Source organism: Megalops cyprinoides, chromosome 4 (genome assembly GCF_013368585.1).
Source record: "Megalops cyprinoides isolate fMegCyp1 chromosome 4, fMegCyp1.pri, whole genome shotgun sequence".
Classification (NCBI taxonomy): domain Eukaryota; kingdom Metazoa; phylum Chordata; class Actinopteri; order Elopiformes; family Megalopidae; genus Megalops; species Megalops cyprinoides.
The window spans coordinates 41,332,927-41,405,015 of record NC_050586.1 but is presented as its reverse complement, the minus strand read 5'-3'; the positions used below and the strand labels follow the sequence as shown (position 1 = coordinate 41,405,015).

General features: G+C 42.1%; 1 protein-coding gene across 2 annotated transcripts; it reads right to left on the bottom strand.

The window, feature by feature from the left end:
- Nucleotides 1–61,497: 61,497 nt before the first annotated feature.
- Nucleotides 61,498–66,494, bottom strand: LOC118777249 (glial cell line-derived neurotrophic factor-like). 2 transcript variants are annotated; one of them, XM_036528045.1, is made up of 3 exons: nucleotides 66,431–66,494; nucleotides 64,946–65,188; nucleotides 61,498–62,042 (listed from the first exon to the last, which is right to left on the bottom strand). In XM_036528045.1, the coding sequence occupies exons 2-3, from the start codon at nucleotides 65,160–65,162 to the stop codon at nucleotides 61,498–61,500; spliced, it is 762 nt and encodes a 253-aa protein (XP_036383938.1). In that variant the 5' UTR covers nucleotides 65,163–65,188; nucleotides 66,431–66,494. The 2 variants fall into 2 exon arrangements, with proteins under 2 accessions (XP_036383938.1, XP_036383939.1); XM_036528046.1 differs by lacking the exons at nucleotides 64,946–65,188; nucleotides 66,431–66,494 and adding an exon at nucleotides 62,864–62,882 and having other exon boundaries at nucleotides 61,498–61,805; nucleotides 61,842–62,042.
- Nucleotides 66,495–72,089: the final 5,595 nt, after the last annotated feature.

Here is a 72,089-nt window from a genome sequence, read left to right as displayed (position 1 = left end):
CATATTGGCACCAGGTTTCGGTACCCAACCCTACTTACAAGTGAGGTGCAATACAACACAAGTGAAAAACCATATGAAGTCAACAATATTAGAAGCACTGCATGACCAGGTTTCAAAGGTTGGCCAGTCAAGGTACAAACTAGCAGGTAAAGCTAACGAGTGCGTTCAACTTTTAGATTACATTTTTTAAATAGTTTAGTACACTGATTCTCAATCCTGTTCCTGGGGCCCCCCTGCTCTGCACATTTTCCATCTTTCCCTGCTCTACCTACCTGACTGAACTCATCAGTGGCACTTTTGATTAGCTGAGCACACCTGATTTAATCAAGAGCATGCACACTAATTTCAATCAGGTGTGTTTGGAGCAAGCCGTTTAGCGCGTTTGCTAAAACCCATGCGATTAGAACACGAAATTGGAAAAATTCTAGCTTTGAGGAAACAGCGATTTAACATTAAAAAATATAGTAAATGTGGCGGTGAAAACTGTTAAGCTTAATAACGCTAATGAAAACATAATGAACCATGTAATGTAACACACGATACATAGCATAAAATAAGTTACGTGCAAAAGGGTTAAAACAATCAGCTATAGACCGCTTCATCTTTGGAAGATGGTAACAGCTAAATGGATTGTTTTGCGCGTTTCATCATTAATGCGCGTGTACAGGCAGGGAGAGTGCAGGTGCAGGCAGGGTGAGACCAACTAATCCAGTGAAGAAAAAGTACTACTTACAAGCACAATGGCTAATGCAGTACCCATGCCGGAGGTACTGCATTAGCCAGCCTGATGATCATCATGCACTCGCACGAATGCAACCACGTGAAATTTTAACTCGCACACTGTCAAAAAAAATGTTCACATATGCGGGCATATTTGCAAGTCACACTGGTGCGCCTAGTAATAAAATTTAGTCGCACTGTCTCCAAAAATGGTCGCAAAATGCGACTAAATGATCGCAGTCTGGAGCCCTGCTTTAGGGGGTAGTATTTCAGGTGCTCAAGTGAGAGTGGAAGAGCTGTGTTTTCAGATGTTTCTTGAAGACAGAGAGGGACTCAGCAGAACTGATGAAGTGTGGAAGTTCATTCCACCATTGGGGGACAATGGTGGATAGAGTCCTGGATTGTGATTTTACGTCACGATGTGACGGGATCGCCAGGTGCTAAAGTGAAAGCTCCCTGAACCCCAGGACCTTGCCCTTACCATTGCTGACCTGGGGGTGCTCAGTTACTGGGGGAAAGATAACCCCAAAACGGAAGAAAAGGCAGATAATTTACAAACAAGCAAAAGAAGAAAATAGAAACAAAAAAAGGCTAACTAGCCAGCCAGCACTACAAAATGATCACAGTGAACACTCAGTTAAACACAGACCAGCTGGCCAGCTAATTAGGCCTATAACCCACGCACCGGGCTAGTCTCACCCAACAAAACAAAAGAAAAAGGGAGAGCAGTACATACACATGCCCTGCAACCAGGACGGAAAGGAAAACTAACATAAAGAACAGCGGCTCAACAACCGCTGAAAGGAATCTAAAAAAAAAACACACACACTTTAAACAACTATGAGCCATTCGTGGGTATTCCCAATAAAAATGCAGGTAAAATTCACATTAAGGAGTTCACCTACCGTCCTACAAACAGAAGCAGCTTTCCGCCACCCCACAGACAAACAGGCAACTTTTCCGTCCCGTCACATCATGGAACAAATGCCCCTTGCTCCCACAGAGCAGCCCGGCTAGTCTTGCACCTTGTACATAATCCAACAAAGAGCAAAATCAGTCTAGCTCAATGCAACATTAACATAAAATGCGTATGCAATCCCATAGTGTAAGCCTACCTCACAATCGCCACAGCTTTCACAGAGATGCCGACAGTCACAACAGCGTCCACCTGGGGTACAGGATACAGAGCAAGCTACCCGGAAATGGAACAGCTAGGACCCAAAAGTCGTCCTCTGATGTACCCGTTTCCCTTCTCCTCTTTTAAGCTAAAGCAAAGCCTATCGCAAGCACTCATTACCGGGTCCCACCCGTCACAATAGGGTTGCAGCAGTGAGGTCAAGTGGGTAGGTGCAGTTTTGTTGGTCACCCTGTACGCAAGCATCAAGGCCTTGAACATGTGGGCACCTACAGGGAGCCAGTGGAGTGAGACCAAGAGAGGTGTAACGTGAGCCCTTTTTGGTTGCTTGAAAACCAGATGTGCAGCCGCATTCTGTATCAGCTGCAGAGGCTTAATAGTGCATGCAGATAAGCAAGCCAAGAGAGCATTGCAGTAGTCCAGTCTTGAGATTGACCAGTGCCTGGACAAGGAGCTGTGCAGCATACTCAGATAGGTAGGGCCTGACTTACCTGATGTTGTACAAATCTGCATGATCTGGTACCCATAGCAATGTGGCGGTAAATTTTAGCTCGTCATCAATCACTACCCCCAGGTTCCTTACAGACCTGAATGGAGGTTTAGTGTTGTTGAGCCTAGCTGAACAGTGATGTCGTGCTGGATTGACTGGCTGGCTGGGAGGCCTAGGAGCTCAGTTTTGGATATGTTGAGTTGGAGGTGGTGCTCATTCATCCAGGCTGAGATGTCTGAGAGACAGGCAGAGATCCGTGCTGAGACAGTGAGGTCATCAGGTTGGAACGAGAGGTAGAGCTGGGTGTCATCAGCATAGCAGTGGTAGGAGAGGTTTGCAGATGTTTGAGAAGATATTGGAGGCTCTGAAAGCCCTCATTAAATTGAATGGAAGCTAAAATGATGGTACATTAAAGCCAGAAACCAACATACCAATTAAAGATAGCCTATTGTACATGGGAACACTGAGGCTCTACAGATGGTAACAAGAGCAAAGCAGGGGGTCAGTGCCCTACCCTCTCCTTCTATAGACATCCTTCAACACTTTAGTCATTGGTAGTTATTGGTACAACTGTTCTTCATTTAATGCCCCCTTTCAAAAAGAGATAAATATAAAGAAATAAGATAGCTATGTATGGTAAGGTAAATGACAATTGTCAATACTGAAAATATTACTCGAGACATCAGAGATGCTTGTAATGATCATCTATGCTGTTCAGCTCTCTACTCACTGAGATTTAAATATCAGGCTCAATAAACATCCAGCTAGCTCCCCTCACTTCCCCTTTGGGGGATGGGGACGGTGTTTCCCAAAATCCCCCGTTTTTCCCTGCATTCAGCAGGCTGGGGGTCTGGCGTGCAGCTCCGCGGCCCGACTCATTTACAGAGAGGTCGAGTTGAGATTAGGAATTAAGTCTGGAAATGGGCCGGCGACAATGGCTGCTGCTAATGCACCGTGGCCTCATTTCATCCAGGCTTTCAGCATTGGTCACAGGCGGGACTTTCTAGGAAAAGAAACATGGTTTCCTCTCCACTTCTGTTTGTAATTCCCTCTTTTCTCTGATGTGGTATTTACTGTTGTTGTCTTTATTTCTGTGTTTCTGCTTCTGTATCAGTTTACGATTCCACTTAGTCACTGACAATTGATTCTCCCTTAGTGTTGTATTAGCAGATTTGTGTCTTATATAGCTATGGGCATAATTATAGTTTCTCGGTGTAAGGTACAAGGTCTGTTACAGTTAGTGTTGGTTTATTTTGGAGTTGACTGTATCCAGGACTAAGGAGTTAGACCTACGTGGTCTCATGGGATATACGTACCTGTGAACACGTTTTTGCAGAGCCACAAATACGTACTCTTGGGTACATTTTGCCTTAGTTTTGAAAAACAAATGTCCACTGGGGGTGTCAAGGAGAAGCTCTGTGAAATAGACGTCACGTGTCACGGAGTCAAATTTGGCAGCAATGATGAACGGCTCTCAAGTACGACTCGGATCCTTTCGTTTGTAGCCTACCATAGAGGCGTTCAAAAGACTCGGATCGATCGCGAACGTACCATCACTAGTATCTAGCTAGCTAGCAAGCGAACTAAGAGAAGGAATACAGTTCTTGCGATTCATAGCTATGTACTACTGGCTTCATAAATTAAAGTACACCAAAAATACAAATCTAGCTAGCTGACAGCTCACTAGCCACCTAGCTACATAACGTACCTGAAGCTACGTACCAGCTCAGCTGATACCTCGGGTATGTTACGATGGCAGACCCGCCAGCAATCATCTCGTTCTCCTCACAAAGGCTACGACAAACTGATCTTTGTAGCAAGCAACAACCAACAGCAAATCGTACACTTTTATTTAGTTAGTTAGATAGCAAGCGGACTGAAAGTGGGCTACTACAGGATACGTAATCGAAGGTAGCCAGCTAAATCACCCAGGCGAATGAATCAGGCTGTTCCTCCCGTTCCCCGGTATCTCAAGCTAAAAGGTTATGGGAATATCTGCTTGGGAGCCAGCAATTAGGCCTCTGCTTTATCCACCAAACTATATGAGAATAGCCACAACTATACATATCTGACGCTATGTTAGAGGTGGCATTAGCTGCTTTGTTCACTCACGAACCGACAGGCATCATGAGCGCTCCCAAATGATTCTACATTTATCATTAAAATAACTCTGACAATTGAAAGCTTCAAGACAATGTAGCTTTTTAATGTTACATTAAAGTCTGAGCTTCTCTTTAACACCCCCCCCCAGTGGACATTTGTTTTTCAAAACTCTGACAAAGTGTAGGCTACCTGGGAACATATTTGAGGCTCTGCAAAAAAAGTGTTCAGACATACGTACTGTATATCCCATGAGACCAGGCTGAGTTAGGCAGTTACTTTCAAATCTGACTCATTTTAGAAAGGTTTTTAGCTGCAGTTTTTTTTTGGGGTCTTTTTTTTTTTTTAAATTAAAGAATCCGGACATACTAACTCAAACATAGGCCACTTCTCTGGAATGCTACAAAGCCTTTCTGGCATTTGTTGTTTTTCTTTTTTGTCCTCTTCTTTGGTGTGGGGTCAATTGGAACACCTGGATTAATTAATTCAGCTTGCTTTTCAATGTGTCCTATCCAATTCTTTTTTCTTTTCCTGCTATATTCAGTAAACCCCACTAAAAATTCAACATTGCTTTGATATTCCTTCAAACTTTTTTATTTATTTATTTATTTTTAAATCAGCATTCTTCTCCAAAATCACATTGCAGAGCAGCTCCTTGTTTGATTTCCTTTAAGGTGCATGTCTCTGTGAGCTATCTCCTGAGAGAAGAAAATAAAATGCTTTTTCAAACTTGTTTGATGAGCTAACACTTTATTCATATTTTTAAAGATTATTCAAGTTTATCTAAGTTTCACAGAAATGCATATGAAACAGTTTGACCCTCACTCATAATTCATTGTGAACAGCTTTCCACAGTAAAAATATTGAAAACTTCTGTTTAAAACAAAACTCAGAGTATTTCCTTGGGTAAAATAAAACACTTGAATGTGTGAAATCCTAAAACAGATGCAAAGGTTAGCTGATAGCAATTTGCCATATGTATGTTAAAACTACTGTGTGCTGGCTGTTGAGTGAGCGTTATGAAAGGAATAATTGTAAGGGTGAAACGGACAGCATTTAGAGTAAAAACCAGCACCAATGCATTCAATGAGACATTACATGCAACATGAAACTAAAGAGTGTTTGTTCATCTGTGCTGCTTAAACTCTGTAACTTAAAATGTATCAATGAATGAACGCAGAAACACAATTAATGAGCAACAGCTTTGTTTGAAGCTAACAGGCAGCTAACACTGTCTGTATCATAAATGTGAATATGAAGATAGCATGTTAACATTTTGATTAAACTGAGGGAATAAATTTCTCATGGATGGAATCTGTTATCAATGTTATTATTGCTCTGTCGTCAAGATCCAAAAACCTTTACGTACATGTTGTAACTTACAGAGGCTGATGCTGGAATTTGTTTGGATCAGTGCTGTGCAGATTGGCTGAGCGTGCTCAGTGAACAGGATGATCCACCCGGATGATTCAAAAATACAAATCTGCACAGCATCTGCACAGCAGTGATCCAGAAGGGGAAATAACAACCCCACTATTGTTTCCATTTGTGGCAGAAAAGTGGCATTACACTACTGCAATAACGCCAACTGCTTAATTAGAGGTGTGTGTGTGTGTGTTCTCGCAACTGTACTCTAAAAGCAATAAACACCAAAATGGGAGATTCTGGATTAAAAAGGGAAGATTCCAGGATATTATGGAACTCTGGATTACCATGACAAACAGGAAGTTCTGTTTACATGACATGAACAGAGAAAAATGTGTTTTTTTTCTCTGTTTTTGTGTGGTATATGGATTCCTAAGATCCATGATTATGGATAATAATTGAAAATAAACAGAGCTCTGTTTCAGAGATTCCTACACAGCATCTCTGGATAAAAAAATATACATACACATTGTGTGCTGTGACCATAATGATGGTTTTCATTGGCCACAAATATTTCACCCTGTTCAGAATGGATCAGTAAATTACAATAAACAGTAATACACTGCAATGCAAAAGGCTGATGCATAAGGAAACAAATATGCTTTGCATATATTTTAGCCTTTTTGTCCTGTTCCTCCTCCTTTATAGACATTTTACTGCTACACATCACATTATTAGCATTTAGAAGACACTCTTATCCAGAGCAACTTACACAGGTTACAATTTTTACATGTTATCCAATTATACAGCTGGATCTTAACTGAGGCTATTCCGGGTTAAGTACATTGCCCAAATGTACAGCAGCAGTGAATCGAACCAGTAACCTTTTGGTTACAAGCCTTGCTCCTCACCACTTTGTTACACTGCCACATCCTTCAATTTGCTAATGGATGGACAATCACACCTGAGCCTTCTGCCAGGTCCATTGCCATTTGATTGCAGAGTTGACTGAGAGTTGCAGTCTCTCTCACTCTCTTTCCCTGTCTCTATATCTCTCATTCTGTCTCTCTTTCTCCATCTTTCACTCTCCCTGTCTCTTTCATTCTCTTTTCTCACTGCCTCTCTGTTTGTCTTTCTCTAGCTGTCTCTCTTTTACTCTCTGTCTCTCTTGCTGTCTCTTTCTCTCTTTCGCACTTTCTGTCTCTCACTGTCTCTTCTCTTTTTGAGTAGCCTCACTCTGGGGAACCTCTCTTTGAAGTTTGTTATTTGTTATGGCTGATTCTCTCCCTGCTGTTTTAACAGAGGAAAGCACTTGAGCTGCACTTGCAGTGATCTCACAGCTTTTGGTTCTCTCCAAGTTCTCCTGGGCCATGGGTCAGTGCCACCAAACAAGGGGGAGGGAGGGAGTGGGAATGATTATTTTCCTTATGCTGCTCGCCAACCCATTAGTTCCTACTCAAAGTTAAAATGCTGGTAGTGAAAGTTCTTCAGAGAAGAACTCATTGGGCCTCATAGGTGTGTAGAAGCTTCAGCTTGCAATGTCCAACTCAACAAAAGCTGGTTTTAGCCTTTGCTTACCTTTTTGCATTCATGTAGATGTGGTTTTGGATTACTGGATTTTGTGTTATGGAAATGGAATATTACTCCTTCCTTGGAGTGTGCCAGCACTATTTATATTTTACAGCTATAAACATTTGAACATTGGAACATTGTTAGTTGAATACAGTTGAAAACAAAAGTCTAGTTGCATTGCTGAATGCTGAAATGCTACAATGTGAGTTTTTTACCTGTATGTCCTCGGGTGTTTTTGTGTGTGTGCGTGTGTGTCTTTGTATGTGTGTCTGTCACTGCATATTGATTTTATTGGTAAGGATACCTGAGCCTGACATTAAGCAGTATTGAAACCCAGCACAAACATTGCCATTGAAAACAATAACCAGAAAACAGGGTGAAAAACGTGTTGAGTTTTCATAGTGTCAATGGGTGATACAGATGTGGGACTGTTTCGCTTTATTTAAATTTTGTTTCTGGAAGTCTTCCCATGGCACTTCCTCACGGGTGTTGCCAAGGCTTTGAGAAGAGGGATTGGGGAGCAATAGAGGCTGGAGCAGCTGCAGGAGTGTGACGTCCCAGGCGGGGCACCATTTCAGCACCTCAGACCCTGGACATCAAGGGAGGGGGCTGGGGATATGGGGGAAGTGAGCTCTGTGATTAGCTAGTGTGACCTAATGAGGACAGTTCCCCATTCTGCTCCTGTCACCTTCAATTATGTGTCCTGCTTTCAGGCCTTTGAATGTGTGGAATTTTGGGAATGGTTTCAGCTTGATGACTGAGGAGGTTGCGAGTTCAAATCCAGAAGGGGTGAAGTGGGGGTCACTCGCCCCTGTGCCCTTGTGAGGAAAATATTATACCCTAATTAACTCAAAAAATAGAGAAAAAGGAAAACAACTGGATAAATAAGTGTGGTCATTTATAATTTTGCGTAGATTCAGGTGACAGCCAAATGAAAATGTATGGCTGCTGCGGCGACTCTGATTACAAATGGGGGCAGTAGTGCAGGGCTCAGGGGAGAGACTGGAACAGACACACTCGCACGCTGATCCCAGTAAGTGGATTGGAGGGGTTGATGAGGCCAGCGTGCAGTGTAACTCACACCGGGGCACCCAGCCACAGCGTGACACCGCTGCTGAAGGGTTGGAGCGTCGCAGAGGCCGAATGGAATTCTCAGCCCTGTGTAACAGGATATTAGTAGATGTTATTTTGAATGGATTCCACCCTGGGTGGAATTCCTCCGTTCTCCTGAGTGTTAGTCCTCTCACTCTCTCAGGCTCTGGGTGATCACCAGTGATTATCCCCTGGGGTTGTCTCTCCTTCGTTCTGTTTTCATGCTCTTCTCACCCAACACTTGCATGCCTATAGAGACCTCTCAACTGAGAGATTATCCAAGTGAGACATGATTCTGTGTATCAATCTGTTGCCAGATGATGCAGCTGGATGGTGATTTCTAGCATTTTTGTTTCCTTTTGACAAGCACAGTAACCAAAATATATTTTGGTGATCTCATTTTTCAGGTTTAAATTTCATTTTAATGTTGGTGGGTGTAAGTTTGTAAGGATTATCTGCAGTGAATGACAGGAACAGACACAAGAGCCACAGTTAAAATCCAAAATTGAGAGGATTTCATAGCTTTCTTAACAAGAAGAATCCAATCAATACATCTGTGTAGGAAAATGTAATATTTTCAATTAGCTTCTTCATTTTACCTTACTAAGTGTCATTAAGTGGTACTAATTTTATTCATAAATACACTTTCAAAATAGTCAAAAGCATAATGCCTTGATTCAGGTGTGTTAATTAAATTCAGCACATCCATCATACTGTTAGCTCCCGGAAGGGCTGTTCAGTGCCCCTATGCCAGTCACTCTGAAAAAATACAAGCCACAACTGTAGTGTTTGTGCCATACAACAATTTCCAAATCAAGTGGAATACAGTACAGTGCCGACTCTCCTGAACAATCCCCTCCCACCTGATCAGCCTCCTCTCATATTACATGGCATAGAAAAAAATGAAAATATAACACCACACAGTTAGGGTCATATTTCTTAATCATTCTCAGTACACTAGCATTGACCCCAGCTACATCTGCTTTCGTGTGGTTTGGGTTGAATAACAAATTGAAGAGAGTAATTGGAGGTTAAAATTGAAGTTTTATCTCAGCTTAAATAACATGATTTTTTTGTTTCAGCACTGAAAGAAGTTTCATGGCTGCTTTCTCCAAAAAGCACTGAGAGCATCCAGCCTTCTCTTTTTCCTGTGGGAACATTCCTGTCCAAGATTTAGTGGTGCGCAATCCCTTAAATTGAGATTTCGGAGAAACCATGTAATTGTGCCATGGATTTTAGGGGAGATCTTTCATAACCCCCCTCCTCCCTACCCCTATGTCCCCTGACGAATGTGCTATTGGAATGTAAATGCCAGAAATTCTCCACATGCGGTAGTCAGCAGGACACTTTTGCCAGGTTCCTGCCCCGGGTGAACGTTTTGGCTGTGAGTAAGTGGTGGAGATTTGTCTGGTGTTTCAACCACAAAGGATTCAGGGATTCATAATTGTTGATTTCCTTCACTGGACCCAACAATGGAGGCATGATGTCGGACTGTAAGTTTTTGTTCCCTTACCTACAATGTGCTTGACACCCAGAACTTCATTAGGACTCTGCATCACTGAAATTATCTTTTTTCTGGAAGACCTGAGAAAACACAAGTTGAAAATATCACTTGAAGTAATATTCTTGGCAGATGCAATTAACAAAGAATAAGGATGAGCTGATCCAACAGCAGTGGAGGACTGATAGGAGATGATGGATGACTTCCCCATCTTGGCTGCGGTCCAGTTTCTCCGCACGGAGCAGGGGAAGGCATGTGTTAATGTGCTAACTGTACACTTTCTGACGCCCAGAATTCATAGGGCCGCCTGTTTGATTACTCCCCAGCCTGGCTTCTACATTGAGATCCACCCTCATCCTCTCTCAGCTGACGTTGAGTGGCTTGTCTCATGTTGTCTTGTGCACAGTGTTGCTCTTGACTGTTAATTGGTCATTACGTTATTGTTATTATGACTATTGACATGATGAGGTTACACTGACCTATGACCTGACTGACCATGCCTCCTGATGAGAAAGTAATTACAGCTGAACCAGTTTTTTTTGTGAAGTTGTAACGTCATGTTGTTGTGATATATGTCACCAACACTGTGGTTGCTGTGATGTGCAAGAACATCTGGCCATTGCATGAGCAATCTGTCAAGCTGAGCTGTTGGTTGTGCAACTGACCTAAAAACAATTTCTGTTCATGGCTGGGACCATTGGGTTAATTATGCTGTGTTGATATTCTATTGACAGGTTTCTCTGATGATAAAAGTGACATCATCACCTCATTTTCCAATGAGACACCTGCATGTTTTAATCACTAATGACAATGATGAGGTCTGCTGGAAAAACCTCACTCATTCATACCGACAAAATGTTTGTGACAGTCTTACTCCCCTACATCCCTCCCTCAGTTAAGCCTGCTCATGTACCCTGTCTGCTTCAGTGGTGGTTGCCTACGATCCAGAAGTTTCTGGTCATTGCATCCTAATTACTCACCAGGAAACACTGACTGGAACTTCAATTGCATGTTATTACTTGTGTCAATCAGTTGCTGTTTGAAGGATGTTTCCCAAAGGATGTAGGTTTTTGGATTTCTGCGACTGATTTGCGAGGGTGCTGCTGTTCTGTTCCATCTTCTCTGGTAGAACTATGTGTGGATAACAAATTTCAAACTGACACCACATTAAAAAAAATAGATTGGGGCTGACTAGTGTGTTGAGTTAGATGAAATCTCATTTGACACATCATATTAAATGTATTTCCTGTTTCCCTTAAATATGCATGGCCTTTATTAAAAACATCAGGAGATTTCAACCTCCAGCCCGACACACACTTCTGCACCACGTGCAGCAACCAAAAACTAGAAAAACAACTGATCAGAACAGACGAAAGTCATTTAAAGTTCACCAATTAACATTTGTACAATTAGAAGTTCAGAATTTTTGTTAGAATGTCATTCTGTGAATTCATATCATATTTCCCATTCAAACATCAGGAACTGACTTTTGGCCTTTTCATTGCTGCTCTATGGAAGCTGTACCAAGTATGTGTTATGTTCACTCAAGCAATTTGACCAACACTCTTACAGTGTTTCCTGGTGTGTATTGTTCTTAAATAAACAAGGTTAAGTGTGGAGATGGGTTGGAATCTACCCCTAGCCATTAAGATATTGCAGTGTGTCAGCCCTGGACTGTTTATACCCACTCGGGGCCTAACTTAACCCAAAGGTCATGTTTGTTACATGAGTCAATGGAACACACAAACTCCTGGACACACATTTATTAACAGTTGACACACAGACACCATGTTGCTCTTGCTGCTTTCTTAAACATGTGTTGACCTGCGCTGACCTCTGTCTCCCTCCCACTCCTTGGTCTCTCACCCACTGCGATATCGGTGAAGTGCTTGCGCTGAGCAGAGGTGTGAAGAACAGCAGAGGGGGTGTTTTGAGAGGTGTTAAGTAGGTGCAAATTCCCTATCATTAGTAGCTATCTGGACAGGGTGTCAGAGGGGTGTCAAAGGTTTGGAGGGGGGGGGGGGGGGGGGGGAGAGAATCTCTCTTCTGAGAGGCCCAGGGCATCGTCTGCTCATTGAAAGAGACGCACAAAGGCTGCACATGGACATTCTTTTGGAAAGACGTGTGATGTTTGACACTCTGTGAACCTCACTATTTTTCTCTGTCAATCCTTCTGACTGCCATCCCTCCTTGCTCTCCTTTTTTCATCCCCTAACCTCTCTGAATTGTACTGTAGATGGTAACACTTCATGTAGGTCTACATTGTATTACATTACCTTATTGTCATTCAGCAGACTCTCTTATCCATTTGTATTCATTGTCTTATCCATTAATTGCAACTTACATAGATTACAATTTAACCATTGAAACAGCTGGGCATTTACTGAGACGATTCTGGGTTAAACACCTTGCTCCAGGGGTACTTAACCAAGCAAGGAATCAATCCAGGAACCAGAGTCCTGCACCGGGTCGGGTACCCGCATAAAAGTTGCTAAAACGGGCGGATTTTTCTTTCATTTAAATTAACTGGTACGGGCGCGGGCGGGAAATGAACTAAATGCGGGCGGGTAGTGGGTGAGAACCAAAACAGTATTTTAGTATTCCAAAATAAAACAGAAATGACAAAGATGTGCAATATTTCAAGGTCTAAATCACTATTATCAAGTCGCAATGTGTTTGATGGTGAAAGTCAACGATGCAACCTTTGACCCTTATGTCACCAATGCGACAGTGATTTCTTTGATGCTATCTCGTACTTGGGGACATGAATGTGGGTGCAGTAAAAGATAAGTTGGCTAGCGGAACTTCTAAAATTGTTGAAAACGTTTTTATCTGAGGTTTGGAAAAAGTTTGGTCTAATAAAGGACCAAGAATATAACATTGTCAGCGGCTTTGCCGCTTGTAAAACCTGCAAAAAAATTCCTCGTCCTCTCTAAGGAAACACATTGAGATCTGCAGGAGCCCAAGTGTTGCCAGTGCTGCAATTGACAGGTACTTTTCCAAAGGCTACAAACCTCCAAAACGGGAGGATAAGGAAGCTGTAACACACTTAGCCATGAAATTTGTGTGGCGGGACATTAGATCGTTTAAGACTATGTGTGGCAATGGATTTTTTGAACTGGCACAGGGCCTAATTGAGATTGGGGCACAAGCTGGCCTTGTGGACGTGCATCAGCTTCTGCCCGATCCAGCCACTGTCTCCCGCAGGCTCGCAAAATATGCTGAGGATATCAGGCAAAGCATTATTCCGGAGTTGAGGATGCAGATGACCGAGAGCAACGGTGCTGTGATGCTGGATTTGTGGACGGATGATTCCGCTTAAACCTGGGACTGTAGATGATATCCTTTTTCTGCACAGTAACCTCAAGTGAAAGTAAATGTCAGCATAGGCGTATAGGAATATTGTTGGTGATCACCAGAACAGGTTGGTTATTATTTTTTTAAATTATTTGTGTAGGCCTTACCGATAGCGCAAAAGAAAGCGCACTAGGCTATTGTTCATTAGCCTAGATTTAATGCAAAATGTTCTGGTCAAAATAAAATGTGTAAGTTAAGAAGTTAAATAAAAGTTGAGAAGGTAAAATAAAAACCTTTAATTGGAATAACTTTAGCCTATGTGTGATTCATCGGGTACGGGTCGGGCCGCGGGTCTAATATTAATGGGTCTGGGCGGATGCGGGTTTGACTTTGATATAATGACGAGTGACGGGTCGGGTCTGGTACTGAGCTTTGCGGACGCGGGTTTTCAAAATTGGACCCGTGCAGGACTCTGCCAGGAACCTCTCGGTTAGGAGCCCTACTCCTTAAAACTACACTGTGCTGCCGGTGAATATATAGGCCTACTATATACCTTAGGCACAGCTGATTTAGTGAGGGGAAGAGATGGCAGGGATATCCCCTACACTGATAGCCACTACAGGGCCATGACCCAGCATGACCTGGGGGCCACAACCTGGGTTCTGCTGCAGTGTCTCTTTACCAGATCATAACAAACAGAACACGGTACAGGAACGGCGTTGTTCTGGTCCTAGCCCTGGTTCAGGGTAGTCAGTGATGCAGCCAGGGGTGATGCAGCTACCACAGAAATTGAGGGATTTCATCCTCAAGTTCCTTAGATAGTCTGAACATGGGCAAAAGGTAACTAGGTTTGTATTGTTCTTAATTTAGTGCATTACATTAATATACATATACATACACATTATATAATTGATATAATAAATTGTTAAATGGTCAGAATAACAGGTATGATATAGATTAACCCTTCAGTTACACAAATATGTGTCTATACACCAGTAGATGTGATATCCAGATAACAGCCTCTGGGAAACCAGATGCCACCATCCAGATCTGTGACAAGGCCCTGAATGTGAATCATCTCCTTGCTTTCTTAAGGGGGTCGGTCAAGCAGAATTACACATGCTGGCACTGACCCTCTCTGAAAAAATCTGGACAGTCTAGGTGTGAGGGGGGCAGCAAGAGGGGGCTGTTTTTTGTCATGCTCCCCCTGGGGGCAGGGGTACAGGGGGTCAGTGAAGAATCACCTAACGGAGATGTAGGCCAAGTAAGGGTCACAGCAAGGGCATTAACCTGGTTTTAACCTGGTTTAAACTGGCCTCAGTGTCATGGAACATATGGAACAATGCTTTAAAAAATATGGGGCCATCTTTTCTTCATCTTTTTTCTGCCTTCATTCATCTATTGTCAATTTACCAGAGCTGAGAATATTGTTGCTCCCTTGGGCTTGTGTCTGACGACTGAAAGATTGCAAAAATTTGAAAAGGACAAGTTTCTGCGGGAGCCAGTGTGTTTCGGACTGAGGGAACTCTCTGTACAATAATGCAAAGGATGTTGTTGTGGGTTCTTGGGCAGTGAGCAGCACAGCTCTCATGGGTCAGCACACGTCTCCCAGGAGAAAGGCCCACAAATAAAAGCACCAACTGTAAACCCGATCCACCACATATCTTCAAGCTAATGGTGCTGAACTGAGGTCCGGCCGGCTGACTGAGTCCGAATAGCTGTCTGATGAGGATTTTACTGCCCTGAATAGTTCTTAGGACGTTCAGTTTTTCATCCTGCAGAGATTAGGGGCTGACGGGAAACTCACTCAAGCATAAAATAGCTGGTGACGTCTTTGTGTTTCATGGTGTCCTATTGATGGTGGGCTAAATATAAATGTAAAGCTGGGGAGGCCTAATTATGGCTATGCCATTCCTAGCCAATGTTGGTTAATTATGCAATTAAATTTCTCTTTTGCAAACGCTCAACTGGTTGTGTGTTTTGGACTTGGACATGCATTTTTCACATTTATCGTAATTTGCTGAAGAATTCTCTAACAGAATAAAATAAAATGCTCTACCTTGCATTTTGAGTGCCCAATTATTACTTTGATCCAGAAGCTGTTGTTTTATATAAGGAAGATTCAGGAACAATCTGTTTTTCCCATTTTGCTTTTTTAAAATTCTGTTGCCCATTAACATTGATGGATCTTTCCAAAAGCTACCCAGCCAGAATATAAAGGCATTGTTGCGAATATAGAGCTCTATGTCTGTATACGTCTTCACCAGCTTGTCATTTCTATTTGCATCTTTGCCATTCTGGAATTTAATTCCTCCAAGAGTTACAAACCCTTCCTCTGGACTCAGTGCCAGTTAGCCACAATACAGAGTCTGCGGTATTTCCCTTCTGGAGGTGGTGGGGGGGGGGGGGGGGGGGGGGCACTCTGTCAATCATGGGCTCAAGCACGGCTGTCAATTAACAAAGGACAGAAAAACAACACTTCAATAGTAATCTTGATTCAAGTCATTTTAAATGCTGAAAAAGCACCATGCTGTTGGAAAACAAAGGATGACAATGTTTCCTCAAGGATTTCATTAGATCACGAGAAACACATGGTTTATGCTGCTAAGCAGTTAACTATTAAGATAATTAAACTAATTAAACACATTGTAGAGAATCAAGCCAATTAGATCAAATCATTGATCATTTAAAACAATGCACAACTGGAAACAGACACAAAAAGTAATGAAAAACAACAAAATTGCATTGGTTGTACAGTCATGATTCAAAGGTAATTCTACTCCCAACACAATACAGTATATTCCACAAGATCAGAAACTGCACCAATATATTCAGGAATTGTCAAACGTTCTAATACCCACAAACAATATTTAGAGTCAATATGTTTTCTGTGGTTCACCTTTTAGTAAGAACTGGAACGTTCTCTCATAAAAAAAAGTGCTGCTCACAATGTTTATAATACAATTATTCAAAGCACACAATAACTGTGCATGCATTACCAGTTCTATTTTGAATAATTAAAGCATGTATTCATCATGTGTTATTTTTCAAATGTCTCCAGTCCCACCCAAACACCACTCATGGTTTTCTTTTGGGTCCCAGCATACAGTTTGGAAATCGCTGTGAACATCACTTCGATTGCATCATGATTCTGCTCATTATTTGTGTGAGTACGTGTTTTTTTAAAATTTCATTATGAAAAACAACTTGGGATGAAATCAATTGTCAGAAATAATTATCATCACTGAAAGACAGAGTCCGTCTGTAGCTTGCACTCCAGTCTAATTGGTAGCACACATGTCAGGAGGTAATAAAGAGCATATGGTTTCTCCCTGGATAAGATTTCCTATCTCCCATTCTTTTCTGTGTGTGTGTGTGTGTGTGATGGGGGAAGACACAAGATGCTGGTGCCCTGGTAGGCAGGTGTTAGAGGCCTCCTGTTGGACGTTGGTGCTTGTGGAAATATTGGATCAGCATGAGTCTCTGGGTTGGTAGGGCCCGCAATATCCTGTGCATTGTGAGTGGCAGAGACGCCTGCATTGTTCAGGTGAATGTGTGATTACGGCACACGTGGGACCCACACCAAGACAATGATACTGATGAGTGAACCGCGCTGGACCTGCTGAGTTTTCCATGCACCACAATCAGCCCAAGTTTTGAGATGAGTCAGCGCCAGGGAGGAAAACGCCTTTCAGCACACTGAAATACATTATCACACAATTCATTTGCTGCGCAGTTTATCTTATCCTGTGTGACATTAATTGCTCTTATTTTACAGATTTACACTGCCTGCTTTCTTTGCCAATGCAGGTCAATGTAAGGGTAACCACCAAGAGTCTCAAATTCAAAATTTTCTCTGTGATTACCTTATACTCAGTGTCCTTATTGAAAAAAACTCAGTTTTTTAAATAACCAAGAATGTAAACTAATTTTGTTTTTTTTAATATCGTCATGCTATTTTTTAATATCGCTATGCTCATTCAAACCCCAGAATGTGTCACTCCACTTCTCTTCCTCTCCACGCAGACTGCATTGGCAGAATGAATTGTTATAACTCAAAACTAAACCACTCATTTAAAACTCAGAAATTCAGACTCCATGTGTTTAGACATGTTTTAGTTAGTCTACTCTTTATACCTTCAGTTGGTTTGTGACTTATTGAGTGGAGTTTGATTTGATATATTTGATCAAATTATATTTTCAAATTTAATTTAAATTGATAAATTCTATGTTAAAAAGCCATTCACTCTGCTCCACAGAGTATTCAACAGCTAAGCTTCCTCTGTTCAAACTGAAGTATAAATATCTGATCAGCGCAGAAGAGATGGCCCTGTAGCTACACTGCCAATTCTCAGTTGAGAGAAATATTTTTTGTATCTCAGAATTCTACTGAAGAAAGAAAACTTTCAGGGGCCCTGCAAAAGCATTTACACATATGGCGATTACTATGGGAACAGCACAATAAATCTCTCCCTGAACGTATGTGATAGTCCTGGCTGATGCGAGAAAAGCTTCCCCCCCGTGCATGACATGTGGACTAGCTGTGAGGCTATTTCTTTTTAGCCAACAGGAACCAGCATGTGGCACAGTGATAAGAGTGCTGTACTCTGCAGCAGAAATGTGTGCATATGCCTGTAAAAACCCCGTTGTATATGTGACGGCAGGCAAGCTACCCCTGCCCGCGACCAGACACCTAATGTCTAATATCAAAAAGTAAGGTTTAGACAACTGTAAGGGAGCCAACACCACAGACAGACCCACCACGCAGGAGAATGGGATAAAAATCAAGCACACAGTTTATTGCAAATTGTTAAAGGAAGAAATAAAATACACCAATATCGACATTCCTCCCCAGAGGGCCGACACCCACAACAACAGTCTATAAGATCTAGGCAGACTATGTTCTACATTAACTATGCTTGAGTTATAAAACAGCTGCAGAAGGCAAGAAAAAGAAACAAATCTTGGCACAGTTAGTAAAAATGGGCAGAGAGCAAAGGGAGAAAAAAAGTGTTTACAGCAGCCTGCTGCAGGACAATGGCGATAGACTAGGGCTTTTTTCGACAGCTGCCAGCCTATACCAACTAAGCCTGCTCTACACAATAAAGTATGCAAACACACACAAAACCTTAATTTCCAGAGCCTCCGCCCCTTAGACAAACACAGCCAACAACATATTAAAGTTGCCCCCAGGGAAACCTGTTGAGTAAAACAAATGTCTAAAACACCCAAATAAAATATGCTAATTAGCAAGCATCCGTTAACAACATTTAAAATGATGGAATCTAAAAAGCAGAGTTCAGATGCCTCCGCAGATCCACGCGTGTAAAATGAAACAGACAAAATCTTAAAAAGCGGACTCTGCAGCAAAGGAGGCGAATGTTCACAGTCCACGGCCGTAGGCAAACCAGTACACCGGGCAGCAAGGAACCGGCGTCACTTAACGCTCGGCAACTCAGGTTCTCCTTCCTTGCGAATTTCCACTTCGTTTCGCCTTGTCGTGGGCATAGGACGCCGCAACCAGTTCTCAGCCCACTGTTTTTGCAGTTCGTCACTCAAATAAACCAGAACAAACAACTTTCGCCGAACTCCCCGTGTGCTTGGCATGGCTCCATCTTAAAAATCGATCGAACGTTTAGCGTCCTGCTCCTCCAATTAGAAAGCTCCAAACACCTGTTCTCAGTCAGACGCTAGTGCTAATGTACCGTCTCAGGGGCTGCACATTAAATTTCGTTGTACAACAATGTGCGATGACAATAAAGGCATTCTAATTCTAGTGAGGGATGGCAGCGTCACTCTCAATTGTGTCCGTCCAGAAACTCAAAATAAAACGGTGAACACAAATACATACATACAAAAAAATACATCCAAAATAAACACAGGTGTAAACAGAACACAATTTGTCGCCGTGTGACACATTGTTTAAATAACGTCTAAGGCGTAAAAGTGAAATCATTTGTAAACTGTCTTTGGTGAAAGTATCTGTTGCAGGCAAAAGTTATTGTAATACTATATTATGCCACAGAAGTGCTTATAGTGATTTATATGCCTTAGTTATATATCTTTCTCCCAGACTGCCCTGAACACAGTAGTGGGGTCTGAAAGGCTCTGTATACTTCCTGTCCCTCAGAAGCAGTCCACCAGCAGTCCTAACCCCATCCACTACTGGAGGTGAAAAAATGTGGAACTGATCCAGGGTCAGTGCCTTGAGGCAGAATCTATCCACACGCTCTGTATAAGTGCAAGAGTGAAAGGCTGACAGAGAGGGACGCGCTGATGTGTCGAGTAGCGTGCGATGAGCAGCATGTGTAGCCAAACAGGTGGCATCTGGAATCTTCTCCGGTACTCTATTCATTCAGTGTTTGTGTTTGTGTTTGTGTGTGTGCACATGCTAAGATCCCAAATGTCCTTCATCTGGCAGTCTCAAAATAACAAGTGAACTTGACAGCAGGAATATCTTGCTAACACATTAGTAGAAACTGTAGATTATACATCAACATGTTTTGTTATATAGTGATGTATAAGGATATAGTACACTATGTTCATATATACTGAATACACATACTGCAGTACATCTGTTCAATACTTTTTGTACTTTTCATTTTTCTTTTTTTTTTGGAAAATATTTTTTGATTAGATGAGTAAATATCGAATTCAATGAATCTGTAAGTATGACTGAACATGTGTGGGTGAGTATGAGAGAAAGGGAAAAAGCGGATATGTGAGCCAATGCATTCATGTGTGTTTGTAACAGTGCCCCTCCCCTCCTTTGCTCTGAGAACCCCAGCTGCCCCCTGTAGCAGAAGGCTAAGGATGATAGGTTAAACCTGTAATTTATTACTGGCCGTTCTCACAGACTAAATATTTACCCAGCATTCCTCAGTGTGTCGCATGAGGGCTTGCGCTGGTACTTGCAGGGCATCGGTCAATGAGGCACCCCATACCTCCGGGCAGGGCAGCCCGAGCCCATCCCTTCTGGGGTTACAGACAGGTGTTTGGAGGGTTCCCCCAGAGCTCTGGGGGGGGGGGGGGGGGGTGTAGAGGGGGTGGGTGTAGGAGTAGGGGGTAATCCAGTCCTGCAGGTCAGGTTCTGAACTCAGTCTTTGGTCACTGTGATTTTTTTTTCTGGGATTAACTGGACCTACTTGAGGTCATGGGAGACATTTAGAGTCTAGCTTGACTGGATCCCCCCCCCCCCAAAAAAAAAAAGCAGACTCTCCATTTTTACTTTGTCTTTTTTGTTCAAACTTTTGGTTTACTATTTGTTTGGATTGTAGGATTACAGGATTTACATGACAGCCAGAAAATTTTTAAACTTTGTAAATGCAGTACATGTGACATTTTATTATACAGTGGGGTCCAAAAGTCTGAGATCACTAGTCAAAATACTTCTATTTTGCATTTGTTTCGAATGTAATACAAATTTTTTCATTACAAATGATAATATCAGTTTAACAATTTGAGTGAAAAGTTTAATCTTTGAAAAATGTACATGAATTTCAGAATATTTTAGTATTTGGTATGTCCCCCTTTTGATTTAATGACAGCATGCACTCAAGATGGCATGAACTCCACAAGTTTGTGCAAAACCTGATGACCCATGTTATCCCAGCATGATTTGACAATGTTCCAAAGATGTTCTGGTGATGTCATAGAATGCTTGCCTTTCTCAGTCTTCAAGTGCCCCCATAAATGTTCAATGGGGTTGAGGTCAGGTGACTGTCGAGGAAAGTCCATGACAGTCAGGACTCCTTGGTCTTAGTTAGGTAGTAGTTCTTGCAAAGCTTTGAGATGTGTTTGGGGTCATTATCCTGCTGCAGTATGAATCCTTCTCCACAAAGATGCAAACCAGAGGGTATAGCATGTCTCTGAAGAATGGAGTGGTTCTTCTCCTTGGTCAGGTTGTAGTCAATTCAGTGCAGGTGTCCAACTCCAGAGTAGGCAAAACACCCCCAGACTTGAATATTCCCACCACCATGTTTCACTATCGGTTTGAAAACTGTGGTATCATTCTCTTAACTGTTCATCTCCTTACATACACCCTTCTGTGACTGCCATAAATCTCAAATTTGGATTCATCAGTAAATAGGACTGGTATTTCTTAGCCCACCCCAAGCGTTTGGCCTTGTTTCCCCTCCTGAGAAGTGGCTTACAAACTGCTACTCTTCCTCTGAGGCCACTGCAAGACAGCTTTCTTTTGACATTACTTTTGCTGATTGGAGTCTTGCATTCTTTATTTAGCAAACTGTATCTGTGATGAAGTTGCTTTTCTATCTCTCAGGGAACTAAGCTTGATGTATTGATCTTCTGATGGTGTGGTCACTTTTGGCCTGCCTGATCATGCTTTGGATACAGCTGATCCAGTTTCTGCATAGCCTTTCAGAGTTCCATGCACTGCCCCCTTAGAAACCTTTAGTCTAGCCATGATTTGACACTGAGAAAGCTCCTTTTTGTTTAGAATAACAATTTGACTTCTGACACTTTCAGTTCTGATGCCATTTTTCCCACTATCACAATGCTACTTAGTAAGCAATGATCTGCTGGAAACTTGAGGCACAGCCATATTTATAACAGGTGAACACTGGCTGCAAGTTGAGTTACTTGATCGAGCCTCTGATGAGTAGATCAAATCCAGTTGAGTGTCATCTGAACGTATACTTCAATGGAAATCTTCAAAAGGAAATCTGACCTTTTGTACAAAGGAGTTAAGTTGGTCAATGCCCCAAATTTGCTTAAATTTGATTGCTAACCTAGAAATAGTGCAGAATCTTAAATATTTCTTCTTCATTATACATGACATAACTTCTTGTGTTTTTAAATATTTCTGAATCTGCAAACTTTTTGATTATTTTCAGGTTTACTTGAAAATATTAGAGATTTTCAATGTGGTCTCAGACTTTTGGACCCCACTGTATATTTCATAAACAAGCCACTTGAGATTTCATTTTAACTTAAAATGCCTTCAATATTTTTTCCCCTTCTCAAATCCTCTTATTAGATGCCTTCCAGTGGCCTCATCTGTGATGTCTCTCTACCTTGCTGTCACTTTGCTTGTTTTTCCAATTTACAGCGTCTGCTACTGCAACCATCACCACTTCACATGTGTAGAGGACCTAGAAAACAAACCCAATTTCTTGGCTGTATTTCATCTGAGAGTTTGAGTAAAGTCATTAGAAATGACAAATAACACTGTAGGTCTGCTATTTAATTATCAATTTAGATTTAAGTTCATTGGCCAATTAAAATGTGTGAGATGATTTCATGGCTGTTTGTGATGCTGTATATTTTCCAGGCCATGTCTGCTAGGTTAAGCACCCACACATGCATAGTATTACCAAAGGCATTTTATGGTGTCATACACAGCTGTCCACTGAGCAATGTCCTAGATTCTGGGTTGGACAAGTACAGAGGATGTGATAATTTCCCTCCATCTCTTTGTTGTACAGAGCACACCATTTAAAAATCATTGACTCCTTTGTTTTAAACAGTCAAATAAACTAAATATTTGCTTGTATTTCTTTGTCATGCTATTACGCAAATATACGTAAGCATTTTCTCATATCTCTGCTTTCACTTTTCTTCAGGACGAATCAAGCTCATTTTCCATTGTGCACGTCCAAGTAATAGCCAAAGGAAGGACAACAAAGGGATATTTCCGAGAGCCCAATTAAACACTGAGGGCAATTTACCTTTACGTTTACTAAATACTTCTAATTTTATCTGAAATGTATTTGGTAGGTTAAATCTTTAACTGAGCCCTTTTTCTAAACACAATTTCACCATGGAGGATAGACCCTATCATGGGCCTTCAAAAAGCACTGTGGAGTTCTGACAATGTGACCAATGGTCCATTCCACTGTTTGTACCTGTGAACTAGCCAACCCCAAAGATAATTTGTGTCTTTTTCCACATGGGTTTAGATTTGTTTTCTCAGAAACTCAGTGCTTCAAAAGCAAAAAAGAAACCCACTTCCCAGGAAGAACTATACAACATATCAGACTGACAGGGGATTTCTGAAGACAGTGGTTTGGCCTTAGTTCAATCGGCATTTGAGTGCGGTGCTGTTTTGAGTTGTGCTGCGTCGGCCTGCAGAAAGCACACACACACTCACTCACACACAAACTCACTTACTCGCACACAAACTCACTCACTCACACAAACACACACTCACTCAGTCAAACACACACACACACACACACACACACACACACCAGTTCAGTCTTAGTTGTAGCAAGTCTGTAGTCACACTGAAACACGGATTGTGTCCCTTGTTGGTTTTTACGCTCAGGACATTTGTTTGTTCCCTCTGATGAGATCAGGTTCCTGTTCACCACAACACTGTGAAACACAATCTGAGAGCGTTGCTCTGGAAGGCCCCCCGTCACACCGAACACCCCGCCACTAACTCCCCCACGCAGCGCAGCACCGGCCTCTGACCCCAACCCGCCGAGCAATTCCCCGACATGTTTACACGTCCCCAACAAGGTGGGGAGTGCAATAAGGGGGCCTGGGGGGCACCGAGCTGGGTTTGGTTTACAATCCTGTGCTGGCCCGATAAAGATCTAACACAAGCACATCTGTTTAAAAACAGTGTTATCTGGGGAACGTTGTATAAATATTTTCATTTTGCTCATGGAAGACACCCCCCCTCCCCCTGCCCCCGCCCTGACTCCTCCCCTAACAGAACCACTTTGGGGTTTCTCCGGAGCAAAGAGCTCCGATCGGCTCTGAATGGGTCGGTTTTGTGGAGCAGGTGGCCAGAATCCAGCCTGAAACAGCTGTTCCAATCCCTCAGTACAAATCACTGTGTGTGTCAAGCCCCCAGTGTCTCCTCTCTCATGACTCTCTCACACATTTGTCTTTGCCCTTACACTGCCTCCAGAGTCATGTGCGACAAGCCTGGCTAGCAGCAGGTTTAAAGATATTAAGAACATAAATCATTTCATTTCTGCACAGCAGAAGCTGTTGGAGCTTTAGGACCCTGACGTGTGTTTCCTCAACAAGGAGCCAGTGCTGTTTTACATTGCGATGTTGAACGTTTTCTTAATGCTCTGATGGATGGCTACCATATTAAATTCTGAATTGCTTTCACATTCATAGTTGCATAGACTCCATTTGCAAAGGGTAACCAATCTGAGGGCCACCAAATGTATTTCCTACCATTGATACATTATAGAAAAAAGACAATTTTAGTGAAGAAATGCAAGTGCACAATAACTTTTTATTGGCTAAACAGAGATAAGAGAAATATGTGTAACACTATTGTGCAGAGCAGCAATACGCTTATACATGCACAGGTGCGTGCATGCCACACACATACGCTCATCTCTTTCCTGGAGCCATTAGTTTGCTTGCTCTCTTTCGAGGAAGCGAATCTGCAAATAATTTCTGAAACTAGCACACTTCTACAAATGAATTATGTTACAAGCACAGTTGGGACAGGAAGTAATTTGCACTCCTCACAGTAGGTGGCAGTGTTACATTTGTGACCCTCCAATGATGCAGCTGCCTGAGGTCTACTTTTTCACGGTTCAGGTAATCCATGCATTTTATGCTAGTAATCAGTGATTAATAATGATGCTACAAAGGCATTAGTAAGGTATTATGATTACTGAGCTACACTGTTTGATGTTTAGCCTTAGCTATGTGTAACATAGCCTAACTTGCCCAGACATGAAGCAGAACATGTCCCAAGCAAGATTTCAACTGATCTTCCTTTATTTTTAGTGATATGATTTTCAGTGAGCTGATTGCTTCAATCAGAGTTACTCCACCATGAGCAGTGTGTTTGCATTTTAAATAACTGTAGCTCAGTGTGAAACTACGTCAGGAATCTCCACGGCAGCAAATAGGCAGCTTTTAATGAATGTGGGACTGAACGCTTTTCTCACTCCTCGTTTGGCACCTTGGTAATACATCAGATTATGATTTGATGTGAAAGGTCCCCAAGCGGCATGCAGCTGGAACCACATTGAATGTGTAAAAGACGGACTTGATGAGGAGGAGCAGAGAGCGCATAGTTACTTCTAGGAATGCCTCCCCCCTTACTGAAGACCTTTAGGAATATCCTTTGCTGTGGAAAGAGTGGAGAGAGTTTGTAAACAGGGTGTCCCAACATTCCCGAAAGTGTAGCCTTTATTTACGTGGTTATATCATCCTTTTCATTTCTGCTCCTTTTTTGGCTTGAAGAAATCCAGGATCCTAGGCGTATTCTTCCTGACAGACTTGTGTAATTTACCTCTCCATGTGTCTGAAATTAGAAATGTTTTGATCCCATGAACCACCAAGGGTAGAATCTGGCTCCCAACAAATAGACAGCAACAGTGAGAAAGCCTTGGTCTCAAGTGTTTGCCCTCATTTGTTTTTAACGTAGGGAATACATCCTGAATCTGAGATTGATCTGGAGGAAATGCATTTATCTCATACCTTCTACAACGTGATGTTTATTCCCCACATTTTCCACATAATGCATTTACTGAAGTAGTATCTTCTTCTCAAATGAACATTCTATAGATGAATTTCAGACAATCCCTACACAACCAAACCTAGACTAACCGATTTAATCCACAGGTAAAAGAAAATCCCACTTACCACTTTTCATGTTCATGGCAGCCCTCCAACACCCCATTTTATTTTTCCCTGTGTATGATCATTGATAACCTTTATGCTTTCATTGTATGAAAAGTCATATCTGCTATACTGTATATTCATAACAGCTATATATTTGCTGAAATATTTCAGCTCAAGTATCTTGTTCAAGGGGACAACAACGACACATATGGGATTTGAACTGGTGATATTCTGCTTACAGGTACTGTTCACTACACCACACTGACAGCCATATACTGCTCAACACATCATACGTTCGTCAACATGTCAGTTGTGCTTCGGTGTGTTTTTCTTTCTCAGCAGATAAATCATTTCAGACTTAGATTCCTCAAGCTCAGGAAAAGAAGCTGTCTTTGCCCTTTGGATTGGGCTCAGGCATGAAATTGGCCATGTCTCTCTGGAATTATCAAGGTGGCGACGACAGGCAGAGGCAATGGGGGCAGGATCTGGAACTTTAATCAGATAGCAGGTAATCAGCGCTCCCGGCCTCTCTGGAAGCCAAACTCCCCGCCGAGCGGTGGGAAACACCGCCCCGCTGCACCGCGATGAGAGCAGCGGAATGTGTTTGAAAGAGTCATGTCAACGCCAATTACATCCTCTCAAGCTCACCTCAGAGATACAGACAGGGAAAACCTTACCTCATGTGGGCCTTCTGCCCTGAAACAAGAAAGAAAAAAATGAGTTTGGTAGCACTTAAAGGGCACCAAACACTGAACAAATTGTCCACAGTTTACATCGTCAACAGTTTAACCTTGTAAACCTTGATATAAGCTGAGGTACATTTCTTGGTTTTCTGGAAAAAGGTCTATGAGCATTTGAAACAGTCTCAGGGAAAGTGTGTCATCTGGCCTTGTATATCCAGGTTTCTAGTGCTGCCGTATGTTTTTTAAAAAACGCGAGAGCTGACAGCCCCACATTTGATAGTGAGAGCCTCGTCTAAAGGGTCTTGTGTCATTTATCAATGTGTAATATTTTGCTTCACCACTAGTACATCAGCAAAGACGAAAGTGTGTTTAGTCTACACATCAGGGCGCAGTTACATGAAGCAGAATGTGGGTATTTTTCCTACAGCTGTTGGATGTGCTATGATGTTAGAGACAGTGAGAGAGGATTACATTGCGCGTGACTGTCTGTGAGCTGCTCTGCTCAGTGCAGGTAGCGTGTCTGTGTAAGACTCTCGGGACTGTTTAATGTCTACTTAAAGGGACCTGGTTTCCCTGATGAGCAGAAGGTCATCTGCAGGTCAGGCCTGAATGAAACATGCCACAGTCCCATGAGCGATAGCAGTTGAAGGGTACAGAAATTGAACGGCACTTTATCCATGTAAACCATCCATGGTGGTTGACTAAACTTCAAGAGACGTGGACTAAAAGGCATTTCGAGCCTTCGTTATGGTCCCCAGGGTCTTAAGAAGAGTCTGTCCCTGGGTCATCTCAGATACGCAATGCCTGCTTCAATTAAGCCAGCAATCTGAACTGGTCAAGTCAAGTGCTTCAGTGGAGAAGATGTTGGACTTTGGCCATTCAGGAGCAGGATTCACACTCTCTGTCCTTTCTTCTGTGTTGATTGCCAGGAACATTGATGCTATGCAGTCCACTCATCAAAATGATATAATATGAAGCCATTTGCGTTTTCCAAAAGTGCAAATTCATGCTCTTCGCATACAATTACAAACATATTTCAATGTTTATCCTCATTTTATCCTTTTATATTGATTGTTTTTGTATTCAAATGTTATATTCATAACCAGCATAATACATAAGGAGAATCTGTATCTTTTGTCAGGACAAGAATATTTCATAGTTATTAATAATAGTGATAATGCATTAGCAATTCACAATAGAGAGGTGTTTAATGCAAAGAGTGCTATTCCTTTACTTGTTATGCAGAATGACACTGTATTGACTACATGATGGATTATGTATTCTTTGTTATTTAGTGAGAGGCAGGTAGCCCTAGTATGAAAATGTAATCTGAAGGAAATTTAGATCTAACATATTCACTTCTGCTAATGTTCTACTAACATATTTACTTCTCTTCCATACAGATCTATTCTCAGATATGCCAACTTTTACAGCATTTTCCAGAGTTTTGGTCAATTCCTTTTCAATTCAGTAATTTTGGAAATTAACTGAAATTCAGTTAATGAATTGAAAACTGCCCATTGTGTTCTATGAATATTTTTTCAATCAATGGATTGAATTTCACTTCATTTCATGAATTGACTGAAACTGAAACAGAATTTACCTCAACTCTGGAATTTTTGGCTCTAGAAGTGTTTCTCAATCCTACTCCTGGAGCCCCCCTGTCCTGCATATCTTCTATCTATCTTTGCTCCAAACACACCTGATTGAAATGACTAACATGCTCTTGATTAAGTTAGGTGTGCTCAGCTAATCAAAAGTGCCACTGATGAGTTCAGTCAAGTAGGTAGAGCAGGGAAAGATGGAAAATGTGTGGAGCCCCAGGAGCAGGATTGAGAATCAGTGCTCTAGAATATATAACTACAATAATATATAACTGACGGTGGTGTTAATCACTTTTATCTACAATGTATTCACAAACTTAAAGTCCGCAACAGACATGACCACTTTCAAAATGAAATGCAATCAACTGCAGGCATTGCTGAACAAAATGAAGCAATGCAGCAAGTTCTAGTGTATTGAGGGTACAGGGTACTTGATCTTGGAGTGATATGGAGAAGCAGAGAAATGTGATTTTCATGGCTTTTATTAAAATTTATGGATTTTCCTCAATTGGTCGAAGGTAATCTCAAAAGTATCAGACTAAATTTCATTAAAATATAATTAATTTGAATGGTTCTTATGCATGCATAACTATGATGAAATGCAGTTTTGTCATATTTTTGTATTCCCTATGTATAATGCCATTACGTGTGTTTTGTTGCTCCCCAACCCTGCCCATAAGTGTTGTATCATTTGTCTGTAGGTGGTAAATGTTCATGACTTCTTATGATGGGCATTAGGTCACCTTTTTGACACTCTCACATCAGCAATGCACTGAGTGTGTCAAATAAAGTTTTGCCAAAGCGCTTTGAGTGGAAGATTATTTTAGAAAGAAAATTGAAGTTTGCTGAAATGATTGCCAAAAGCAGGAGAGAGAGATAAAGAGGAAAAAGACAGACAGGGGACAGCAGGACTATCTAGTGCTAGTTTTGCAGCAACATTATCTCTCTGCTGCAGGTTAATTACACCGTCGTCCTTTCCCTGAACATGCTGAAGGGCCCACCGACAGTCTCTTTGTCCCCATCGTGTCATTTCCTGGTCTCTTTTTCCTTTAGCAACTGCAGCACTCACTTCCATCTTTCTCTCACACACTCCCACTCCTTGCCTCCCTCTATCTCTCACTCTCCCTCCTATTATCTGCCTCCCTCTATCTCTCCCTCTCTCACTCTCCCTCCTATTATCTGCCTCCCTCTATCTCTCACTCTCTCACTCTCCCTCCTATTATCTGCCTCCCTGCCTCCCTCTCTCTCTCTCCCTCCTATTATCTGCCTCTCTCTCTCTCCTATTATCTGCCTCCCTGCCTCCCTCTCTCTCTCTCTCCCTCCTATTATCTGCCTCCCTGCCTCCCTCTCTCTCTCTCTCCCTCTCTCCCTCCTATTATCTGCCTCCCTGCCTCCCTCACTCTCTCACTCTCCCTCCTATTATCTGCCTCCCTCTATCTCTCTCCCTCCTATTATCTGCCTCTCTCTCTCTCCTATTATCTGCCTCCCTCTCTCTCTCTCTCCCTCCTATTATCTGCCTCTCTGCCTCCCTCTCTCTCTCTCACTCTCCCTCCTATTATCTGCCTCCCTGCCTCCCTCTCTCTCTCACTCTCCCTCCTATTATCTGCCTCCCTGGCTCTCTCTCTCTCCCTCTCTCCCTCCTATTATCTGCCTCCCTGCCTCCCTCTCTCTCTCACTCTCCCTATTATCTGCCTCCCTGCCTCCCTCTCTCTCTCTCCCTCCCATTCTCTGCATCCCTGTCTCTCCCTGTCTTTCATCTCCCTCTCTGTCATGTTGAGGCATTTCTCTGTCCAACATTTTTCCCTGCTTTACTGCACTCGAAATATTCATTATGGTTACCATATTCAGCATGTTATGACCCCTGCTTAGTTTAGTATCAAGGAAAATGATGAAAGTCCACAGCATAATTATGTCCAAATTAGGTATACTTTCTTTCCAAAATTAGTCTTCATGGTATACCCTCAAAATACGCAATTCACCAAATTCCTCCCAGATGTAACAAATAGTTTACAAGATGAAGTAAAACATCCAGAGGCTAGATCATCTATGAGAGGTATTTCAATGAAAGTACAAAAAAAAAAACTGCAAAAAGGACAAAAACACAGAGAAAGGAGACAGAGAATCCCAGTTAGAAAAAACTAAAGACAAGACTAGAAGAAAATTAGGAGCCTAATTTAAACAAAACATGGCACAAAGTAAAACAAATCAAAGGCTATGGGGAAACCATCTGTAACAGGCCACTAGATGTGGGACAGCCATCCCAACTTCAACTTTATTTTGCAAACCAGTAAGAAAAAACAAAACAAAACAAAAACAAAAAAAAAACTCCTCACGCCAATAAAATCTCAGCAGAAGCGAAACAGTGCATGAGACTGAGACAGCTGCAGAAGAGATCACACCCCAAAACTCACCTGGGTTTTCTGTTTTTTTCATTCCATCTGGAAAATGCACCATGTACAGTGTGCAGTGATTGTACAAATACGCTATGACAAATAAAATTTGATTGATTAACTGTGAAACTTAATCAGTATTGCGGTAAAGCCTTTTACATACATAAATACCCATCCATTCTCAGTAACTACGTTCTGCTGTGGGGTGTCATAATGGCTGAGGCGGAGTCTGGCAGGCACGGGGCACAAGATGGGACCGCACCCTGGATGGGAATGTGCTCCATCGTCGGGCACATGTGCACACGCACGTGGGAGACAATTTAGTGACCCTAATTAACCTAGACAGCATGTCTGGGTATGTGGCAGTGTGGTATAGTGGGCAGCAGCAGTAGAAAGGCACAGGGCTTGTAACCCAGAGGCTGCTTGCATTTGGTTGTTATACCCCTGGGCAAGGTGCTTAACTAGAATTCTTTCAGCAAATGTATAAGCTGTATAAATGGATAATGTGTAAAAATTGTTAGTCCTGTATGACCCTTTTGATATGAACATTTGCTAAGCAAGTGTAATATGTCTGGTACCTGCAGGAAACTCAATGTACGGTGCACATACTCTACACAAAACATGAACACTACCCCACGTACCGCCACTCTGCTTCATACATAAATAAATATTTTTTTAATAAACACCACCGTTACTTATATTATGTTTAAGAAAGCTGTCTGACTGAATGCATGTTAGGTTGTGCTGTAATGCAACGCAATGGTTGTCAATTCACAAATACAGAAAGACAGATGCAGACCTGAAAGCTGCCCTGTTGATGTGGAAAGCAGCTCCTGTCATCAAATGCAACTACCTTTATCTGTAACATGTAGATCATTGGTAAATTGACTCAATAAATGAATATATTGTGTGTTTTGGCCTCATGGCCTTTTCACTCTGAGTAATATAAGGGATATGTATCTGTCTGCTTTGCTGCCTCATTATCTTTTTGCTGAGCTTTGTTTGAATCTCAGTGGGAGCACTGGTCCATCTCCCAGTCGAATAATGCCCTGCATTGTGCTGTGGGAGGTAAGTTTGTTGAACAAGATGCCTGGGGGTTGGCTGCAGGGCACAATAAAGGGATCTCCGCTGAGAGGGATGCTGGGAGGCCCGGCCACGTGATTGCATATTTACAGTAAGCAGCCCAGAGGTATCTGCGTAGTGTGGCGCCGGTGGGGTTTGTGGTTTGGGCAGGGGTGCAGCGCGTTATTTGGCGCCTGGGGTACAGAGCTGTGGACATTGGCAGTGCCCTCAGGCTGGCTGCAGAGGAGAGAAGAGGCAGCCCACCTCGGACGCCACTGGTCCAGACGCGCAGTCAACTGTGACGTCTGTTTGTCGGCCTGTCTCTTCGTGCAGGTGCCCCACCACGACTCAAATATAGCGATTTTATGCTGATTTGCGTAAGTGCACAATTCTTTCTAAATGTAACATGCTACCAACATAAACGATAAGTCAGTGGTGTGCTATGGTATCAGTCAGTGGTGTACTGATAGCAAGGTCGCTGTTTTTTATCCTGGATGGGGTATTGCAGTTGTTCAGTTGGGCGTAAATTGGTAGTGCCTATGACAGTGTGACATAGGTTGCAGGGAAACCATGGCAACATTTCTATCTCATCTTGCAATCTATAAACATGATACTATCTGTAGTACATTGGGAGAGCAAACTGGATTTTAAACCTGTTGGGAAAATCCACTCTGAGTTGCTGAGCAGTTTTTAGAGGGCTTGTTAGATTTCATTTTGTGACTGAAATGTCTCTTTGGTGCGTGCACACGTGTTCACCATCTCATGTGTGACATTGGCACTTGACAATAATTTTACTTTTTTATTGATTCATCTTTATTGAATTTTTTAACTACTCAAAACAGCAAACTCCACTTGGAGCCTTGTATCATAAAAGCCAATGGTAACATGACAGGACGTGTTCCCACTTTCCAGCTGTACGTCCCTGATTGCACTCATATTCAATCAATCGGCAATGCATTCCCAACAGCCGATAAACACCACTGTTTTTCCTGTGCTTGGAGGTGACAGAGGGACACCCAGAGCAATGGCGACAGCACTGAGCGTGAAAGTGTAAGGGAGGAGCTTAGCTTACCTCTAGGGCAAGCCATCCTCCTAGCTCAACAGGTGATAGCAGCTGCAGATTTGTGCAACATTTGAGCAACAAGATAAGGCTTCCATCCAAAAGCACTGTGGTGACTGTGTAGTGTAGTGGTAAGGAGCAGGGCTCATAAGCAAAAGGTTGCTGGTTTGATTCCCCGCTGGGGCACTGCTGCTGTACCCTTGGGCAAGGTACCTATCCCACAATCGCCTTAGTAAATATCCAGTCATATAAATGGGTAAAACTGTAACCTATATAAATCAGTCTGGATAATAGTGTCTGATAAATGACAATGATCTAATGTAATGTAAAAGTCACTTTTACACTGAAGTGCAGAAAGACAGGATGTCTCCCCAGGTGCATTCCAAAGATCCATGCAGAGAAAACTTAAAAGGTATGAAACTGTCAAAGACTGATGTTTCACTTTTCTCTAGAAATCCAGGCAAGGTTAACACCATGCAGAACTGCAATAAAACCGCACAGCTCTGAACTTTGTCTGTAAATTTGTGACTCACCCCTGCTTGTTTATGCTTGCATGAGACAATGTTATGGGCTTTACCCAGGACACCCAGTCGAGAAATACTGTCTCCTATCATGTCCGTGTCACACTAAACAGCACTGAAACCAAAATGGGAGACTGGTCGGTCTGTTGAAATGGTTTTGCTTGCTGCTGTCTGGAGGATATCGGCATTGTGGCGTTACTTTGGATTTGATCGGTGTGTTAGAAGAAGCTAGTGGTGTCATAGGTTTTCAATTCACTTTCTTATCGCATCCTGTCCACACACACACACACACACACACACACACACACACACACACACATACACATAAATGCACATATACACACACACATGTTCTTCACCTAATCCAGAAGCAGTCAATTTGTTGTTTTTTTGCCCTCTCACTTTGAGTGCATAAAACTGACACTAACATGCCTCACAGCAAGACCTTTTTTTGCATTTAATGTTTTTGTTTGATGAAGACAGACCTCTGTGGATTTTTGAGGAAATAAACCTCAAGACCACATGAGCATTTATAGTGTGTGATAGATTAAGTATGTTCAAGCTTTCAGGCCCTGCACATCTCAAGGTTGATTAAATCCCCTGGAGTTAAATTGTGTCAAATGAAAATTTCGCTCCCCTCCTGTTAAAGATAATCTTTTCAGACATCTTTAGCAGGGAGGGTGCTGATTCTCCTCCCTCTTCATCTCTGTGCCAGTGACCTTCCAGCACGGCACCAGTTTATGTTTCCCTGACGTCAGTGTCTGTGCGAATTCAGCACAGTTAAGTGGAGACGGGCACTCTGCTTATTAGACACTAATTAGCTCTTTTATCCCAATTGTGTTTGCACGGACACCTTCTCTATGGCACCTACAGTGTCAAGGGCAGGACTCTAATTTAGCAGGCACACAGTTTATTTGAAATCTTGCCCACACTCTCCAACTGAGCTTATTCAACCTTCTGACCAGTATATGATCCATACAGACAGTTTTAGTGTATGCAGTGAGTTTTATAATCACATAGTTCAACAGGAAGATGTGCTTCTAATCCTTGAACTCTAGGGCTGGACCCGAATATTCGACTATTCAGATATTCGTTCGTTGGGTAGGTATTCGGTTTTCAATTTTGGGATTCGGATATTCGTTTTTTTTTTTTTAAAACGTAGGCTATCAATAAAGGCGAACTGCAAAATACATTTTTTCAGCACATTCTTGTACTATATTTATACTTTTTAACTGTTAAAATGTGGAAATACTGTATATACCGGCTTATCTTGGGCGCCTGACATCCCTTTCACTCACAGCAGTTGAACGTCACGGTAATGGGAAAGTAGCTGGTGATCGCTGAGCTCGTGCTTTGGGACTCGAATGGAGGGCCTAATTGTTTCGACCAACCCCTAGCTAAGTTTGTCACCCTGGAAGAATGATAGCTGCAGCGATTCCATGCTTCTCTCTGCTTCCGGAGGGGCGTGAGACCATTTTTAAATATCACCGCTCCGTCAGCAGAGATGGCAATGGGAAATGAAAAGTAGCCGGCGATCACCTAGTTCCTACTTTGGGACTCGAACAGAGGGCATAATGGTATCAACCGACCCCTTTGTCACCCTGGGAGGATGTTAGCTGCAGCGATGCCATGCCTCCCTCTGCTTCCAGTGGGGCGTGAGACCATTTTTCTGCGCTTCTGTTTCACAGCGCTTGTCTCTGTTTCGGAGCCTATTATTATGAGAATTTATGTAGTAAGTAAATTTATGTAGTAGTGTATATGTCTATAATTTATCCATGATAAGAAAAATTGTCACAAGCTGTTATTATGTCACAAAAAGTGCACTGATAGGACCTCGTTCAACCAAACCCCTCGGGATTACAAACATGCATAAAACACACCAAAGCTTTTGGAAAATGATTTTTATTAACAAATAAAACAGCCACGCGTTGCTTAACGTCCACGATACGTTCTGTGAAATAGGACGTTATATGATTTGGACGTTGTGCGAACACCATAGTATATGGTAGGCCTATACTATGTACTATACTATTATACGCCTGGCAGCGAAATCGATTTACTTCCATGAGACATGAGATACACGTGTTGCGTGTGGGAAGCGTTCCCTTCACTACATCTGGTTATGTCCGCTACGTCCCGTTCTGTGATCAGGTTTTTAAACTTTATTATAACCTTATGGGACTATGGACGTATATGCGAACGGACGTTGTCCAAATGGACATTAAGCGGCGCATGACTGTACAAACAATAATACTGTAGAAAAACAGAATCCTAAAAAAGTAATGCCTTTAATTAAACTGAAAGACACGTATGCCGTCCATCTCAGCCGAGAACGCCCCCCCCCATCCCCCCCGCCCCGAAGCTTCGAATATTCACTGTTGATTACTACCGAGGCTCAGGAGCTCAAAAAAATGGTATTCGGGACAGCCCTAGCAAACTCCATGGTTTAGTTTTGACAACCTGCGCTTAAATGGAAATGCAGTACAAACGCAGTCAAGCATCTTGCCTTTTTGCATGGAGCATGACATTGACCATTAAAAGTCCCATTAGCTAGCCTTCCTTCACAAACAAGCCATGGTCCTCCTCACTACATTTCCTGCTTCAAGCACTCTTCCATATGTAGTCAGACATGTTGCTACTTACCAGATGGTACCTATACCTATATATTCCCATCCCCACCTCCTCCACTTCATTTCAGATGTAATGTTGAAGCTCTTGCTTCCTGAAGGTTCTTTGCTGGCTCCTTGCTGGTCACATCCCATTTTAAAACCTGTGCAGATTCTTTTCCCCACTCATCAAAGTCTACCCTCAATCCTTTAGTTGGTCCTCCTGGTTTTTGGAGCATACAGTAGACTTTGAGCAATACTTTCAACAGATCTAGTGGCTGCCAAGCACCGCAGCATCTTTGCCAAGACTTTAGCATTCATTCTGGTCTTGTTCTCATGATTTTTTGAGTGGAGCCCCCAAAAAAGAAGATCACTTAGCCTTTAATTCTTTGACTCTCTCTTTTCAACAATGGTCAAACCGTGGTGGCTAAGTTATGGTCAGTGATTTCAGAGACCCCCAGTGATCTGAGTGTACAAAACACTCTTCGGCTCAGAGATTGGCCAGATGGTTTGATGACTGCCACCCAGCAGCTGGAGCCATGGCAACTGTTCACTATGTAGTATTCACTGTTTACTCAAAAGGTCCAAGTCTCTCAGAATTATTCGTGCATACAGACCCAGCTAAGTGCTGTCATGATGGTTCATTTATATTTTGTAAACAAGAATCCTGTGATTTATTTCATTGATCAATTTTCTGTGCATCTAAAAATAAATCTTTGCCCCCTGAAAGCGAAGGAAAGCTGAAACGTAGTAGTTAAAGGTATAAACAGTGTGTTTGTGGCGGTGTAAACAGAGTGACGTCACTCCTGCCTGGCTGATGTAAACAGAGGTTTAGCGTGTGACCAGGCTGGGTCAGGTCTTTGACTGGTCCAGCTGAAGCTTCTCGTGGGAGAAACAGAATTCAGGCATGACTTTTGAGATACAGATGAACTCTGAAATGCCACCATTTGGCTGTGTATCAGTATCTAGTTTTGGGTATTGGTGAAACAGCCCTGAGAACTCACTGGGTCAGATACCAACCACAGAGTTATAAATAGACACCCTCGAGTCTACACAGGGATAGGGACACATGTATATACACACATACAGAGACATGTATCAATTCATACAAATCATGGGATAAAATCCCAGCTGATTTTCAGCAGCAGTCTAACAGCGATGCAGAGTAACCACCAAGACTCAAGTGACCAAACTCAGCATCTCAAATCTTGCAGATTGTCTTGATCTCCATGGATCATCGCTAAACAAAACACATGGTCATTAAGCTTATTAAAGGTAATAATAGAATTAAGTAAAAAAGATTTGCACTTAGCCAAATCCAGTAGCATTGCGTGCCTGCAGGAGTGTGCCTCCTCACCCAGCCCCACCCTCATGGGCGGAGTCTGCCTTGTGCTGGTTCACCCTGGCTCCCTGATGTTGAGGGTTGAGCTGGGAACAGCTGGAGGATAAGCAGCTTCCACCCTGACACAGATCCTCATCCTCACAGATCTCATCTCCCTCTCGTCCCCTAACGTGGACCTCTCTGTCCTCATTGGCTTAGTATAACAAACACTCCCCCCTCCACTACCCCCCCCACCACACCCACACACACACACACACACACACACACCCACACACACACACACACTCAGGGCTGCTTTTATCCACACGCGTGTGACAGATGCACTCTGCGGTCACTGGGTTGGGCCTCATCCCGTGTGCGTTCCTGAGTTTCACATCTGCCTTTATTTCATTTGTCCGGGGCACACCACTAACAGGACTCCTGACACGGCTCCGGAGCTTTTGTTTCTGCACACTCGGGTCAGCAGTGTCTCCTCCCCGATGGCCGCAGCAGCCAGACTGCATAAGAGAGTACGGCGGTGATTCGGCCAGCTCCATTAAGCACGGTAAACATTCCCGCAGCAGGAGGGAAGCCAGGCTTAAAGGGACAGCGGGCATCGGAACAATGCTGCCGCACCCTCTCACACCCCATGCCTGCGTATGCTAGCGGGGTCTGTCGCTGTCTGCCCACATACACACACGCACACATACTTGCATACGTGCTCATTTATATTGGGCTGAGGAGGCTGCATGGTCACATGACCCGTGGCAGCGGGCCCATCTGTCATGCAGAGACTGAGAGATCCATGCCTCTGCCTGACGGCCAAATATGGTCATCAAGAGCGGAGGTGCGCTCTGAACATACTCTCACTTGAGCCCACGACTGCAGACAGCCATCCTCCCAGCTGTGCTGGGGGCCCGGCGTTATCTCCATGTTTTTACAACATCCAGTGGCATGTGGCTGTGTGTGTACACACAGAGTGTGTTCTGCCAGCAGCAGCTCAGGTTGATCACAATGAGTATCTACAATGGCCTTTTATCACACCTGCTTCAACTCAGGCAAGATTCAGAGATTCAATCCATCTGCTGTGACACACACCAGTTTCAGTGAGCTTAATATATTTTTCATAGTTACTCCTGTGTGGCTTATAATCACTCATATGGTTAGTCCTACAGGTCAATGCAGTTTAGTCTGTAATTAGAGGTTTCATGTCACAGAAAAATATGGGAGAACACTTGTGTAACAAATGGTTCTTAGTGGTGCCTGGTCCCCACCAGACTTTGAGAGTGACATAAAATTCCCACACCATGCAAGCATGCCCATCTACCCACATATCTGCCCCCACACCCCACGCCCCAGACCCGTGCCCCACCTCCACTCTCCGTCTGGATCAAAACCACAGAGGGAGCAAAGAATGGAAGTGTGTGAGGTCAGGTCTCGCACACAGTGAATCAGCCGCAACTAATTACACTAATCACTGAATGCGAGACAGAGGCGTGCACATTTAGGTCTGAACAAAGCCAGGGCCAGACAACGGCTGTCTATTCTGTGGGGTTTTGTTCCCATGACAGGCTGAGGGGCCAGTGAACAAGGCTATTCTCTCTGTGCAGGTTGTTAGCCAGCTCATAGTGTTTCCCCTGGGAAGGGCCTAAAATCTCATACAGTAGCCATTGCAGTCCTTGTGGCTCCGTGTTCACTGGCTACAGTGGGATGGTTGCACCAAATGCAATGCTGGAGCTAGAGACATCCATCACCAGACCTCTTTCTCCTGCTCCTTTCCAGAATAGCATTGTTAGCATAGACAGTGAGGCATGATCACAAAGTCACGTGCAAGCTGTACTATACCATGCGTGAGCATGAAACCAGGGAGTGAGCCTTCATCACACAAAGATGATTTAGCTCTTAAGTGCTCATTGTGTGCATTATATAACCTCATCATGCAAGTGTATTGCCAGTATAGCAGCAGGACTTGTGTGATCTTAGTAGGGTCATGTTTTGAGCACTGGCCTCTGGAGTCTGGATGGTTTAATTTCACATCGGATTTTTCAGCTGAACAGTTGAGTGAAGGTGCGACTCAACCTCAGCTGTATCACGGTAAATTCAGTTGTACAAATGGGATTTACCAATTATTAAATTAGACATGGTACTGAGTATACATGGTATAGCCTCTGTTGTTTTGATCAGTAATACCATGAATACAAAGGACAGGATGAAAAGGGAAGGGAATAGATGAGAGAGGGAAAGAGGAAGCTGTCAGAATGAACGGTAAGGATGGCAGTAGGAGGTACCAAACACAAGGGTGAGGTGCTATATCATCACGGGCCATGGTCAGGAGACGCAGGCAGCAATCAGGGTGTCCCCCCACTGGCCCATGCACACACACCTCCTCGCCCTTGTGCTCTGAAGCATGAGGGTGTTTAGTGCCCCCCCTCGTCATTAGCGGCTGCCGAGGAGAGCGGGAGAGTGCTTTCCATCGAATTTCCCCCCTCCGCGTGCCGCGGGCTGGAGGGGGATATTGGGGGGGCTCCATTAGCAGCTGGCGCTAGCATCTGGCCCACGCAGTGGTCATGAGTGGGGCACAGGGACCAGTCATGCCAGATCACGCCGGTGAGGGCTGGCACCCTGCCCCCCCAGCATCCAGGAGCGTGATCTGCGCCTGGGTGTCACCGTGCACTCCGAAAAAGAGAGAAAGAATATCTGTTACCAGTAACCTTTTTGCTTAATGTACTGTGCAAACGGAGTATTGACAGTTTCCACCAAACATTGCTCCTGTGAGCAATTAGCGCTGCGCCGCGACAAGACTCCTGAATGGAAAATCGCTTCATCTCTCTGTCTCTGTGGTCCCTGAACAAGGGCAATCACTCAACTGCACACAAGTGCAGGCACACACACGCATACACACATGCACGCGCACAGGCGTACGGATAGAGCACACTCGCATGCATGCACTCCCACTTTGCTTGGAGGGTTACGGAGCGGAGAGAGCAGATCCCTTTACGTCATCGTGAAGGCAAACAAGCACCTAGAGCGAGACGCTGATCCTATCGGGCGACACTGCGATGATGGGCAGCACTGAGGAGTGCAAAGTCTGTCAGGATTGGAGGTCACAGCGTGTGTCTTGAGCTGGGGGGGGGGCACTGTGTCACCAGCTTCACTCCACAGGTCTGTCCTCACCTCTGCCAGCGGAACAGGTCTTGTAATGCACCCCAGGACATTCTGTTCTGTTCAAACACAGCTTTGATCCCCAGCTGCCAGCCAATCACGTCACGTCGCCCGTTTGGTTTGTCAGTGGTTTTGCTCCACTTAACACTTGTATATCACCCACCTCTCAGCTCATAGCCCTTCACACTGTCTGAAACATAAAGCTGTATGAATTACTGGACCACCATTGAGAGAAAAACTGTGCAGTATTATTTACTATTTTAAACTGACATATAGTTAATGCTCTTTGTTATTATTTGTGTGAGGATTTATTTGTTTTCCTCCTGCCTCTACACCTCCCCTGTACTGTAATGGTACTGTATTAGACAGAGTCAAAAGACAGGAGAAGGATTGGCTGGATACAATAAAATCAAATGAGCCCAACTGTCTGGCCTGTGGACCACACATGAACTGCACACCAACCAACACCTTCCTCCCTCTCTTTCTAACTCTTTGTATTTCTCTTTAAAGCAACATTTTTGAACATGAAATAATGTGAGGTGCTTTTAAATGACACTGCATTAAACAGACACATACTGTATATGCAGCAATACATGCATCATAGATATGTATATTTACTCTCACTCTAACCATTTCTCATTTTTGTTATTGTTTCTCTTAAGATGCATCATGGTTTTTTCACCATTTTGTTTTATCATTTGTCGCCACTGTATTTTAGAATTTTTTGCTAATAGAGGCTTGAGATAATAATAAAAAGATAAAATGAAACAATGAAATAATAATTCCCTAGTATGATATGAATATGAAGGCCCAAAAGGATAAATCTAAAAGAAGTACAAAATTTAAAAAAAGAAATGGTAAGAATAAATAACAAAGTTGGAAACATCCAAAACAATCCATCGTATATAAAAAAATACACAGTAGAACAGAGAAATCAGCTGAAAAGCAGAAAGTATGTGATTAATAAAAACAATTGAAAGAATTTTCAAATTTAAAATAATCAAAAACAGAAGAAGGCATGTCCAAAAAGGTAAAATGGATTACAGAAATTAGTGAGTTACATAAGTGAAATCAATTTTGATAAATTACTTATAATAGTAGGTCAAACCTTCACACTATTTCATGTGGTAAATAAAATAGTAAAATATCTAACACAGCCTGATAAATCATGTTTTCAAAATTTAGTTAAATTTAGATTTCACTGGCAAGTGTCTCTCTCACAGCCAGCAATATAGTAATGCGGTCCAAATTCTTTCATGTGTTTTTTTTTTTGCTCCTTTGTTAATTATATGCAGCTGTACACATTGTCATTTGATGTACACATATTGAACTCTGTGCCACGGAATTCAAAGAAGAGGAACGGAATTTCGGTTCACTTCAAAGTCTAGTTACATTCGTAAATTTCATGTCAGTCTGCATATAACCTTATATGGATAGTCACATTTAAATAAAGCATGTGTGCATGTATTTTATATGGTATATTGTATATAGTATATTCAACATTCATACACTTCTATGCCGCAAAATTAAGTTGTAGACTTTGGTACATTAATTAATACAATTATAAACACCCACGGAACACCATATGGTGGTTGGCAACCCTTAAATTCACCGTTTTTTGTACATCAGTTACATTCCCAGTGTCCCCAACTATGTCAGTACACAGCTCTGCGTGAGAGATTCAGCCCATTAAAGAAACTACAGTTGTGTGGTGGGTCAGTACGGAAGCTGAGAATGGCCGTGCTTGCAATTATTTTTTTAATGCTGTTTTCTCAAGATAATTTATCATGAGAAAACGACTTTTGTTTTCTCGAGATCAAAGGATAATTATGGAGAAATAGAAAATGAGTGTCTGGTTCATTTGATCAGTGTTTCCCAAACCTCTCCTGGAGGACCCCTTGTCCTGCATGTTTTAGATCTCTCCCTGCTCCAACACAGCTGATTTAAATGATCAGTTTGTTATTAAGCAGCTTCAGGAGTTCATAACTAGTTGATCATTTGATTCAAATGTGTCAGAGCAGGGAGAGATCTAAAACATGCAGGACAAGGGATTCTCCAGGAGAGGTTTGGGAAATGCTGCATTTGATTACACCTGATTTCAGCCTTCAAGATTGCTGTCATGACTGTCGAGGAGGATGTGAATGTTATCTCTAACAGAGAGACACAATACAATTTCTGCCTGTGTTAGACCTTGACTGAAGCACAGTCTGATGCATTGATCAGTAATGGGTACTCCTGACATTTTCAGCTTAAATCAGTTGCTAAAGTTGTCAAGATGCCATCTATGCATGCTGGCATAGCACTCCTGATCTCTGATAAACATTATAAGTAATAAGAGGAAACGACCTTTTGTTTTCTCGTGATAATGAAATAATTACTTCCTTATCATGAGAAAACAAGCTTTGTTATCTCGAGATAATGAGATAAATTAACCTGTTATCACGAGAAAACGAGCTTTGTTATCTGGAGATAATGAAATAATTAACTCGTGATCTCGAGATAACGGTATTAAAAAAAAACTGCAAGCACGGCCGTTCTCGGCTTCCGTAGGTCAGTGCTTTGAGCTGCTCGTGAATTTTTCATTAGAGGTCATTAGGTAGTTTTCTCAGTGTGGCTGGAAAAATCGAGATAGAGGGGGAGGAGCTTGCTAACCATCAGTGGTGTGACTCAGGCATTCTCTCTCTTTGGCAAATTACATCCAGTTTAGATAGATTTCACTTTATGGGCCCCTCTTTCTTTGATAATCACCCCCTCATATCTCAGAGACAGTAGCCCTCTACTCCACATGGACACTGTTCCCCATCTGTTCTGCTCCAGTTTCAGTAGCTTCCCAGTCTTCATACCCGTGTGTGTGTGTGTGTGTGTGAAAGAGAGAGAGAGTGTGTGAGTGTGAGTGTGAGAGACAATTCAGCACAACACATTAGAAATGGCCATCTTCTGCTTTCTGAAGAACATCACTCTAGACAACACTTTGGAGAACAGCCTTTGACCTGCCATCACATGTCACACTATGGAGACCTCCCAGAATCCTCCTGGCTAGTAGTGTCAGTAATGACTGCAAGTGAATCCTTGGAGAGGCTCAGGGTTGTCATGGGAAGTGTTGTTCAGAATACTGTCGAAAAATAAATCAATGAACAGGACGCAAAATCTGTTGCGTCTCTGACAGCATGAATGACATCATGCACAGCCGCCTCATACAGATGCACCCCTGGCAGGTAACCGGAGTGTGCTGCAGGTCCATTGTGTGGTGGCGTGTCTACGCTTGGGTTACAGCTGGCCTGGCACACCCAGGCTGATGGACATATGAATATTTAAAGACCCAGCTGGTGTCAGACACCTACCTGAGAGGGACTTGGAAAGGGTAAGGTTACGGTTTCCAGTTCAGAGCCAGCCCCCAGTCAAGAGAGGGATGAAAATGAGAGGCCAATTCTAATAAGCAATTTTGAACACATTTGAAGTCTTACACTTAGAACTGCCATAGTCAGCACAAGCAGCGAGAGCTGTCTTGGAAAACAAACTTCAGACAAACAGAAATCACAGAGAGATTAATGTTGGTTTAAGAAAGAAGGTAAGCCCTTTCTGCAAAGTGAATATGTATTTAATTGAATCCAAAATAAACATAAGTAAATGTACAAAAAAAGTGAAAAAAAGCGAAAAAAAGCAATACAAATGCAGGAAAAATGCAGTGCATCAGCCTTAATAATTACATATATACACTATATGGACAAAAGTATTTGGCCACACCTGTTAATTATTGAATTCAGGTGTTTCAATCAGACCCGTCATCACAGGAGTATAAAATCAAACACCTAGCCATACAGTCTCCATTTGCAAACATTTGTGATACAAAATGGGTCATTCTGAAGAGCTCAGTGACTTCAAGCATGGTACTGTGATAGGATGCCACCTTTGCAATAAGACGGTTCGTGAAATTTCATCCCTGCTGGATATTCCACGGTCAACTGTAAGTGATATTATTAGAAAGTGGAAGCGTTTAGGAACAACAGCAACTCAGCCACGAAGCGGAAGACTACGTAAAATCACAGAGCGAGGTCAACGACTGCTAAGGTGCATGGTGCGTAAAAGAGCTCTGAACTTCCACTGGCATTAATGTAAGCACAAAAACTGTGCGGCGGGAGCTTCATGGAGTGGGTTTCCATGGCCGAGCAGCTGCATGCAAGCCTCACATCACCAAGTTCAATGCCAAGCGTCGGATGGAGTGGTGTAAAGCACACCGACACTGGACTGTGGAGCAGTGGAAATGTGTTCTGTGGAGTGACGAATCACGCTTCTCTGTTTGGCAGTCAGATGGGTGAGTCTGGGTTTGGCGGATGCCGGTGAAGTTTGGTGGAGGAGGGATAATGGTATGGGGCTGTTTTTCAGGGTTTGGGCTAGGCCCCTTATCTCCAGTGAAGGGCAATCTTAATGGTTCAGTATACCAAGACATTTTGGACAATGCTATGCTTCCAACTTTGTGGCAACAGTTTGGGGAAGGTCATTTTCTATTTCAACATGACTGTGCCCCAGTGCACAAAGCAAGGACTATAAAGACATGCTTTGATGAGTTCGGTGTGGAAGAACTTGACTGGCCCGCACAGAGCCCTGACCTCAACCCCATCGAGCACCTTTGGGATGAACTGGAACGGAAATTGCGAGCCAGGCCTTCTCGTCCAACATCAGTGCCTAACCTCATAAATGCTCTACAGAATGAATGGGCACAAATTCCCACAGAAACACTCCAAAATCTTGTGGAAAGCCTTCCAAGAAGAGTGGAAACTGTTATAGCTGCAAAAGGGGGAGCAACTCCATATTAAAGTATATGTATTTGAATACAATGTCATTACAGTCCCTGTTGGTGTAATGGTCAGGCGTCCGAATACTTTTGTCCATATAGTGTACATTAAACAAATCAAGTTTTCTTTTTGTCCCTCTGTAAGTCACAATAAACAAGATGATTTTTTAATGTGCAGTGTGGGAGCGTGAATTGTGGTTAGACAGGGGGATTTTAGGAGTGACAGAAGTAGCGTGAGAAAGAGTGCATTGTGGGTAGACTTGTGCTGGCCCTCCGGCACACCCCCGGGGCCCTAGCATCGCCTCATGAAAGGATGACCTTTGAAGAGTGGTCGGAGGGTATTCTCTGAGCCCTGGAGAGGAGCCAGGACTGAAGCTTGTCTGAAGGCTGCCCTGTCTGTCCCTGGGGTCACCTCCCTACGCTCTCTCTAGCCTCCCTCCACACTGAGTCATTGTAAATGAGTGAGGACGTTGTTGCAGGACCAATGCAGCCTGGATGTCTGGAGATGTGGCAAGAGAGGCGAGAGAGAAAAAAAGAGCGCAGTGTGCTGAGATGACATCACAGTTGTGCTGCCAACCCAGGAGGAAAAGAAGCGCAGCGGTCACAGCGGTCCTGACCGGGTGCTGTCAGTGGCCAGGCGGGAGAGAGACGACAGCGGTCCCCAAACAGCCTGTCAGCGCTCCCTGCCTCTCTCTCCCAAACCGGAGTGGCCCCGACACTCTTACAGGAAACCACTCTGAGCATTGGAAGAACACCAGCGCATACCAAAAACAAGATGCGCTTCATACACAAACAGCAGGACACGTGTGGCAGTGGATTGCACAAATAAGACACGCTGTGCTCCTGAGTCATTCTCGACTTTCGGAGGAATAAATATGACGCTACTCACATCCAGCATCTTGGCCATCTGTCTGATTGAAATTAAGGTTCATATTAACAAATAAAAAAATCCAGTGTTAAAACTGGGATAAATTGCTTCTCTTTGCATGGATTAGAAACAATGGAAGTGGTAACAATGTTTTTGCAGCATGGAAATATCAACACTGATGTCATGTTTAATTTGGTTGGATTTTCAAACGGAATGGATGTTGACTTCAACCCCTCCCATCCCCAGTATGTTGCTTTCAGTTGTCTCACAACCTATATTCAACCTTTAATCAATTTCAAGTCTGTCAAAATCCATGTCTATTCAAGGGTGTATCCTTGCTGCTCTAAGTCAAAATTTGTTTTTGACCAAGAGATTATACATTAAAATAAACTGAGTACTACTGAGAGCACTCGGACATGCAGAGCCTACAACAGGCATTGTGCTGTAAATTCTCAAAACATACTGAAGTCTGAAAAGGCTGTACACCAAGCACACAGTTGCTATTCCACTGTAGCAGTGGGCAAAGCCCCAGCAATATGGCTTCAAGGTCCTGCACATGGAATATGACAGAAGAATGATTACTGAACAGTCTGTCATTGCTTTGAAACTGATATGCTTGAAGAAGTAATTATAAAAAAAAACTTCTGAAAAGATAAAGTGATTTTCTGGTTTTCGGGTGGGGTTTGGACAGCAAAATTCAATTGGTTTCCAGTATCGGTTTGGCTTGCTGCTCCCCAGCATTATAAATAGTGCAACTCTGTTTATAGAGTCGGCACTCATTAATCTGAGGCTCTGCACTGCTGCTATTTCAGTGTTTTGCTTAGAACAAACAGAGGTGCGTGCCAAAACAGCTAGTGTTTAACACATGGAGTGAACACACAACATGCACACATGCACAAGTGCAAGCGCGTGCACGCAAGCACACGCAAATCTCTGACATCATCATCCCTTCCTTAGGTGAATACAAACTATGGGGGAGAAACTCCATGGGGCCTGCTCAATGAGCTTCTGTACCATAGAAGGTACCATAACTACAAATGGACAACTAATGAGACTAAAACACAACCCTGTTACCAAAAGCTTCCTCAGACCATCACTACGCCATGATTTTGGACCGCTGTGTGTTCTTGATAGAAATTTGATGGATGAATATACAACTCTGTGAGCTGAGTATGGCTGAAAAAGGAAGGGATTCCTATGCAGTATAGGCTAATTTACATAATTTACATACCATCAGGTAACCAATTTGTCAGTAGAAATGTGAGATAGACTATAAAGCCATAATGATAGATTGCTGAAATCAATGTGGGAATCAAAAAAATAGTGCCCAAATGCATTGCCAGATGCCTTCAGACCAAAGCTTTGCCTCAGGGCCATTAATCTCCACCCCTTCATGGTTTATTTACATTGAATAGTGTCACTATGTGCAGCTCATTCCTTGCATAATTAATAGCTGAGCAAGAATCAAAACATGTTCTAACTGGCGTGTTTGATTCCATCTCCTGACAGATGATCTGTCAGGCCATATACCCTGCTTGTTGCATTAAATAAATTTCAAACAGCCATCTCAGAAATATGATGTGATATTGTGATTAATGTACAAAATATTGTATGCCATCAATTTAGATCCTTTATACATGCAATATGTAGTTATGTAACAGGTAATAAACATTGTGTAACTATACTTCTATGCAAATTTCTGTTCACTGAGCCTTCTTAGCAGTGCTAAATACGTGCTGTCTGAAGTGAACCCTTATACAGTTGTATCTAGTGCCAGTTAGAAAAACAGTGTGTGCAGGAAAGCATTAACAGCACATAGGTAAACTAATGAGCAGCAGAGCTTTTGTTTGAGCTTCCTGTTTGAATGAATCTATTGCATTTTGACTTGTGTAAGGTTCCAGGAGCCAACTCTGCCTCTTGGCCTAGACTAAAACAGGAGACATTCCACCTGAAACCCGTATAACCAGGGATGTAGTGGAGGCTAAACACACGTAAATGGCGTTTACGCACCTTCTACATTTCTGAAATAGCCTTTATGCACCTTTAAATAGAGTTTACGCAACTTTAACCGTTAGAGTTTCCTTATTGTTTTACCAGCCATAGTATATTCAAATTGCGCTGCATTATCAGCATTTACCTTAGCCTATCTGTGACCAATCGTCTCTTGCGGCAGCCGGGCTCGCGACAGAGCTAGCTATCTATCTAAGGTTGACTAGCGTTACGTGTCTGGATTCCTGTCATTGACAAATGGATATTCACTGACGTTTAAATGGACATTTTGTAACTGACTAGCCAACTAGTCTAAATTAAGATAACACTCAGAAAACAGTCTAAAATGAGTACATTTTGTCTATAAGGTCAAACATGATCTGAGAAAAGGTCGTGTGTATATAAAAACCATTTGCTTAATCTAATATTTCAAATTTTAAGCAAATGGTGTTAGGGTGATGGGTTGTGCTGATCGTCTGTACATGTCCGTGGCAAGACCTGTCTGTGGCAAAATGATTTTTGATCGAAGAAAAAATATAAGTATATGAATTATTTCATTATTTTCCATTTTATTGTACATTAAAATGCTTTTTCGTCTAAATATCCACAATGTAATACTTTGTAATTTCACATTTTGTACTACTGGTTGCTCTGGGTTGTTTTCAGGTTATTATGGGATGTCCTTTGACTGCTTCATTGTTTCATACTCTCTTTATGGTGATTAATATACTTCATAGATATATATTTTTTTTCTTTCATAGTTTCACACTCACTTTATGGTGATACGTGCACTTCATAGAGGTTATAATTTTCTTGCTTTCATACTGTCTTTCATAGTTTCACACTGTGGTGATTAATACACTTCATAGACTAATTATATCTATTTCTTTCATACTGTTTTTCATGGTTTCATGCTTTCTTTATGGTGATTAAAACACTTTGACTTCAACTATGTTTATTCCTTCCATAGTCTTGTTTAACAATGAATTCCAGCCTCACCCTTTAAATATATATAGGGACCACATAGTAAGGCCCCAGGTAACACCCAGTGATGCCCGGCAACACGCTAGGAACCACCTAATGGTAGCCTATAACAACCTGTATTGTTATACAAGAGCTGTATTGCTTGAGACCCAAGCGTTGGGCGATAACCTCTGTGTAGCAGGTAGCCCACTTCACATTTCCTCCAGGAAATGTACATTCTACAAATTTTTTTTTTTTACCGGTATGTCGTGGTCCGCCTTACCTTGATCACAGAATTCATAGTTTACCCACCTCTTTTTTTACCACTACACTCCTGTGCATAATATAGGTCTTTTGGTGCATAAAACATCCTGTCGGCACTGTAACCTTACCTGGCCTCTCACACCTGACCAGAGCGATTAGGTTCAGGGTGCTGGCCCTGTCGTGTCACTCAATTACAAGATGCTAATGACACTGGTCACATTAATAAGTGCCATTGTAGCACTTTGGCAGAGAAAGAGCTCATTTCACAAATGCTCGTGTTACCCTCTTTGTTGTGGGGGCGTAATGGCCTTCCTCTGGTGTCAGTGCACGCAGCCGGCTGAGTCATTGCACGGGAGACACAAGAAGGCTCCTGCAAGCCATCTTCCATCGGAGGAAAAGGAGAAACCTGAGTGGGAAAGCCAAGATCACATTTTCAGCCGCGCAGTATGTCGCATGCCCTCTACCCTCGTCCCTTTTTTTCCTCTTCCCTCATTCCCTCTGCCTTCCTCATCCATCTATCCTGCTCTTCTCCCTATCCCTTTCATTTTTTTGCTTCCTATGCTGTTTTTTTCATCTTTTACTACTCTCAACCATTCCACCCTTCTCTCTTCTGTTTAGACCCGGACAATGGCATCTCGCATTTCTGTAATTTCCTTATCTGTCAAATGAAACGAATGAGTGAGCCACAAGTCACTGAGCTCATTGAAAACTTGACCTTTTTATTAATATTTAACACAATAACCCAGTGGGAGACTGAAACGCATGCTAAGTTCTCTGAACAAAAAAGGGGCTTGGTTGGAATGACCAAATGCACTCTAGATAGTCATTGGCTATATCCCAAATTGCACAGCAGCATACTAGGTAATACGCTTATCAAGTATATATTGTTGTCTATTACATTCATACCTGACAGTCTGGGTAATGTACTATGACTGAAAGTACCCAGATGGCATATTATAATTGCCATAAAATGAAGGATGAAATTGACTTCACATGATTCAGGAAGAGTTTCATGTTTCAAACAATTTGAATGGCTGTACGTAGTCAGTATACATGCAGCTAGATGGTGAGCAACCACCTGTACTTGTAGAAATATCAACATTCGTTATCAGTATTATGTTAATATAGACCATTTTATGTACTCTTGTGTGACTTAACATCCCAATTACAGTATTTATTATAAGTGCAAAATACTGTACTAAGCCAGCCAGCCTCAATCTGTTAATTTAAAATTCTGAAAGAGAAGTACAGTCAATTGATGCACACTGTGTACCTGCATAATTATTCAAACATTTTAAAAAATTGTGTAGCATATGTACTATGCAGCATAGTGGTATGCAGCATGCTAGTCTGAGATTTGGGACAGAGCCATTCAGACAAGCAGTACATAAAGCTCCAAGCACTTTCATTGGAGTGGGTGCCCAATGTGCACTTAAACAAAAACTGAAAATATGATATGAGAATGAAGGTACAAAGAGATGAAACTGTGGGTATGCACAATTCATGAAAGGAGCCTTGTGAGAATAAACAATACCCTGGTTGGAATTTAGTGCTTGACCTGGTCATAGACAAAGACTTATCTGACAAATATTATCTCATTGTGACTATCAACAGCTTACTGTGGCTATTAAATTAAATCAACAGTACACAAATATTGGCAACATGTTAGAGCTATGTCTATTCATGCACCATCAAAAAGTTAACCATCAAGAAATTAATTTTAAAGGTCCATGACCATTATATTAGATTACAAATTCTCTTAGCCGTCATCCAGAGTAATTTACACAAGTTACCCATTTATACAGCTAGAAGTTTACTGCAGCAATTCAGATTGAGCACCCTCATGAGGGCGCAACACCACTTTCCCACCTGGGAACTGAACCAGCAACCTTTGCATGACAACCACAACTCCTTACACCAACACTGTTGACCATGCATACAATATCTTTATTCTTTTATGACATATTTGTGCTATTTTGTTGACATAAACATACCTGTCTCAACCAATAATTGTAAAAGAACATGCTTCTTTTGGGCTGTGATGAATTGTTACAATATTGCTACAATGGATATGGTGGTTGCTAACAACGTCCCCCGTTTGAGGGAGATTCAGACCTCAGTCATCCAAGACAATGAAACATCTTGTTATACAAATATTTTCTGTCTAGGAACTAAACCAAGTCACAGTGAAGCAGGCATTCTATGAAGTAATGTAGTAATAATAAGACAGAGTGCCATTATGTACAAGAATGTCATTTACTCCTTAGAATGTAACAGTGCTGATATATACCACCAGAATAAAAAACTATATTTGATAAGTCTGTATCTCTCCACATTGTTTTATTCATAAATGTGGATGAGGCAGGTTCCAATTAGACTAAACCAAGGAGATGTGGGAGAATGTAACCCTATAGTCACACCCTTGTCGCTTGTGGGCGTTTCTGGCTCGTGATTACTAGGTTACTGAACTAATCAAAGGCTGTGTCCCAATTCAGGGGCTGCATCCTCCGAAGACTGCATTTGAAGACCGATTGCATCACAGTCGGCGCGACAAGACTGTTCCATTTCGAAGGCTTCTTCAAATGCGGCCGAGAAATGCGCCCTTCCTTTCCCGGGCAACAAAGGATGCAACGGGTGGATCTTTCGCTGGCCAACCTATCCCAGGATTCACTGTGCACCAGTGATGAATCACTTTTCAAAATGAAAATGGCGGACACAACAAACACTACGAACAACACAGTGGTCGATAAACGATTTATGAGGTTTCTTTGTACATTTCATTAGCAGTTGATTTTTTTCGAGTATTAAAGACTGTTTTTTTCATGTAGGGGTTCAACTTCATGTTTACTCAGTAGATCACATTTTGCAAGATAAAAACCTTATATAAATGCAAAGACTTGCTGCTCTCAGCCTGAGATACATCACCCGCTGGCGCCGGCGGCGAAGCATTTCCATTTCCTCTAATAAATGATAAAATGAAAAAAATGAAATTAAAATTTCTGGCTCCATCTTTTAGCTAGCTAGCTGTGTCCCGATTTTTAACTGCAGCTATCAAGGTTGCTAGGTGACAGGAGCGGCGCTTGGTGAAGCAACGGTAAGGGCTGGAACAGCTGGTGATGCAAATAGGAAATCCTCACGTAGACCAGACCGTCTCATTTCGGTTCGGCCTTCGCGTGTCCTTCGAAGGATGTGGCCCCTGAATTGGGACACAGCTATAATGTTGCATCATCTGTTTCAGCAAAGTGTGTCATGCTGCCTTCACTCCCATTGGTAGTCGCGGTGTCGCATCGCTCAGTATTTTCATAGAATAGATTTCTAGTCTATTTTAGCCCCACCTAGTTGGCTTTGCAATGGCTGTTTGTCTCTTGTCGCCGTAATCGCCAACTCTCATTGAAAATGAATGGCAGCCGGCCGCTATGTCTCCCTCCTGTGTCGTCCGTGTGACTGTAGGGTAACAGGCCACCTGATGTGCTACGACAAACAGTAAAAAATATTTCCACGTGTGCAGTTACCTCAATGAATGATGTTGCTGCCCAAATTCCCACCTCGTGCCAATAAATATATGGCTGCTTGCCTTTCTGGAAAAAAAAAAACAATACAAAACATATAATTGTCCTGCATGCCAGAGGAGAGAGGGGTGGCAAGCAGCAGTTTAGCATAGTGGTAAGGGGCAGGTACTGCTATTGTATTCTTGAACGAAGTCATTAACTTGAATTGCTTCAGTAAAAATATCCAACTGTCCACGTGAGTCCCCCTATATAACAGCGTCTGCTGAGGAGATAATTCAGCAATGTAACGGAGGGGCCAGATCTGACCGTTGTAACTGTAGCCTAATGTGGAGCCATGGTAACTTCCACCGTTATGCTCTCATAGTGGTCTGATGCTTGTCCACGTCTCTCAATAGCGGTTCTCCGACCGCAGACACGCCCCATTCCCGAACCCCAAAGTAGATTTTTTCCTCTGCCCGGTGACAGGAGACGTATGATTATCGTTCTCATGAGCAAGTAACTCCGCTAGATACCACAACTGCTGCTTGTCAGACCACCACCGCAAACGCTTATCGGAGACGACTCCGTCACGCAAGAGATGTTTTTTCCCAAGGTGTGTTGCGAGGGAAAATATCCGAGGCGATCTTGATGAGAACGTCTGATCAGGGGCCGGCTGTAGAGTAAACAGGCAGTTAGGTTTGAGTAAAATGAACATTTCATTGCATTCCCTAATGTTTATTTCTCCCCACTTTGTTATTCTTTGGCACCACTGTGTGTACCTTTATGATTGCTACGGTTTATTGTGGTGGGAACGCTTAAAACAACGGGAGAAATGAGTAAACCGTGTTTTTGTTGTTGTTAAAAACAATTCACATTGTCTGCTCTTCGAGTATGTAAGTCTACCAATGTTTGCGCTGTCTCGAGTTAAGGCCACTGAAAGAAAATCTGCTTTATGTACCTCTTTGTGTAAATAGGCTAATTGCAAATAATGTGTTTTCTTGTTAAGAGTTTAAGATTTATCAAGAAGAAATTGAAGGGAAAGGGAGAGGGGACAGAGACAGCTTGAACCACATTGTTTTGATGCAATGTGTTGTGGCTTCAAATTTAGAAAATTCAATGTAAGCAAATTGGGAAAATGTCAGTCATTTATTTGGATGGCATTTTACAAATTTATTTTAATGCAAGTATCAAGTTTTGCGTGACGATTATTTAAAATGAAAAGCAAATTTGGGGGTCTCTACATTATTCAGAACATTCTCAAAGTCAACACGGTCAGTATCATTAACATGCTAAAGAACTGTCAATTAAAAGCCTCCTGTATTGCTTCAATCACTATGATATTTTGTGGGAGAAAAACACAAATGCTCACACACACACACGTGTGAGAGAGAGTGTGTGTGTGTGTGTGCGCATGTTGGTGTATTCCTCATTTTTCTCGGATAGCTCTTACTGTACACAGTAGGCCTTCATCCACTGTGGCAGGAGCTTTGCCTTTAGTATACCCTCCCGACTGACCCAGGAACAGAAAACAGGGGTAAATAGGGAAAAATAGGGGTAAGGCAGACTAATTAAGGTATCCACTCTTCTCTTGCCAGTAATCTGTTGTTTCTCCTTATTTCACTTCACTTGTCACGCTAATTAATGCTTGTGAGCATACACATACGTGCGTGCAAGCAAAGGCTGGTTAGCTAGAAGCCACCGGGCCAGGGAATTGCCTGTTTTGGATTTTGTTACATAATTAAAAGCATGCCAAATATCCCCCATTAGCAAATTATCTTAATTGATTGCACCTAGTTGCATCTCTGCCTTTGCTAATTTCACCTGAAATCATGTTAGCTATGATGAAAAATGTGAAAAGGGGGCTTTTATTCAGGCAGTGCATACTTGTTAACATGGGTAAGACAGACACATTATTAGAAAAATTATAATGAAACAATTACAATTAACTGGGTTTCAATGGAGCTGATAGAGTGAGCCAAATTATGGATAAAGTTACTAATGGAATAAACAAGGATCCTTAAATATATTTAAACAATTGACCAACAATTAAACAAACCATAGTTTTAGAGTACAAGTGAACAGTCTCTTTCACAGTTATAATTAAAATAGCTTCATGTGACGTGCACTTGGATAATGCTACTGTATTACAAGGATCTGATAAAGCTAAGCAGCATTGCTAGTCTTTATGTAAGCTCTCTGCCTCCCTTACAGTTGTCATTCATTCAGATCCTTTTGTTCACCAGAATGAATTGTACTATCTCCTCTATAATGCATTATTCATCAAAGAGTTCTTTTATAATATTCATGTTTAGTGTGCTTGACTTGCCCACCCATTGGTGAAATCTAGATAGAAATCTCTCTAGGTAACAATAAAGGATCACTGTTTCCCTTCACACTCCATATTTCTAGATACAAAAATCAGTTTTGCCATGTCAAAACAAATTCCTTTTCCTTGACTCTCTAAATGAGAAATCTTTCTCTTATTTCAGCTCTGGTGACCCATTCAAAGAAGTTCACTCTGTATTTCCAATGGTGGAAGTGCTGGCAGCTATGTAGAATCTTATTCAATCTAATCCAAAACCAATAAAATTAAATCCTCTTAACCAGAACCAGGGAGTAATGCTGCTTGCATAGAGCATAATATACCATTCCTTTTAAATATGGCGTTATTTCTTCTCTTCTACCATAGCCATGCATTCTTCCAGAGGGTTACAACTCAGTTGCCATTTTGTTTTTCCATTTTGTTTGAGTGAGGCCTTTATATTCACCTTTGAACATTAGCCTGTAATTGCACAGTGATTTTTTTTGACTCCCTGGCCTGATGTCCTTTTGTCTGGTGTGGTAGTCCTACTGCCCTTTATGACATTGCTAAAGCATTCTCCATCCTCTTTATTGCCAGAAATCTCGTTGTCCCAACAGTCCATTTGTGAGCATGCACATTCTAAATCTGCACATCATTGTAAATGCAAAATGTATATATGCCTTTGGCAACATTGCTTACTTCAGTATGTTCTTAAGGAATTTCAACTTTGGCCAACCCCAGGAAGAGGACAGCTCTGTGGAATCCTGTTGATTAGTTGGGGGAAGTGTGGGGACAGTCTGCAGCATAGATTACAGCCAAGACCCCAGTGGTACATTTACCACTGTTTTACTGCTGTTGTGGCCCGTAAAACGTCCTCCATAGATAAGGCACACAGAGCCTTTGGTCGTCTGCCATTTATGACAGCGTGGCCCTTGGACACAATCTTTGGAGATCAACGTAAATCAGTGTATTTGACTTCCCCGCCCTCCCCCTTAATCTGATGAAGACAGCGTTGATTGTGGAGCGTTTCCCAAGCTGTTGCTTGTCTTCCAGGGAGATCCTGACCAGAGAGCATTCAGAAACACACACCCATGAGAGTAAATCCGCTGTTGGGTTGCAACCACCCAGGGGAGGGGGCAGGGGCTTCGGATGATAAACCCTGAACGCCTCCAAAGGCGTAATACCCGGCGAAACAGCGGTGGTTATTGCATCGTGGGGTCTAATCCGGGGGGATCCTATTTTGAGTGGTGATGTCAGCAGCCGCTGGCCGTGGTGTCCGTTACAGGCCGGGAATGCTCGAGTGGATGATGTCACAGCACATCCTTGCCCACTGCAGTCATCCTTCCCTCTTTAGCTGTGAGGTAAAGGGCAATTGTACAGCGGCTGAGTGGGCGTGGCACGACCCTGTAAACTACTAGGGAAGTGTCAGAGGTCAGGCTCGGCAGCGGATGCCTCTCTTTTCCCACTCGCTGCCCCGCGTTGCTTGTTCTCAAATTAACCTCAACTTGTTAGCCCCTGGTTGCTGCCCTGCCCTAGTTTTAGAACCCCCTGCAAACAGAGTTGATAAGTTCCTGGGAGCATGTGGTAGGTTTATGGCCCTGGAGTATAAGGGTCTTTGGCAGAGAGCTTATAATTCTACACGGTTCATAGGATTTGCAAATGTGTGTGTTAATGCTACTTTAAACAACATCCTCTGACATTAATTCATTCTGGAGGTTTTGATGTCGGGATTAAGATACATAATGAATTATGCCAAATAATGCATTGCCATTAAAGGCTGATATCCTGTTTCTGGATTTAACAGGAATTATACTCTACTTCTTTACTGACATCAGAATACTGCACTAATTTGGTAAATACTGTTGTCAGACAACATTGCACATCCATTGATATGAATTACTTAGAAGGATATGATATCTGATACACTTTCTATGTATATTTAAAGAATAATAATACGATAACCATAACAATCAATATGTGAAAATGTGATTGTTGTATGAATTTTATAAATTTATGCATGCATGTCAAGCATTACATAACCTGTAATATTTTCATTTAAACAAAGTCAGTAAATTTACAAATGTATAACTGCACAATATAGTGTATGGATGGTAAATAAATGTTTGCAGATCCAATGAAAGAAAATATTAACAGAAAGAGCACAAGGGAATTTTGCGTCTTGTGTGTGCCTGTATGCTTGCATGTATGTGTGTGTTGCCATGTCTAGGTGTGTTTGTGTGCGCAAGTCTGCGTGCAGTGTGTATGTGTGTTATTTGTGTGCTGCGTGTGTGTGTGTGTGCATTGTGTGGTGTGTTTTTGTGTGTGTGTGGTGTGTGTTTCTGTGTTGTGTGTATACTGTGTGTATACAGTCTGTGTGTGTGGTGTGTGTTTGTGTACTGTGTGTGTTGTGTGGTTTGTGTGTATGTACACTGTGTGTGTGTTGTGTGCTGTGAGAGGTGTGTGTGGTTTGTGTGTGTGTACACTATGTGTGTGTATGTGTTGTGTGTGTGTGTGTGTGTGTGTGTGTGTGTATAAACTGTGTGCATAATGTTTGTATCCATAAACTCAGCCATTTTCTGCTGCTTGCGGATACCAATGATAGGTGACCGGCTGCAGCTCTGCCTGGAGGGTGAGGGAGAGGGCCCCATGCTGCTCGGGCAGGGCCTGAGCAATGCCTCAGCGACGTCTCCACGCTTCTCTCCTCTGCAGTGGAAATATTTACCCTAAGTACCCAGATTTACAGCACGGTGTCGCTTTACAACCGCCCTTTGTTTACTGTAGAGTCCTGGGCCCGGCTTCAAGAATGCAGGACAGGAGTGAATTAAGAGACGGGGAGCTTTGCTCTTCCAAATCCACCCCCAACACCTCCAACACACTCCCTTCCTCTCTCCCTCAAAGCCCTCACTGGGCCCAGCAAATCCAGGATACCCTGATGGGGGGGGGCATTACCCAGTTTGCATGGCCTCTTGTGTTTTTACATCGTTCACATTTGTCAAATTAAACTTATTTAGAAAGATTCAGACTCACTTTATTTTCCTGGCCTGTTTACACTGTTGTAAATGTATTCCTACTCATTCATTCAAGACCATTTATTTAAAGATATAATAAAGAGACAGCTGGTAGTAAATTGCTAACAAGATTTACATTTTGCTTGTGTGCATACTGCTTAGGTCAGGAAGTGGATAAACTGCAGCAAATATTAATGTTAAAAATCAACACGAATCCAAAACAACTCATATGAACATATGGGAAGTACGGTTTAAAACGGGTAATCTCTAAATAGCTCCAAACCATCAGTTCATGTGTTTATTATGTACTTACTACACCCGTAGTAACAGTTTACTACTTTTATAAATAGGTCTCAATTAAGTGTAATGTATTTCTAACTGTTGTCTAACAGCCTTAAAATCAGTTTATTACAACTATAGCCCAGAGTTGGACCAGTATATGTTTGATGAAATATGTATGAAACCCTACTGACATCAGACTTTCAGCTGATGTTTAGGTGGAAACATAAAATGTAGCGACTAAAACTGAAAATGTATGTATTTAGTGTCATGATGAAAACATAGCACAACCACTGGTGAGGCATTGGTCAGGTGGACACACAGGCAAAGCCAACCATGCAAACACACCCTGAAAGTGATAGAAACACATTTAATCTCGTAAAAAGATATAAAATGAATATTGTACAAAAATAAAGTCTGTAGAGAACTTTGGTTCAGTAACACAAATGAGAAAGACATGGAGCCTTTTTGTGGAAAGTTCATATCAAATCGCTGGTTCGAACACACAACACAATCCTTTCCATCTGCTGGTCACAAGGGAAAAACAACTTTACCGTTCAACTTTGCTTCTTTGTTTTTTTTTCATAGCTTATCACATAATAATTGTCATAGAAACCCACACACTTCAATAACGACAACAGAACAAGACGGGCAGCTGATCAAATCACAACAACACAAACCTTACAACATCGAGACAGAGAACTCAGATTGTGAGACCCTTTGGAGCAGGGCAGGGTTAAATGTCTGGAAGTTCGATGGGGCTACACATCCAGAATTCTGATTTAACACATTAAAAATGTTTTTCTCACATCTATCAGATGTCAGTCTAGTCCTGTATGATAAGGTGTATAGCTCTAGAGATGCTCTGGGACTCCCACAAACCTGCTAAATGCTAGTGGAAAATCAATCACATCGCTTAGTAAATATAGATTTAATGCCCATTCAACACGAGAACAAGAAACTAAGATACTGTTTGTTGTGGTCTGGTAAAGGAAAATGCTGCTCTTTCTTTAAGTTTTTGACTCAACATAATGGTATAAAAGCTTTGCTTTATCAAAGAGGAAACTTATTTGATCAGCAAGCTGATCTGTGTGCGGCTTTAAAATTGTCATCAATCGACAGTCAATTCACTTCTTTCCTGTTTATTCACGTTTTCTTCATCTTTTCTTTTTTACCATCACTAAGTGTTGTTTATTGTTATGTCTTATTTTATTCCTACACATGTTGCATGTCCTTTGTCAGTGCAGGTGTCTTGCTCATCATTAGAGTAAGGCCATCTGAATTCAGTCGGACTGTGAGTTTGTTTTGGGATGGAGAGGTCAGCAGATGCGGGTCCCGAATCGACTAAAAACCATAATGCCCCGTCAGTGGGAGTGATTTAAGCTGCTTGTTTGTGGATGGCTCTCTAAACCTGGCTCTGTGCATAATAGCCTCTTATCAGCCTGGAAGTCAGTCCCTGGAACGGCAAAGCCGGCTGTGACGGAGACCACTTTAAGGCCTTCCCAGACGAGAGGCCAGGGGGAGCGGGGAGCGGGTGGGAGGGGAAAGGAGGGGAGTGGTAGGGGGTAGGGAAGGAGGCGAATAAACGCAGACGATCTGACAAACACCAGACATCCACCATGTTCTCCTCCCATGGCCTTTGCGCGTTTGACAGAGCCATTTTATTCGGCGGCTCCGAGGGGCCGTCTCCCGGCCCTCCAGCGGCCGCAGCGCGAGTAACTTCTGCCAAATCATCCAGCTAGGGTCTCACACTACCCTGCTGGCCCCGCATGGTTCCCCAACGCAGGGGGGTGCACGGGCACACCATTTTCGCCAATACCGTCAGAGTCTGATTTTATCTTGTGTAATGTGCCACATCCCATGCAAAGGTGGCTGTTTGGGAACAAGTCTCACTTTTGGTCTAACAAATCCTTTTGGCTCAACTGTGCTGCACCTGAATTCCAAAACATGGTTTTAATCCATTCCAAGAGAGGTACGATTGTAGGTGCATTTGCGTTTAGTCAGAACATACGTACACAATCATAAGTATTAGTTTTAATATTGATATTCCCTGTATTCTGTAGCAACATATTGATACTTGACATACAAACCGCAGTTGAAATGTTGCATCTCAAATGAGTTACACTGTCACAGTCAACCCAGGGAATCTTCTTTCCTGGAGCAGACAATGGGCAGACATTGATAATATCATACCAAACACAGCAGGGACCCAGTATAGAGCTGAATATAGCAGAGTTGTACATGTAGTTTAAAAGGATAAAGTTGGGGGATTTGCTCTTTTCCTCCATGACAGTCATGTTCCCAGCATCCACCAAATAACTTTTTACATTGTTTTTCTTTTTCTTTATCTTATTAACATATTTACCTGTTTGGCACGGTTAAGGAAAAGAAATACTCAAATAAATAAGAAAAAGGAACATTTTTTCATAAAATGGACTGCAATAAATAACAATAAGTTAATTAAACCTCAATAAATATCCTTTCCATATATTTCTATGTATTTAGGAATCTGAACGGACACATTTGCCTCAGAGTCCATTTTATTGGACACAGGAGTCTTTCATGAAGTGAGTTGGGCATCACCTTGGAAACGTCTGAGTCAGTTTGTAAACTTTTTTTGCGATCATTTACAAGCAGCGTCACTGGATGGACCTGGCCAGACTCAAATACTTGTGTCTGGAGCGAACAGCTTTAAAGACCAGGAAGTGTTCATGAACACAGGCCTTCTCCACCTCCTCAGGACCTGAGTGAAGAGAAACCGATAATTCCTTTCCGTGGGGTTCAATAGCACCAACTCTGGAGCAGGAGAGCAAACGTGCAGGGAGGAGGCATGACCATGTAACAGCAAATTTATCTCTGTGTATCACCCGTCTTACCTGTGGGTACTGTTGACTGCAGTGTTCTGTCTGAGTATGGTCAAACCTTTTATGGTCAACAGGTGAATTTTGAAGTCCATCACAGATTTGGGCAAGGGCACTCTTTTCAGAGGGTGCACAGTGACCTATTAGAGGGAGGATATACTAAATGATTACTGTGCCTTCCCCCGGAAAAGCAGTTATGCTCTGTTCTTCAGCGTAGAGTCTGGATTCATACCATTAGAACACCCTCACTTCTCCTTCCTGACTCTACAACTCTCGCTAAGCAACAGGCCAAGCCTTGGTCCGTTTTCCCATTGGCCAGCAGTGATGACTCCTCTCTCTAGATGGAGTCCTTCGACGCTGAAGGTGCATGCTGATTCCACTGCACATCCCCCTTTGCCTGTCCACCTCTTCCTCTTCCTGCCAGAGAGGAAATCACACACAGCCACACTTCCTGGCAGAATGCCTTTTCAGGGTGTGATACTCCAAATTATCATCCAGGAAGGAGAGGTCATCGTCGAATGCAATGGGGCGACAGCAGGCCCGGGGCGGAGAGTCCTGCTCCAGCTTCTTGTTGTGGGTGAGGTTGTTCAGGATCTTGTCGTAGTTGGTCTCAGAGTTTACACAGGGGCCACTACAGTACCTGAAGATCAGCTCCTCTTTGGTCTGATACCCCAAGCCCAAGTCCGTAACATTAAGGTGGACCTGCTTGAGCACACAGCCACGGTTGCGGCCCCGGCCCCCTCTCCCACCCCCTCCACCACCCCCTCCCCTGCCACCGGCCCGGCCCCGTCCCTTCCTGTCCTGCCCGCGCCCCCTGTCTCCGCCGCCCAGATTGGCTGTGCCCCTCTGCCGCTCCCGCTCCCTCCTGCCTCGGGAGCCGGCACTACGCTCCGGCGACCGCCGCAGCCTCCGGATGGTGGCCTCGATGAACTCCATCACATCCTCGAACTGCTCCGGGTATGGCTCTGTCATTTCGTCTGCATCACAAGGAGAGGGGAAAAACAAGCCTTTTATTAGCAACTGCACTTCTGAGTTCTCCAGTCAACAAAACGATCTGAAGAGTTACGATTCCTGCACAGTCACAAAAAAAAAATCCAAAAAATGAGACATAGAGTGAAAGTCTCTGCTAAGCTACACTGTTGTGCACACACAAAATAAGCATGAGATAGAAAAAAAGAAACCCAAGGGATCCTTCGATATCTCGTGGATTACACAATGATTCCATTAAAGAGGAACGGTCCTTCAAAGTCTGGGGGCACTGAACTGCAGGTCCCCATTGTTTGGGCCACAGGATGTGGGAATCCACAACTACAGAGGTCACAGCCCATTAAGGGGTTTACGACTTGATGATAACATTCACACCAGTGCTGATACTGACTATGCACACAGCAACAATAAGGAAATTATCTATGAGCTGTCAATGAGGTAGGGGCAAGTTAACATCATAGAAAGAGGTGAGGGTCACAGAGGAGTGGGGGGCGGAGTAAGGTCAGTCCTATTGGTCAGTCCTATTTAAAACTATTCCTCTGTGAGCCACTTCAGTGCTCTATCAGCGAAGGTAGAGGAAACAAGCCATCATAACCATATATTTTGCTGCTGCATCAAAATGTCACCTAAATTTAAATGAGTGAATTTAACATTAAAACTGGCAACTTCATATTTCATATAACAGACTCAAATAGCTAAATAACGACTGAATGATCAAGCGTGCATTGCTCTCAGCATGAATGACACAGTAGCATGCTGGCAATATTTTCTGGCAGACCTAGGTGTTATGGCTTGAGCTCTTTACTGCTGCTGTCGCTTGTTACACTGCCAGGTGACAGGTAACGCGATACACGAGGGCCCACACTCGACTGGACCATTACAGCAGTATCAGGTGAATGGTGATGTGTTTATACACTCCGCGTCTCTGTGACAGACACCGCCCATTGTGTCCTGACAGAAAGACAGGGGGGCCTATTCAGTGCAGAGCTACTGTAAAAACACTGACACCTCCATGATGCTGGTGTGTTTTTCTTAGCAGTTACACAAAAGCACACAGGTGTTGGCAATAGACCTGTTAACAAACTGGCAAATCATGTACTGAGACAGGAGTAGGTTCTGATATGTGCAAGATATGTTCAGCTGTAGTCCCAAAGTGTTGTATTTTACTGCTCAACCTATACAGTCTTGGGTAGCTTTGGTTGGAGCTACTTTTAAAGTGCCTGTTTCAAATGTTTAAAGAGTGCAATATTAAACTGCTTGATTTACGAATGTGTAATTTAATGATTTTACACATACAATACTCTCTCTCTATCCCTGGGTAAAACACTTGTATCTTCTGGCTTCGCTCACTGCTATCTTTATTTTGTTAGCATTATAAAAGGGTATGCATGTGAACTGAGACATTTCTTACAATTTCAGTAAAAAATAACGAATGACTTTAAATGAGGTCATCACTGTTAACGGAAAGTGCAGAGGAGAAAAACAGTTAAAAGATTCCCTTCCTCTTACAAAGACCTTGCAAGTTTACAACTTCACAAAGGTTATTTTAAACATAATGGAAATGGAATTTCTCTTCCTCAGAGCCACTAAAATTATCATAAATACACCCTGAGAGCTTAGTCCATCAAGTTAAAACTTTACAGTGTTGTCCAGCATTTTCTTACAACCGTCTTCTGTTTTGGATTCTTTGCAGTATTTTGGTACAGTGAAAATGTTTCTTTTTGTGATTTATTGATTCTTTTCCCCTTCAGACCAGATTCTAGATGAAACTAGTCTGACTGGTGGTTTATGACAGGGCATGGTCTTTTAAAGAAGGGGTGGCCAATTTATCGTCCTGGGACCAAATCTGGCCTGTTACATCCCTTGGTTTGGCGTAATGCAGGACAAGCACACTTGGGCATTTATGTTTATTTCAATATGTGCTTTTTCCTGTTTCTCCTTATTCAAAAAGAAAATAAATAACCCCACAGAAACATGATATTTGAACATGAACCTCCCTGGTTCATAAATGTGGAAGACGAAGCAATGTTTTTGGCTCTGCTGTGCCTGCTTTGAGCTTGAAAACAACCCTTCAAACCTCTAAGTTCAAGGAAGTACTGCTACCAAAATTCTATTGCTTTCACACTTCAGAGTTGATAAGAATTCACACTTCTCTTGTTATTAATGGAAGCTTTTATTAAACAGAACTAGTAGTGTGAAGCCCTAGGGTAATATGAGATACATTTTTGGCAATGAACTGTAACTCAATCTTCCTGCCCATTGGTTACTCTCCTCTAATGTACTTGTTATGTCTGGTACTTTCAAAAATATATAATTGCCTCTGTTATGGGCTCTCTCTCTCTCTCTCTCTCTCTCTCTATATATATATATATATATATATATATATATATATATATATATATATATAGTTGGCCCACTCTCAGTGTATCTGGGGGCTCCTGACAGACTTTATGATTTGGTTTCATATGTGTAACTCTGTTCCTCAATCTTCCAAAAATACAATGAGCCAAGAAAAATTGCTGATGGCTGACTCATTGGAAAGCAAAAAGAAACAGGTAGTTATCACCTACCTACACGGTGCATCAGCTCTTGGAAATTGCAACTGTTACCACTTTTTAAGTAAGCTTACATGTAATTTCAGCATAAACAACTGCGAAGTCACTGCTGAAGGCGGAACTACATTAAATAGCACAGTTTTAGAGCCATTCCACAGACATCACTGTAAGAAGGGTTAAATCGCACATTTGTAAAATGTGATAGACCAAGTATTTCCAGCTCAAATCTTCCTTGCTGAAATAATCCCTCATAACATGGGTTTATTTTGCGAGGAGAAAACTTAACGCTTAACGATCACGTTGAATCGATTGAGTAATATTTCATTGTTTTAACTCACATTTCTCTTCGTTTGAGGATTCTTGCAGACTTCCAGATTCAGATTCAGATTTTGATTTGGGTTCAGACTCGACCTTATCCAGCAGCAGCAACGGCGCATCATGGAGCGGCTCCGAGAAACGCGACGTCTTTGCGGACTGCAGGTTTTGGAACAGCGGGTTCGTGGAGGCGGTGCTCAGCAGCAAGAAACACGTGGCCAGAACGTCCCATAACTTCATTTTAGACTCAGTTCCTATGAAGGAACCTGTAACAAGACATGGTATATTTCATTAAATAATACAACATATCATAACCATTTATACCAAGCTGTAGTGCACTGGATAATAGGAGACGGTTTCAGTCATGTCACGGTTCCCAGTGAAGGTCAAATGCAAACACGTAAAATTTGAAGTCAAGATTTTGGCACAGCACATCAAAGCCTCCAAAGAAAAAAATCGACTTATGTATCTACAATCGACTGAATACTTTGGGATTGCCGTCAGGTTTAGAGCTCAAGAAACTGCAATCAAAGAAATGATCACAGAAAAATTACGATTTCCTATTAAATAATATCTTCGGAGGAGTTAATCATTTTAGGAATCTAACAACAGAGGATAGCTCGATCTTCTATTTATTATTTATGTTGCCTAGCATGCTATTATGCATATTTAAATGAGGAAAGCAACTTATAAACGTTTCTTTTATTTTCAAAAATGTTTTAAATATCCGACGTTATTGTTGCAATACATAAACAAAGCACAATACACGACTATTAGCCATCTGAACTCTTAGTCATGTAAAAATAATGCAATCAGTTTAGGAGTAGTCGTCTGATTCAGCACACAGACATAGTTTAAATGCGCGCTTTAGCGCGAGTCAAGTTTTCAAAGGTAGAGAAGAGAAACCTTCGGGTTATGAGACCAAGGGCATGTTGATCAGAATTAATCCCAAAAGAGACTGGCTGTCGCCAGATGGTGTTTCTGCAATACCCGAGCATCCCTTTCTGTCCTTAATTATGAATATAAACGCAATCAAACAACTCCTTTGAGCAAAATGAGGCAATTAAGAAATTTCCCTCCCATGTACACAGTAGACACGGTAGGGCTCCCCAAACTGGCTATGCGCGAACGCGACATAAACACTCATCAGGAGTCTCAAGAGCTGTTTTGACACGACTCCTAATCCTGAAGTACTTTCCTGTATGGAATCAGTCTGTGTGATAACAAAAAGGGAACAAGTTCCTTAAAAATGAAATGAAAGCAAACATAACATACACTTGCATGCAACAGTGCAACCTTCCAGTTTAAACATTTAAGAATCCGAAATATGTCAGCGATGACGCTGCGCACACACAACCATATGTGAACACTGATTATAACACATGTATAGTTGACTATTCGACGATTCGACTGTAGCAAAAGCGACTCGAACGCGTGTAATGATACGCGTATGTAATCTATTTTTTCCACAGTAACATTTCAGCATATTTACAACTCAGTGAACTCACCTTAAATCGGGTCCATGCAGACCTACAGTCAATATACAATACAAATAAAAAGCAGAGGTATGCATTTAATTCTCCAATGTCTACTCCTCAAAACCAAGGTATCCAGAGAAAGTGTGTTGTATATTTAAAATATATTTGAACAAAGAGACGTCCACGTGTTTAAAGATTCTTCACCTATTAAGTCCGTACCAACACGAAGGAATTAAAAATATGCTCCTTTGACATAACACGCCGCGACCATATTTCCTCATTCCCCTCTCGCAGTTCAAAGAATCGACCCCACGCGCAGGTTCATCAGTACACTGGGGCCATTGGTCAGTGTGTGTGCGACTGAGCAACTCTTCTGAAGCTCAGTTGCATATTAATTGGATGCTGAGACCCGCGGTGGAAATCTGAGCGAGACACACCATCAGCAACTGCAAGGAGTCGAATGAAGACATCAGAAATGCGAACAGACTGTTGGAGTTTCACGTTTTCTCAAAAAGAAGAAATTATGCCCAGGAATTGCGAAACCTAAGGTTTAGTCCTCTTCAGCAGCAAGTAGATCCAAACATGAATTATTATGGGCTATTCAAAAAATCACACACACGAAAACCCAATGCATTCCACAATCCAGAAAAAAAAGATAAACTTGATTGTATCTCCCGAAGAATTGAAATTCAGAAAATTCCTTTAAAAACTGCTTTTCCACACTTTCCTCTCAGTGTGCCGATATCAGAGGCTGGGCATGTCTGAGCGAGGTCTACAGTGGCTGAGCACACGCAGGTTTTGGAGTCTCGCTATGTTACAGATGTGTAGCTGCCTGCGCTCAGCTCCTTGCCGGGGGATGCTATTGGGTGAGACAGATTTATAGTTTCGAGCGCGCTGACGTCTCTTAGTCCGTCCTCTTGCCTTAGCTTCGTTTTTTTATATATCCCTATCACCGCCACTTCTTTAAAAACAACTTCAGCCTATACCTCCGCGAGCCACCCTCTGCCTCTCCATCAGGGGGAGAGCGACTTTGGGATGTCTTGGGGTTAATGTCAGTCTCCCTTCATGTCCTTATATTAGATGTCAAGCAGCGCGGAAGGCGTTTTAGGGGAGTTGGCTCGTATACGATGGATGCTTGTATTTTGATCTCCCCTACGCTCAAGGCAATGTTGATGGAACAAGGTGTCGGATTCCGACTGGATGCTCACAACTCCAACTGGGGTGGATTATTTACTACAAATAGTACAAATCTGGCCCGCGACCATGGTTCATTCATGCCGCGTGTATTATTTTGCACTGTTGTTAGGGAAATATAATGAATTGAAATGCAAAATGCAGAAATGACACAATACAATAATGTTTGATTCACAGAAATACTTTTAAAATGCAACAGAAAACCCAACTGAAGCTACTTAATGATCACAAATGATTTTCGAAAGAAAAGCAAGGTATGAGGGGTTAAAGTTAATACAGTACTACAGTGCATTCCACTTCGTAATCGCTCTTCCAGGGCATCCGTTTCTTACAAGCGGTTAATTCTTGAAAGCGGACGTTTAAATGAGAGAGCGTTTGTGTTTTAAGCAACGGGTTTTTTCCTCTTATGATTAATTCATCATCATCCTTATCTAAATTCTTCAAACATCCAACAAAACGCATATACAATGTTCAGAATTTTTATTTAACCCTTTATGAAAGAAAAAAAAATACATGACTCAATTATTTTTCAATATCTCCATGATAGTTTTCGTTGTGGGTCCTTGCTGATTCCATTCGTTTCACTTGTAATTTCCTCTTTTTTTTTTTCCAGAACGTGTCCGTGTAGGCTGTGGACTACCTTTAAGACTCGATTCTAACACTGAAGGCAGCGTTTTTCAAATGTAGGGAGAGTTCTCGTTCCTGCGATGTCCACTGGCGTCAAGGCACTTGCCCACACTCCACAACCTTCACCCCAAAATATTTAATTTGCTAGCTGCTTTGGTAATAACGGCAAATCAGAGATGTATTGTACTGTATTCAGAATGACTTTTTATTAATTATATGCCCCTGCTTCATTGAGAATGGTATTATATGTTTTAATTGAGCCCATATTTAATATCATAATAGGTATCCTTGATTGTTACAGAGTTTCTAAACAGTGTTAGTATAGGATTGATACTGTGGCAATGTTTTTTCACTATATGTCAACATATCTAGAGAAGACCTGCCTCTTTTTGAATAACTATTTAGCATTTCTTGAATGAAAAACTACAGGTTCACTGCTGCAAGCTTAAGGAATTTAAATAGTAAAGCTCATTGACTGACCTGGTGTTGCTCTGTTTTTATTATCTAATCATTCTGCCTGCCTGATATTTTTTCTGTGGAGATGGATTCTTCTATTAATCCATCACCCCTACTTGTGAACCCTTACTTGCACTAAACACAATAATGACATTTCCTGTGCTTTGTCTCAGAAAGCATGGCCATGTCATCACAAGCAGTATTACATTACAGTTTACATTTTGGCAGAATCTCTGCCAGGATTAACAACGAGTCAATGGTCACAAAGAGAATGGGTTTATTTTTTCATCACTCAGCCACAAGTCTGACAAAGATGGAGGGCCTCATGGAAACTGGGGCATCTTTATATAATAAAAGATAATTTTTACATGCTAATGGATGCACCAGAGGGGACATCACTGCCCCATCACTGCTATGTATTAGGCAACAAAGATGCATGAACATTCAACCAATTCCATCTGTAATCTGTAATTACCATTAATTTGTTTTATTATAGTGTTATAGAAGCACTTTGTTCTCTAAACCCTATTGGTTTTAGTACAGTAGTACAGTAGTCATCACCAATAAATATGTGTGATAATTTATAGAATAATTATACAATTTTAAGAAGAGAGGGAAAGAAGTGAACCCTCATTAAACCTCACTTAAGTCTTTTTCCACTAGGTGCACCACGTCTGATGAAAGCCCGGAAAAGAATCAGTTTGGAGCTTTAAGTCTGGAACTTTAAAAGGCTGGAAAATAATGGTATAGTGCACAGAGGAATATAAAACTGGATCAACAATATGCTAATGCATTGTCAGTTTTAGATGTCTGAGTATGTAATTTTGCTATTTGATACAGTATTAAAATGGCTTTGATACACCAAGCTGCATGTAAGAAACTGTAGTGAATCATGGGGACAGTGGCATTTGGCACTTGATTGGTCTCATTCCATGGTGAAGTCCAATCTCTTGCATTTCCATTGACATATGCGTGTGGGGTTAAATATAATTGCTGCTGTCATAGCTGGCAGTGTGCCTAGCTCCTTCTCTGATTATGATCTGCTTGCTGTTTTTCTTTCTCTTCTTCTGTCTCTATCTCTCACTCTGACAGAGATTTTGTTCATATGTTGAACAACTCTCTGAAGTTGGACTTGGCAACTTTTGACCTCAAGAATTGACAGATATTGTGTTGGACACTATCTGCACATATGTATGTTCAACACCATTAGAGGAGGCTACATGCATTTTCTTGCTGAATTTCTCACTCCAGACAAAGTTAACAACAGCATATCTGGTGATGTGTTTCAGTAATTGCATTTACCTTCAGTGCAACACAAAAAATATTTCAACAACCATCAGAATCATGTCATACACAATCACATAAAAGCTAAGTTAAATATGTATAAATCACAAATTGAAATTGCTTGTGCATAATATGAATGGTTACTTTTATATTGACATTCTATGTTTGGGGAGGACACAAAATCACAATGTGTATTTTAGTCAATCAGTTGAATACTAAGAGGAAAGTTTCTGCACCATGTAAATTCTTGGAATTTATCTCCACTCTTTAAAATAAAAGTTATATTTCAACCATGTTTTTTTGATCAAGACTATGAAGGAAAACCCTTAAACAATCTTTTTGCTTAATAAAGGGGTAAACTCAGTTCATCAGTATACTAAAGTTTTTTCCAGCCCTGAGTCAAATAAGCTTTTAATTTAATATGAGTCTGAATTCACTGTTTATAAATTCACTGAATTCACTCACATAATTTACATTATTTAGCTGCTTTTTACTCTCATCCAGGTTAATCAACAAGACTTAATACCTTTTCCTGTTACTCTATTATCTTGCTGAACACTGGAGCCTCCTGGGATTTGTACAGCAATAGTCTGGTTTCCAACTTTCTTCTGCTACCTTAGTCAACTGCCTCTAAGGCTACATTATGTAAGAAACATGGATGTCAGCCAAGAAGATCAAAGATCTGATATTTATCCAACAATTTGCTCATCAATCAGCTCATCTCTTAGACAATTACTGAATTGTTTTTCTTCAATGTGGTCTGTGGTAAGGATCTGCTATTCAAATGATTTTATGGGTTGATTTATTGATTGATTGTTTATTGTAATGGTGTTCTACAATATCAATGTCAGAATGTCTAGACCTTAACTCACTGTAACTTTCTGTCCGACTGTATTCTCACTGAAAGAATTATGTTGCATGACTACCTATTAACTGGCTAGAGGACAAAAGTATTACTTTTGTTTTGTTATTACTTCCATTGTTTTTCCCTCCAAATTAATTGAAGTGAGGTTTCTAGCAGTTGTGGTCTGTACTTCTTGGTCCCTCAGAAAGAAATTCTGAGCTAAACTCAAAATATGTGACGTGACCTGGGAATGTTTAAGATGTATCATTGCACTTTAAATTGTGTCAGATGACAGACTACATCACAGATTTGACTGTTCTGACTGCCAAAGAGGGACTGTTTACAACATTCTTCCTCATTTGTGAAATGTAGACTGGAATTATTATGACATAGAAATGGATATTTTTGGACCCAGAAGTGTTTGAGCTGGTGCTGGTTTCAGTAATTTTCAGCTGAAGTCCTTTAACATTGGCTTGTGCTATACAGCATTTAATATAAGGTGGACCCCATTCATGACTATTACACTTCATTTCAGATAAAATAATTTAACTGAATATGACAAATTCTGTGCAGACATAGTGCACAGACACAGAGATGCAAGGCCAAGACTGAGTGGTTGCTATTTTATAAAAAAAGCAGAAAGACAGGAAATACAGGAGCAAAAGACAGCAGAGGTTTTACCTTTATGAGTTAGAGGGCAAAACAAAGATGGGCCACAGTGTGTGACTCTTAATCCCTGTAAAACGGCTCATGCAGGACAACGTGGAGAGTGTTAATTAGTAAACCAGGGACTTTGCCATTGACGTAGCGCCAGGGAGAGACTCTCTGTGTCATGACTGTTTCTCTCAGGCAGAGATCAGAGCAAAGATCAGAGTGCCACCACAGCCCAGAGACTGTGCGTGTGACTGAACGCGTGTCACGCCTCCTTATGCCAGCTGCAGCTCTATTCCCCACCCAGCTGTAAAAATAAAATGGGTCACTTGAAATTGAAATGCCTTGTTGAGATGACAGGGCCATTTAACCCATCTTTGTTGGCTCCAAAATCACAGCTGTTTTGCACATTTTTATTGGCAAAGAAAGGTAAAAAAAAATAAAGCAAGACAAACAGCAACAACAAAAGCATTTGCACAATTTACTAACTGTGTAACTTTATGTCTCTAAAATATTAACAGGGAGTGAGCAATTACGTTTACAATGCATAGTCAGAACCATCATTAGAGAATCTGATGGCTAACACTCCTAATGCTCAGAAGATTGTACTGTGGTTTTCTTCATGACCTCATT

Bases quoted from the DNA above. Each gene is read 5' to 3' on its own strand.
- LOC118777249 (XM_036528045.1), bottom strand. From the start codon at position 65,162: ATGAAGTTATGGGACGTTCTGGCCACGTGTTTCTTGCTGCTGAGCACC. The intron at 62,043-64,945 runs GTGAGTTAAAAC...CTTGTGATGCAG, and splicing joins ATCCTCAAACGAAGAGAAAT to ACGAAATGACAGAGCCATAC.